The 72,089-nt window shown below is 41.2% G+C and overlaps 1 protein-coding gene and 1 pseudogene across 2 annotated transcripts; both read right to left on the reverse strand.

The window, feature by feature from the left end:
- Window positions 1–444, reverse strand: part of LOC100895161 (sal-like protein 1 pseudogene) — a 1,530-nt pseudogene extending 1,086 nt beyond the window's left edge.
- Window positions 445–22,494: 22,050 nt separating this feature from the next.
- PAGE1 (PAGE family member 1) lies at window positions 22,495–30,619 on the reverse strand. 2 transcript variants are annotated; one of them, XM_035289052.3, is made up of 7 exons: window positions 30,499–30,619; window positions 30,336–30,390; window positions 29,413–29,483; window positions 28,820–28,919; window positions 25,732–25,857; window positions 24,448–24,573; window positions 22,495–22,595 (listed from the first exon to the last, which is right to left on the reverse strand). In XM_035289052.3, exons 3-6 carry the CDS (start codon window positions 29,473–29,475, stop codon window positions 24,470–24,472), a joined length of 393 nt encoding a protein of 130 aa, XP_035144943.1. In that variant the 5' UTR covers window positions 29,476–29,483; window positions 30,336–30,390; window positions 30,499–30,619; the 3' UTR covers window positions 22,495–22,595; window positions 24,448–24,469. The 2 variants fall into 2 exon arrangements, with proteins under 2 accessions (XP_035144943.1, XP_035144944.1); XM_035289053.3 differs by lacking the exon at window positions 30,336–30,390.
- Window positions 30,620–72,089: the final 41,470 nt, after the last annotated feature.

The raw sequence follows: 72,089 nt of genomic DNA on the forward strand, positions 1-72,089 counted from the left end.
CCATTGGCAAACTCATTTGGGACCACTGCCTATGGTTTCTCCTCCTTGCTGGGTGACTTATGGAACCCCTGGGTGCTGTTGGATGGGGACAGAGCCTGCATGGAAGACAGAGTCTCTGAGATGGCTGGGCTGCCAGCACTTTGGCTCTCCATGTCACCACCCACTGAAGATGAATCATTGATCAGGACATCATCCTCAATAGACTCACTCTCCACTGACTTCAGGCTGGCCTGCAGCAGCTCTGCTAGGCTGATATTTATCATCTTCATCTGATGTTCCAAAGCAGTGATGCTTGACATCTCTAGGGGCAAAGTTTGGGAGTCATCCGCAAACTTGGGTATATTAGGAATGCTGCCCTCAGGATAAGCAATTTTTTAAAAATTGCTTTTAAAAAGTCTCAAAATTATGGAAATTGAGCAGCGGTGTGGTGGTGGCAGTTCCCATTGCCCTCCCACTCCTGGGCTCCCTGGCCCCACGCACAGCACGTGTGTGTCCATGTGTCCTACTATAATTATCTGCATAGAGTTGTTTCTTTTTTTGACAGAGTCTTGCTCTGTCACTTAGGCTACAGTGCAGAGGCACAATCTTGGCAGCTCACTGCAACCTCTGCCTTCTGGGTTCAATTGAATCTCATGCCTCGGCCTCCCCAGTAGTTGGGACTACAGGCGCCTGCCACTACACCCCGCTAATTTTTGTATTTTTTAGTAGAGAGGATGCTTCACCATGTTGGCTAAACTGGTCTTGAACTCCTCAAGTGATCCACCCTCCTTGGCCTCCCAAGGTGCTGGGATGATAGGCATGAACCACTGTGCCTAGCCGGCATAGTACTTTTGATTTAATCTTGTTGGCTTAATATTTTTTTTTTTAATTTTTTATTGGATTATAGGTTTTGGGGTACATGAGCAGAGCATGCAAGACAGTTGCGTAGGTACACACATGGCAGTGTGCTTTGCTTTTCTTCTCCCCTTCACCCACATTTGGCATTTCTCCCCAGGCTATCCCTCACCATCTCCCCCTCCCACTGGCCCTCCCCTTTTCCCCCCAATAGACCCCAGTGTTTAGTACTCCCCTTTCTGTGTCCATGTGTTCTCATTTTTCATCACCCACCTATGAGTGAGAATATGCGGTGTTTCATTTTCTGTTCTTGTGTCAGTTTGCTGAGGATGATGTTCTCCAGATTCATCCATGTTAGATTAATATTTTTTTTACCACTTTATTGAGTTATAATTGTTATTCAGTAGACTACACATATTTAAAGTGTAGATAATATGATCAGTTTTGGCATATGCATGAATCCATGAAACCGTCACAAGAATCAAGATAGTGAACATATGCATCACCTCCAAAAGTCTCCTCATGTCCCTTTGTCATCCCTCCATCCCACCCCTTCCTCCTACCTTCCCATCTCCATGCAACCATTGACTACTTTCTGTTTCTATGTCCTATAATTTCATAAAGATGGAACCACACAGTATATACTCTTTTTCATCTGGTTTCATTCATACAGGATAATTATTTTGAGATTCATTCATGGTGTTGTCAAACACCAGAGGTTCAGCCTAGGTCCAATTGCTCACCACATAGAAAGCCAATCACCGAGACAAGTGTTGCTCAGGAAAAAAGGCTTTATTGCAGGGGATGTCAACCGAGAGATGGGAGACAGGTCTCAAATCTGTCACTCCAACTGACTAAAGTTAGGGGTTTATAAAGCGGGAAAGGAAAACAGGAATTAGGATTAAAGAAGAGGAGTCGGTCAATAGGTAGAAGGTGTAGCACACTGTCTGGATGTGGTGATCTGGAAAGCCCCAGCCCCACTGACACTATCTAGGGGCCTATTGGTCAGTCTCCTGAGAAAGGAACTCAGACAAGACAAATGTAAGTTTCTAAAGCTTCAATTTTATGGGAAACTTGGGCTGATTTCAGTGTTTCTTTAATGTGCTAACTTTATAGCCCCATCTAACAAGTCTAAAACTTCCAATTTTATACTCATTTTTTTGGCTAAAGTCTCTGATAGCTTTTATAATATATGCCCTCTTGAGAAAGATAAAATGTAGACATGATCAGACATGTACACTTTCAGGTGAGGATTTTGTCAGAATTGTTTTTCTGAGAATAGGCTTTGTTAGAAGTCTGGTAGGGCTATGTTAGAAAGAATAACACTTCTAGCATCTGACAGGTGTCCTTGAGAAAAACCATAAAGTAGGCAAAGGAGGCTCTAACTCCTGAAAACAAATGTTTTAGAACTCCAAATGTAGAGAGCTGGCCTGCTACAGGGCTTTTCTCCATGAACTTCAACTTGCCTGTCACAAAATCTCTTCATAAACACTCATCCTCATTTGGATCTGGGCTGTAAATACTTGCCTGGACTCAAAGATCCCTTAACTTTATAATGTACCTTTTGTGTAAATATGTGTTGATAAATAACTTGCTGGTTTATGTGTGCATTTCATGTAAGATCTCTTGTTAAAGCATAGATTTAAATCTTATAGAATATAAAGTATGTTTTCCTATTTTCTAAAACAAGGTACTTTATTTAGAATGTTAAGATAGCCCCTGCCTGTTATGTAGAACCATAACTATCTTGAAAAATTAATTGTTTGTTGCGTATTTTTAAGAGCTCCGATTGTAATCCTGAAGTGATTTCTAATGACTGTGAGAGAGGAGGAGCTGAGTGCTGCTATAAACACACATGGACACCAGGATTCACACGTCCTAGTGGCCACTTTAGCCTTGAGAAGCAAATTATGAAAGATGTGAAACAACTCCAGATTTCTACAGGTGTATAGGGGATGAGAGTGGTAGCAAATGCCATACAACAGTAACAACAGTAACCCTTATGAAAATATTAGGAAGAGGCTGGATGCGGTGGCTCATGTCCGTAATCTCAGCACTTTAGGAGGCTGAGGCAGAAGGATCACTTGAGCTCAGGAGTTTGAGACCAGCCTGGGCAAAGCAAGATTCTTTCTTTACAAAAATAGAAAAAAATGTGTCAGGCATGGTGGTGTGTGCCTTGGGAGGTTGAGGTGGGAGGATTGATTGAACCTGGGAGGTTGAGTATGCAGCAAACTGTGATTGTGCCACTGAACTGCAGCCTGGATGACAGGAAGAGACCCTGTTCTGAAAATAAAAAAATAAATAAGTAAAATAAAAAGAAAAAATTGGGAACAATCATCTTTATTTTAAAGCAGTTATACCCTGGAACAGGGTTTCTCAACCTCAGATCTATTGACATTTGGGCCAGATGATCCTTTGTTGTGGGGGCTGCGTGTGTATTGTAGGATGTTTTAGCAACATCCCTGACCTCTACCTAGCATAGGCCAATAATCCTTTCCCCAGTTGTGACAATCAAAAAATGTCTTTAGGCTGGGCATGATGGCTCACATCTGCAACCCCAGCACTTTGGGAGGCTGTAGTGGGCGGATCACTTGAGGTCAGGAGTTCGAGACCAGCCTGATCAACATGGTGAAACCCCATCTTTACTAAAAATACAAATTAGCTGGGGGCATGGTGGCACACGCCTGTAGTCCCAGCTACTTGGGAGGCTGAGGCAGAAGAATTGCTTGAACCTGGGAGGTGGAGGTTGTAGTGAGCTGAGATTGCACCATTACATTCCAGCCTGGGCAACAAGAGCGAAACTCCATCTCCAAAAAAAAAAAAAAAAGTCTCCAGACAGCCAAGTGCAGTGGTTCACACCTGTAAACCTAGCACTTTGGATTGCTGGAGGCCAGGGATGATTGCTTGAGCCCAGGAGTTCGAGGCCAGCCTGAGCAACATAGTGAGACTCTGTCTCTATAAAAAAATGTCTCTAGATATTGCAAACTTCCCCTGGGGGACAAAATTTCTTCCCTGCTCCCCTTTGAGAACCATTGCCCTAGAGTAAAATATTCTAAAATTTAAAAAAAAAAATTTTTTTTTAAAAATAGCTTTCTTGAGATCTAATTCACATGCCATACAATTCACCCTTTTAAAATGTGCAATTCAGTGTTTCTAATGTATTTACAGGGTTGAACAACCACTGCCACAGCCTAATTTTAGAACATTTTTGCCCTCCCTAAAACAAACGCTGTGCCCATCAATAGTCCCTCCCCATCCCCACAACTCCTGCAACTACTAATTTATTTTCTATCTCTATGGATTTGTCTATTCTGGATATTTCATATAAATGAAATAATACAATATGTTGTCTTTTGTGACTGGCTTCTCTCACATAGCATACTGCTTTCAAGGTTCACCACTTTTAGCATGTATGGGTTATTTATTCCTTTTTATGGCTGGATAATATTCCATTGCATAGATAAACCACATTTTGTCTATCCATTCATCAGTTGGTGAACATGTGGTTTGCACCCACCTTTTGGCTATTACGAATAATGCTGCTATGAACATTCAAATACAAGTTTTTCTGCAGACATATTTTTGTTTTTCTTGAATGAAAGGAATGGCATTTCTGGGGCATATAAAACTTTTTTTTTTTTGAGATGGAGTCTCGCTCTGTCTCCCAGGCTGGAGTGCAGTGGTGCGATCTCGGCTCATTGCAACCTCCGCCTCCTGGCTTCAAGTGATTCTCCTGCCTCAGCCTCGCGAGTAGTTGGGATTACAGGCGTGTGCCACCATGCCGGCCTAATCTGTATTTTTAGTAGAGACAGGGTTTTACCATGTTGGTCAGGTTGGTCTCGAACTCCTGACCTCGTGATCTGCCCACCTCGGCCTCCCAAAGTGCGGGGATTACAGGCGTGAGCCACCGCACCGGCCTTGAAAACACTTTTTTAAACAGCAAGTTCTTTTCAAGATACATCTTATGGCAAACCTCCAAATAATACATCACAGTGGAATGTTTGAAGTAAGTTTGGCTGGAGTTCCAGAGCCCTGCCTGGGGTGCCATTTGACAGCCCTGGTGGCCTTGATATGTCTCCACAGAACATCTTCCAACAAAAAAATTTTTTGAGACAGGATCTGGTTCTGTTACCCAGGCTGGAGTGCAGAGGCACCATCTCAGATCACTGCAGCCTCCATCTCCCAGGTTCAAGCGATCCTCCCACATCAGCCTCCTGAGTAGCAGGGACTACAACTGCATGCCACCATTCTCGGCTGATTTTCGTTTTAATTTTTTTGTAGAGACGGTTTTGCCATGTTGCCCACACTGGTCTCAAACTCCTGGGCTCAAGTACTCAGTCTGCGTCAGACTCCCAAAGTGCTGGGATTACAGGCATGAGCCACCATGCTCAGCCCAAACAATATTTTTTTAAATGAACGATTGTCAACCAAGCTCAGAACTTTAATCAAAAAGGACAAAAACACAAAACAGTTTGGCAGTTGCTGTCTGCTTCTTTGAGTCTGTGACACCTCTGTGTTGTCTGCCAAATTGAAATCTTATTCTTCATTTCCTTCAGGTCTCACATCTTGGCTTGACACGCCTTTCCAGTTTTCTCTTTCCCTTCCAGGACCAGTTCTACCGTCTGGATCTTACTTTCATCTCCTTGCTCCATGATAACTGTACAGTTTATCATGGGTTCCCCTGCAGTCTCCTTCTTATGTCTTTTTCTCTGGCCTATGCAGCCTGCCCTAGCCATGCTAAACTTTAGAACTGCATTGCTTTGATTTTTTTCTCTTCCTTTCTGTCAACATGAATTCAGGTTCACTTAGTTTCTTCATTCATTCATCAGATATTTATGATAACCAGGATTTACTGTGCTGGAAGCTGCAGGAGTTCCAGATATACAGGGAGGAGTTCCTGCCTTTCATTCAGACAGATAAGACAGTTACAGAACGCCCATCTTAGAAGATGGCATATGCTAACAGCCATTTGAACAATACAAGCACAAAAATAGCTAGAGATGTTTTTAGGTGAGATTGGGGATGGCTTTGTAAATGAGACAGCACTGAAGAACTGGTAGGAATTCTTTACATAGAGGTGGTATTAGGGTATCTGGTGGAGAGGGTGGCATAAGCAAGGTCATGGAAATAGGAAAACACAGATGACATTCTGGCAATTATGAGTCAAATAATTAAAGCAGGTGAGTAATAAAAGACAAAGTAGTTTAGTTACATAGACCAATAAGAATGGAAGGCTTTGAAAGCCCGCCCAAGGGGTTGAAGTATATGTAGTGGACATTGGAAAACAAGTGTTTGAAAGAATGACTGATGAAATCCAACCTGGAGTTTCTCTGATATTGTAGCTCCACACCATGGCCCACTGTTAGGAAGTGCTGTGATTCAGTAAAAAGGTATTAACCAAAGGGAACTCCCTTCGTGATTTCTTCTGGTTACTTTGCCACTCTGGACCTGATTTTCCATGGCAATAAATCAAAGGAGACTGGACAAAATGATTTTTCCAGCATCTCTATTCCTGAATGAAGCATGGACCATGAAGCCCTGCTGCTTTTTGAAGACTTAGGGACCACTTGGGCTAAGGGCTGTGGGAAGATGGCGAGGATCATCTGTGAGATTTCCATGAAGAAATGAGTCATATTTGGAAACACTGGAAAATAAGAAAATCTTTGTCTATAATCTATCCAGCTTCTCTCTTCCATATCTTTTTCCTTTTAGTGGCTTCCTCTCCCCTTCAATCTAGAAGGTTGTAAAATTGTTTGGGGATGAAGTGCACATGCTTTGCCTTATTTTTCTATCCCTAGTACATAGCACAGTGCCTGATTCATAGCTTGTCAGTAAGACTCTGCTAAATAAATAATTTCTTCCAACTCCTGTCAAAACCTGCTCTCAGGCAGAAAATAGGTAAGGAAATTCATACTAAGGTATAAATGGCTGATAACTGTTCAAATTGTGATCCATATACTAAGAGAAATTTTTCTTATAAGAAGTGGAATAGCCCTTTGCTAAAAAAAAAAAAAAAAAAAAAAAAAAAACCGTTTCTAATAGTGGCATACATAGAACTAGGGGAGGCTTCAGGATGGCAGCAGTGATATTTCCAGCTGGGATCTTAGCCACTATTATTCCCTCTTATCCTAAAGGAGCTTCTCAATTCGCACTTAGAGACTAAGCCTTGCCTCATTCTCTACAGCAGATTCTGTCTCATCAGAAATTTCTGGAGCCTTGTTTTAACATTCTGGAGCTCAATGTTGGCTTCTGCTTGCTTCAAAACTGGTTCTGGGTATTTACAGTTCATTTCACAGAACTGGGATTCTGTTTCATTTCTCCAGCCGGGGTATCTGCCATGACAACATGTCCACTACCCTGGACACTCTCAGATGTCTCAGATGCAAGGTCTGTGCTTATCTCTTTCTAGTATATCCTAACACCTTTCTCCCATTTGACTATGCATGAAGTCAACTTTTAGCTTTGATATCTAGCCCAGTACCCATCATCTTTCTCCCTGTTGTAAGATGCCCCTGCTGCTGACTCCCAACCTACTTAGACTTCCAAGAATCAGCAGCCAATGTGTAGCTTGTTCCTGATACCATCTCCCTACCCTGAGAACCAGCCAGAATTCCTGGCACTTCAAATTAGAACTTCCCCTGCCTCCTCAGCCAAATCACCTAACTACTGACCTACACTGCCCTCTGCCATTTGTTCCCAGAGCTCCTGGACATTACATTTGTCCGCTTGAAAGAGAATGCCTCTGCATCTGAAGTTGAGTCAGCTCTCTTGTGATAAGGGCTTAGTGGGTCTACTTCTAAGTCCTGGCTTTATCTTAATTGAACTGACATTGCCATGGCCTGGAAGATGGCAAGCAAGCATTTATCTGGAGTACCTGATATCAGACCCTGGAGATAATTATCTATCCTGTTAAGTTATACAGAAAGCGCCATGGCTAACATCTTCTTGTGGGGGTAACCCAGACAACTGAGGCTGCCTTGTTGCCACAAGGTAACCTTTCATATAGATATTTTTCTCCAGTTAGACATCCTTTATTGAGCTTGGTGGTTGCATTTGTCTAAAATTTTCTTCCTTGGCACATAGGAAAGTTGACCTAACTACCTACTATGGTCTTCCACCTGCCTTCTTGTGTTAGATACCTATTGCGTTTCTCCTAGGCAGAACAGAATTTCATTGATAGAGGGACCACATGTCTGCACTGGGTGGGTAGATTCCTTTATGGTGTAATTCCAGGGATTCACAGAAAGTATCTATGCCCAAATATGTCTCCCCCATGATGATATGTGTCATTATTTCCATCCAATCTATCCAGTGGATGGGCCTCAATTGCTACTTGCTTTCAAAGACTCAGAGTGACTTGGAGAGAAGAACACAGCAATGAGGAAGAAAATATAGTTAGTAATTATGATGACCTTTTTTGGATCCTTCCTATTACGCACCAAGGTGTATAATATGGTGTATTATATGAATTTAAATGAATTTATTGGCTTGCACAAGTGGGAAGTGCAGGAATCTATGCTTTGGGGCACAGCTGGATCCAGGGGCTCAAATAGCTTCATCAGTGCTCCCCCATGGTGTCTTTCCTGGTATGCAAAAAAGGTCCCAGGGAGGACTCCAATTGGTTGATTTGTGTAATGTACCCTCCTTTCATCCAAACACTCTGTTTAAGAGGGTGTTTGATGCTGATTGGCCAGCCTAAATCACAGGAGGCCCAGCCCAGTGGTCAGGAGGGGCAAATAGTTTCACTCCAAACAAACTACAAGGATGTTAGGTTCTCTGCAGGGTAAAGGGGTTGTCTTACCAGAGAAGGGAAAATAGACGCTGAGATGGAAACAATCAGATGAATCTGTTGTCTATTTTAAGGGTAGGGGGGAAAAAGGGGCTGTACTCCATATTTGCCTAGACCTCACTTTGGATTATCCATTGCTGACTTTTTAAAATATAAAAGTGGGAGTGCGGTTAAGGAATCATGCCGAGTCTTAATGCAGTGTGAAAAGATTTGTTCAAAATGTTCTTCTATTCCCACTGACCCAGGCCATAAAACATTTAGGAGAACAAGTCTGGAAGCCTAAAATGTGAGGGTCCTAAAAAAAAAAGCACAAAGGAGGGCACAAAGAGGGTACCAAGAACCGAGGAGATACCTCTGGCCTGTACTTTAGCATGATCCTGGGCCAAGAGACACTCTGAGAATTCCCACATCCACAAATAAATGAACCCTAGGTTATGGCATTAATCTTGTGCAGCTTGGGTCTCCAGATGGGGCTCCCTCCCCTCCCCTCCACTCCCTCCCCATCCCTTTCTCTTCCTTTTTCCTGAGCACCTTTTCACCCCAGGAGCTGTTCACAGCTCCTTTTTCAGAAGTCTTCTCTCTCTTCAGGTAAGATGGCTTTGTCCCCTTCACTGCACAGACAGACTCCAAGGACAGTAACACGTACACATCCAGACAGAATTCATGATCACATGTTGATGAGAGATGACATTTTATCTAAAAACATAGTCTATATGCCAATGTAAGGGCAGAAATTAAACCCTAAACCAACACAAACACATTACAAGTCAATAGCATCGTTAGAAAGGACTATCATTAAAACATTTGGGTATTGCGGCTTAAATTCAATCATGGTAGGAAATTTGAGCTGTTTCTGGGAGATAAGTCTTGCATAACCAGAGACTGAATGCTTTCTTCTTTTCTCACCAGCAGCCTCATCCCCACTAGTCTCTAAGAGCCAAACTGTCCTTAGCTCCACTGAACTAATGACTGTCAGTGGCTATGGTTACTTCAGGGTTTCACACTGATAGTATCCTTTGTACTCCTTAAAAATTATGTTTGCCATAATTACCTCCCTTGTGTCCTTTTCTTAAGACCAATGACTTTGCTATTAGTGTCAAAGGAAGGGACCAGCCACTCCTAAGCATCTATCCACTTGTCAGCAAGTATGTCCCTCCAGGCTACCTTTAGTATCTTCTGTTTCAGAGCTTCTTGCTTTATTTCACAGGTGCTCTTGTCTCATTTCCTGCATAGAATCTCCTCCTGACCAGGTTCTATAAAACTCAAGAGCAACTCGAGTGTAAGAAACATTGCTCATCAGAATAAACATCCTTCCTACTCATGATGATGCTCCTGTTTCCCTTTCATCAGCCCCTCATCCTAGATCTTCATAAATGCTTGTCCTCTCCCCCAACTTCTGTGTGGCTTGGTTTTTGACCCCAGTAGATGAGGTGACTGTCTTAGCAATTAGACTGATGTCCCTGATCTCTGGCATTCAGTTGTAACAGTGGTATCTGTCTCCAAATGGCGTTTCTCCTGCCTTGATGCTGGGCATTTCAGATTTACCCCCCTCAAGAAAAATGGGGTGATATTTTCTGTGTGCTTCTGTGTGTTTGGCACAGGACCTGTTTCTCAGTGACTCCTAAAGCTTTGTGTCTTAGGATAAAAAGTTCAGACTGGCAGAAGGAGCCTGTTGAGTGCTGTAGAATTTAGAGACATCCATCTCCAGTTCAGTTGCTTTTCTGTCAAAAGCTCAGTCTCTAAATCTGTCAGAAATCCCAAACCACTCCAGTCATCCAAGCTTGCAATTTGGATACGTTTTAATGCTAGGCTTTTTAACTCTATGAAAACCAAGTGTGTCAGAATGTGTCATTTTTTGGGTTCACTGAGTGCCTGTGTACTATATCATTTATTGTCATGCATCTGTAGGGTTGTAGTCTACTTAAAAATTTTTATTTTACAATAATTTGTATTCATTTGCTTTCCAGCCCGCTTATTCCAGTTCAGGGTGGCAGGTGGCCAGAGCCTATCCTGGCAGCTCAAGGGGCAAGGTACGAACCCACCTTGGCCAAGATGCCATCCTATCTCAGGGGGCACTCGCACAGACACTCACACTCACTTAGATTGGGACCATGTGACATACCCATTCACCTAATGTGCACAGCTTTGGGATATGGGAGAAAATCCATACAGACATGGGGAGAACCTGCCAACGCCACGCAAACAGTAGCCCTGTTGGGAATTGACTTTTTCCCTGATCAAGGTAATAATGAAATAATGTCGAAACAAACAACATTTTTCGATGACCTCTGTAATGCTGATAAATAGTTGAACTCAGCTTTGTAAATATTGACTATAAGTTTGTTATTGTTGTTTTTAAAAGAAGCCCAAGCAACAGTAAAGCTAAGGAGAGATTATTCAGTTTTGTTACATGGGCAGGAGAGAAGTTAATTTGATTTTTCTGTTGCTTTGGTGTTTTGTATTTATTTCTCATTACAAAATTGGATAAAAACACAGTTTTAAAGGCTGCACTATATATTGTCATTTATCAAGGACAGGAAAAAGTTAAACCAATACATCTCCATTATGTGGTTTCTGAAAGCTGTGCAAATCTTGAACACAAGCTGGAACATCGTAGAAACCATATCTCAGAGCTGTACAAATTTCCTGCTGATTATACAGGAAAAGAACATGTGATTCCAAGAGCCTTGAGTAGATGTAGGAGAAAATAATATTGGGTTAGGTATCTGGTTGGTTTATCTGATGCCAGAGCTTTATCTATTTGGATCTGTTGCTTTGATTGTTTTGGTTTGGTTGTTTTTTTTTTCTCTTTGTTTGGAAGTGACAGAGGCCAGTATGGGATAGAGGAAGAAGGCAAAGTGTTGGTGGATTTCCCACATTAATTGAGCCAATGCCACATTTCAACATCGTAAGTTTCCTTTTTCTTATGGCATCCTCTAATGGTTATTTTTACTATGTTATCCGTCTCTAATAGCAAAAATAATCTAAATAAAATGTAGCCTCAAATGTGAGGCTATTTTACTCTAAGGAGCTAGATGCTCTTAAGGGTTATAGACGCAGACTTTATTTCATTTAATAGTGATGATTTTTCTTTTCATCTTTGTGCCTGTATTAATTGTTGCAGGACAGGGAAACCCCCTACCAGAATCACAAAATCAGGGCTTTACCCCTGAAGGCTCTTGGCTTTGCCCAGGAAAGAATTCAAGGGCCAAGTGGTGGTGTTAGATGACAATCTTCTATTGAGTGGTACTGCTTCTTGTCTAGCAGGGCTAACTCACAGGCAGTGTGGTTCAGATCCAGCAACTTAGGAGCTCATGGCAAGTGCATTAATACTCGTGTAAATCCACTTTCAATTACATGTGTCTTAAGGGGTCAGTCAGTGCAAATTGAGGGGCAGATTATTTAGAACTTTCTAAGAAAGTGGTGGTAACTTCCAAGCCATTGCTATGGAAAGAGGTGGTGACTTCTGGGTCACTGTCATAGCATTTGTAAACTGCCATGGTGCTGGTGGGAGTGTCTTATGCCAATGAACAATGAAAGCAGCTAAGGATCACTTTTGCCTTTTGCTGGTTCCTGCTTGTTTCTTCACTTTATCCTGTCTTGACAAGATCCTGTTTTGGTCAGCAGGGTTTGGACCAGAAAACAAGTCCTCCTGGTCTGCTACCTCATAAGGAGGGCACAAAATCTGGCGGATCTCACCCTGATTTGCCTCTTTGCAGCAGCCAAGATACTTGAGTCTCTGTACTTTGACATCAAATTCCACTTGCATAAGGCAGCTCTGAAAAGTCAGAGAGTGGTGGGCCTGGGTCAACATTATCTGCTTTCATCAATCATATACCTGAGACCCAGAGTGGAGAGATTCACATTGCCACCATTTAGGCATGTACAGAAGGCTTCATTAGCATGTGCTTCTTGAGCACAGGAAAGAATGGGACAGGGGCCCTCATGAGTCTTTAAAACATTATTTTTTCTAATTTTTATTAATATGCATACATAATAGGTGTATATACTTATAGGGTATATGTGATGTTTTGATAAAGGCATATAATGTATAATAATATCAAGGTAATTAGGTTATGCATCACTTCAAGTATTTATCATCTCTTTGTGTTAGGAACATTCTAATCCTACTCTTAGCTATTTCAAAAATAAAATAAGTTATTGTTGACTATAATCACTCTGTTGTGCTATTAAATACTATATCTTATTCATTCTAACTATATTCTTGTACCTTCATCCCCACATTAACCATCCCCACTTTCTCCCCTATCCCTGTTAACCCCTTTCAGCCTCTGGCAACAATCATTCTACTCTCTATCTCCATGAGTTCAATTGTTTTAACTTTTAGCTTCCACACATAAGTGAGAACATGTGACATTTGTTTTTCAGTGTCTGGCTTATGTAGCTTAACATAATGACCTCCAGTTCTATCCATGTTATTGCAAATGACAAGATTTCATTCTTTTTTATGGCTGAATAATATTCCATTATGTATATTTACCACATTTGCTTTATCCATTCATCTGTTAATGGACACTTAGGTTGATTTCAAATCCTGACTATTGTGAATAGTGCTGCAATAAACATGAGAATGCAGATATCTTTTTGACATACTGATTTCCTTTTTTGGGGGTATATATGTAGTAGTGGGATTGCTGGATCACATGGTAGCTCTATTTTTAATTTTTAAGGAACTTCCAAACTTTCCTCCATAGTGGCTGTACTAATTCACATTGCCACCAACAGTGTACAAGGGTTGCCTTTTCTGTACATCCCCGCCAGCATTCGTTATTGCGTGTCTTTTGGATAAAAGCCATTTTAACTGGGGAGAGATTGTATCTCATTTTAGTTTTGATTTGCATTTCTCTGATGACTGATGATGTTGAGAACCTTGTAATATACCAGTTTGTCATCTGTATGTCTTCTTTTCAGAAATGTCTATTCAGATCTTTTGCCCATTTTAAGATCAGATTATTAGATTTTTTCCTGTTGAGTTGTTTGAGCTACTTATATATCCTGGTTATTAACAACTTGTCAGATGGGTAGTTTGCAAATGTTTTCTCCAATTCCGTGGGTTGTCCCTTCCCTTTGTTGATTATTTCCTTTACTGTGCAGAACTTTTGAACTTAATGTGATTCCGTTTATCCATTTTTTATTTGGATGCTTGTGCATTTGAAATATTACTGAAGCAATCTTTGTCCACACCAATGCTCTGGAGAGTTTTCCTAATGTTTTCTAGCAGTAGTTTCACAGTTTGAGGTCTTAGAGTTAAGTCTTTAATCCATCTTCAGTTGATTTTTGTAATGGCAAGAGATAGGAGCCTCGTTTCATTCTTTGTATATGGATATTCAGTTTTCCCAGCACCATTTATTGAAGAGACTGTCTTTCCTCCAATGTATGTTCTTAGTACCTTTGCAAAAATGAATTCACTGAAGATGTGTGGATTTGCTTCTGAGTTCTCTAATCTGTTCTATTTCTAATATTTTAGTGTGAGATTCTGTCTCAAAAAAAAAAAAAAAAGGAATCAGTTGAAAAGCTAGATGTGGTGGTGCATGGCTGTGATCCTAGTTATGTGGAAGGATAAGATTGGAGGATCACTTGAGCCAAGGAGTTCAAGTCCAGTGTGGACAACATAGCAAGTGATTCTTTTTTCATCAAAAAAAAGAATCACTTGTGTGGGTCTATTTATGGGTTTTCAATTCTGTTCCATTGATGTAATCTACCTCTTGGACAATTTAACTTCTTTGGTAACTATAGCTAGATGGCAAGTCATCAAGTAGAGCAATTCCTCCCAATATATTCTTTTCAAAATTGTTTTAGCTATTCTATGGCTTGTGCCTTTCCATATGAATTTTAGAATAAGCTTGTCTATGTCTACAAACAACTTGATAGGAATTGCATTAAACTTAAATATCTATTTGGGGAGATTTGACATCTCCACTATTTTGAGTCTTCTGATCCACAGACACAGTATGTCTCTCCATTTACTTAGGTCTTTGATTTATTTTATCAATCTCTTGCAAATTTCATCATACAGATCTGGTACATGCTTTTAGATTTATACCTAAGTATTTCATTTTCTTTAAAGCAATTGTAATGCTATTATGTGTTTATTTCCAGTTTCCACTAGTTTGTTGTTAATATATAAAGTGCAACTGATTTTTGTGTATTGATCATCTTGTATCCTGCATCCTTGCTGAACTCACATGTTAGTTATAGGGGGGATTTTTTTGGTAGATTCCTTGAGATTTTCTACATAGCCATCTGCAAACAGGGATAGTTGAATTTCTGCCATTTTCATCTGTATCTCTTTTAGTTTTTTTTTTTTTTTTTTGTCTTGGTCCACTGCTAGAACTTCCAGTACTATGTTGAATACCAGTAGTGAGATACATATGTCCTTGCCTTTTTCCTGGCCTTGGGGGAAAACTTTCCCAATTAAGTAGGATTTTATCTAGTTGTTTGTAGATGAACTGTATCAAATTGAAGAAATTCAGCTCTATTCTGGTTTGCTGAGAGTTTTTTTCTTTTATTATTATGCTTTAAGTTCTGAGGTACATGTGCATACCATGCAGGATTGTTACACATACCATGGTGGTTTGCTGCATCCATCCTTCTGTCACCTACATCAGGTATTTTTCCTAATGTTATCCCTCCCCAATCTCCCCACCCACTGCTATCCCTCCCTAGCCCCCCCACCCCCCAATAGATCCCAGTGTGTGACGTTCCCCTCCCTGTGTTCATGTGTTCTCATTGTTCAACACCCATGTATAAGTGAGAACATGCGGTGTTTGATTTTCTGTTCTTGTGGTAGTTTGCTGAGAATGATGGTTTCCAGCTTCATCCATGTCCCTACAAAGGACATGAACTCATCACGTTTTATGGCTGCATAGTATTCCATGGTGTATATGTGCCACATTTTCTTTATCCAGTCTATCATTGATGGACATTTGGGTTGGTTCCAAGTCTTTGCTATTGTAAACAGTGCCACAATGAACATACGTGTTCATGTGACTTTGTAATAGAACGATTTATAATCTTTTGGGTATATACCCAGTAATGGGATTGCTGTGTCAAATGGTATTTCTATTTCTAGATCCTTGAGGAATTGCCACACTGCCTTCCATAATTGGTGAACTAATTTACACTCCCACCAACAGTGTAAAAGTGTTCCTATTTCTCCACATGCTCTCCAGCATCTGTTGTCTCCAGATTTTTTAATGATCGCCATTCTAACTGGCATGAGGTGGTATCTCAATGTGGTTTTGATTTGCATTTTTCTAATGACCAGTGATGATGAGCATTTTTTCATATGTTTGTTGGCCACATAAATGTCTTTTAAAAAGTGTCAGTTCATATCCTTTGCCCACTTTTTGATGGAGTTGTCCATTTTTTCCTGTAAATGAGTTTAAGTTCTTTGTAGATTCTGGATATTAGCCCTTTGTCAGATGGTTAGTTTACAAATTTTTTTTCCCATTCTGTTTGTTGCTGGTTCATTCCAATGATTGTTTCTTTTGCTGTGTAGAAGCTCTTAAGTTTAATTCGATCTCATTTATCCATTTTGGCTTTTGTTGCCACTGCTTTTGGTGTTTTAGCCATGAAGTCCTTGCCTATCTCCTGAATGGTATTGCCTAGGTTTTCTTCTAGGGTTTTTATGGTGTTAGGTCTTATGTTTAAATCTTTAATCCATCTGGAGTTAATTTTTGTATAAGGCATAAGGAAGGGTTCCAGTTTCAGCTTTCTGCACACGGCTAGCCAGTTTTCCCAATACCATTTATTAAATAGAGAATATCTTCCCTATTGCTTGTTTTTGTCAGGTTTGTCAAAGATCAGATGGTTGCAGATGTGCAGTATTCTTATGATTTGTCTCTCTGTCTGTTATTGGTGTATAGGAATGCTTGTAATTTTTGCACATTGATGTTGTATCCTGAGACTTTGCTGAAGTTGCTTATCATCTTAAGGAGATTTTGGGCTGAGACAATGGGGTCTTCTAAATATACAATCATGTCATCTGCAAATAGAGAGAATTTGACTTTCTCTTTTTCTAACTGAATACACTTTATTTCTTTTTCTTGCCTGATTGCTCTGGCTAGAACTTCCAATACTATGTCGAGTAGAAATGGTGAGAGAGGGCCCCCTTGTCTAGTGCCAGATTTCAAAGGGAATGCTTCCAGTTTTTGTCCATTCAGTATGATATTGGCTTTGGGTTTGCCATAAATAGCTTTTATTATTTTGAGATATGTTCCATCAATACCTAGCTTATTGAGACTTTTTAGCCTAAAGGGCTGTTGAATTTTGTCAAAGGCTTTCTCTGCATCTATTGAGATAATCATGTGGTTTTTGTCTTTGGTTCTGTTTATGTGATATATTACATTTATAGATTTGCGTATGTTGAACCAGCCTTGCATCCCTGGGATGAAGCTTACTTGATCATGATGGATAAGCTTTTTGAAGTGCTGTTGCATTCGGTTTGCCAGTATTTTATTGAGGTTTTTGCATTGATGTTCATCATGGATATTGACCTGAAATTTTCTTTTTCAATTGTGTCTCTGCCAGGTTTTGGTATCAGGATGATGTTGATCTCATAAAATGAATTAGGGAGGATTCCCTCTTTTTGTATTGTTTGGAGTAGTTTCAGAAGGAATGGTGCCAGCTCCTCATTGTACGTCTGGTAGAATTCAGCTGTGAATCCCTCTTCACCTGGACTTTTTTTGTTTGGTAGGCTAGAAATTGCTGCCTCAAGTTCAAACCTTGTTATTGGTCTATTCAGGGATTCAACTTCTTCCTGGTTTAGTCTTGGGAGGGTATAAGTGTCCAGTAATTTAACCCTTTCTTCTAGATTTACTGGATTATGTGCATACAATTGTTTGTAGTAATCTCTGATGGTAGTTTGTATTTCTGTGGAATCAGTGGTGATATCCCGTTTATCATTTTTTATTGCATCTATTCAATTCTCCTTTTTCTTTTTTATTAGTCTGGCTAGTAGTCTATTCATTTTGTTGATCTTTTAAAAAAAACAGCTCCTGTATTATTTTTTTGAAGGGTTTTTTATGTCTCCATCTCCTTCAGTTCTGCTCTGATCTTACGTATTTCTTGTCTTCTGCTAGCTTTTGCATTCGTTTGATCTTGCTCCTCTATTTCTTTTATTTGTGACATTAGGGTGTTGATTTTAGATCTTTTCTCTCTTCTCATGTGGGCATTTAGTGCTTTAAATTCTGCTCAGTCTATTTGGCTATTGAAACTTGTGTATGCTTCATGAAGTTCTCATGCTGTGTTTTTCAGTGCCATCAAGTTGTTTATGGTCTTCTCTAAGCTGGTTATTCTAGTTAGCATTTCATCTAAACTTTTTTCAAGGTTCTTAGTTTCTTTGCATTGGGTTAGAACATGTTCCTTTAGCTCAGAGAAGTTTTTTATTACCCACCTTCTGAAGCTTGCTTCTGTCAATTCATCAAACTAATTCTCCATCCGGTTTTGTTTCCTTGCTGGTGAGGAGTTGTGATTCCTTGGAGGAGGAGAGCCATTCTAGTTTTTGGTAATTTCAGCCTTTTTGTGCTGGTTTCTTTCCATCTTCATGGATTTATCTACCTTTGGTCTTTGAAGTTGGTGACTTTCGGATGGGGTCTCTGGGTGGACCTCCTTTCTGTTGATGCTGAAGCGATTTCTTTCCGTTTTTTCTTTTTTTTTTGGGTTTTCCTTTGAAGAGTCAGGCCCCTCTGCTGCAGGACTGCTGGAAGTCCACTTCAGACCCTTCTTGCCTGGGAATCACCCGTGGGGACTGCAGAACAGCAAGGATTGCTGCCTACTCCTTTCTCTAGTAGCTTTGTCCCAGAAGGGTACCCGCCAGATGTCAGCCAGAGCTCTCCTGTGTGAGGTGTCTCTTTGGATATACAGGGGTCAGAGAACCACTTGAGGAGGCGATTTGTCCCTTCTCAGAGCTCAAATGCTTTGTTGGGAGCTCCGCTGCTCCCTTCAGAGCTGCTGGGCAGGGATGTTTAAGTCTGCTGCAGCAGAACTCAAAACCGCCCCCTTTCCCAGGTGCACTGTCCTGGTAAGATGGGGCTTTATTTGTAAGTCCCTGATGGGCTGCTATCTTTTTTCAGAGATGCCCTACCCAGCTAGGAGGGAGTCTAGTCACAGTCTGCCTGCAGAGGCATTGCTGAGATGCCACAGACTCCACCCAGCTGCTGTGTAAACTTCCTTGAGATTTTGTTTACACAGGTAATGGCGGACTGCCTCGGTAATGGCAGATACCCCTCTCCCCACCAAGCTTGACTATCCCAAGTCGAGCTCAAACTACTGTGTTGGCTGTGAAAATCTCAAACCAGTAGCTGTCAGTTTGCTGGTCTTTGTGTGGGTGGGACCCACCGAGCCAGATCACTTGGTTCCCTGCCTTCAGCGGCCTATATTTCAGGGTAATGGATGGCTCTGTCTCACAGGTATTCTGGGCACTGGCTAAAATGGCAGCCCAGTTTTGTGCTGGAAACCCACAGCACTTGTTGGCCCTGGTGGGAATCTCCTGGTCTGTGGCCTGTAAAGACTATGCAAGAAGTGCAGTATCTGAGCCAGTGTGCCACAGCATCCAGGAAAGTCCCCAATGGCCTCCACTGGGTAGGAGAAAGGGTCCTCCGGCCCAGTGCACTTCCTGGGTGAGGCAGCACCCCACCCTGCCTCAGTTTGCTCTCCTTGGGCTACACCCACTGTCCAACCAGTCCCATTGAGATGAACCTGGTACCTTGGTTGCAAATATGGAGATCACTCGCCTTCTGCATTGCTCTCACTGGTAACTGTGCTCTGGAGCTGTTCCTATTCAGTCATCTTGGTGGAAGTCCAAGAGTGTTTAAAATCATGAATGGGTGTGGGATTTTGCAGATGCTTTTTCTGCCTCAATTGATATCATTATGTCTTGGTGGATTGATCTTTTTATTATATGATATCCCCCTTCATTTCCAGTAATTCACTTTGCTCTGAAGTCTATTTTACCTAATATTAATATAGTCACTCCCAGTTTTTAAAAAATTAATGTTTGCATTGCATATGTTTTTCCATCCTTTTAGTTTCTATCTACATACGTGGTCCTATGTGAAGTGAGTTTCTTGTATATGGCACATGGTTTGATTATTTTTTATCCACTCTGTTAATCTCTATCTTTTAATTGGCCCAGGAATGAGTATTTAAATTTTTTCACTACTTATTAATTTTTAAAAAAATTAACAGACTTTTTTTAAAGGGAAGTTTTAGGACCACATTGAAATTGAGAGGAAGGTATATATCGCATATACTCCTGGGCCCAACACATGCAAGATTCTTCTCCCCATTATCAACATTCCCCATAGGAGTGGTACATTTGTTACAATTGAACCTGCAATGACACATCATTATTTTCCACAGTCCATAGTTTCCATTAGGATTTGCTCTTGGTGTTGTACATTCAATAAGTTTGGACAAAGGTATAATGACATGTACCCACCATTACAGTATCATACAGAGTAGTTTCACTGCTCTAAAAATCCTCCATGCTCCACCTATTCATCCCTCTCTTCTCTATAACCTCTGGCAACCACTGATCTTTTTATTGTCTCCATAGTTTTGCCCTATTCATAATATCATATAGTGGGAATCAGACAGTGTATAGCCTTTATAGACTGGCTTCCTTCATTTAGTAATATGAATTAAAGTTTCCTCTATGTCTTTTCATGGCTTCATAGTCCATTTCACTTTACTGCTGAATAATATTCCACTGACTACCTGTACACAGTTTATTAATCCGTTTACTTAGTGAAGGACACTTTGCTTCCAAGTTTTAACAATTATAAATAAAGGTGCTTAACAAGCAATCATGCACACTTTTGCAACAAGAAAAAACAGAAAGTCCCAGTACACACACAAAAAGGATATTTAAAGAAGAAACAAATGGAAATCTTAGAAGTGGAAAATATGATAACCAAGGAAAAAATTCTCACTGAATGGGTTCAATAGCAGAATGGGGACAAACAATGAGTTAGTGAACTCAAAGGTAGATAAATAGAAATTGTTCTATCTGGCCAAGAGCAGTGACTTACACAGTAATCCTAGCACTTTTGTGGGCTGAAGTAAGATGATAGATGACTGCAGGTTAGCAGTTTGAGACCACCCTCAGCAACAGTGAGACCTCATCTCTAAAAAAAAAATTAAAAATAGCTGAGTGTGATGATATGTACCTGTAGTCAGCTACTGTGAAGGCTGAGGCAAGAAGACCCCTTAAGCCCAGGAGTTCAAGGCTGCAGTAAGCTATAATTGCACCACTGCAGTCCAGCCTGGGCAACAGAGTAAGATCATGTGTCTAAAACAAAACAAAAAGAAATTGTTCAATATGAACAAGTCCGAGAAAGAAACTGAAAGAAAGATGAATACAACCTCATGGACCTGTAAGAAAATACTAAGACATCTATCATTTGTACTATCAGAATCTCAGAAGGAGAAGTGAAAATGTTAGGGAAACAGGAGCCTAGGACAGCCAGAGTGACACCATTTGAAAATCAGCTCCATCATGAAACTAGCAAGGCACATTACTTGCCAGTCACAACCCATGGTCCTAAGATCTCTGCAGTTGAGAAAACAGACTAAAGGTACCTATAAGGACATGCTCCCACAGCAGCAGAAAGTACAGGGGCCCCAAAACCCATAACAATATATGCTTTCACAATACTTATAGTTATGCTTTGATGTACTTACACACTAGAAAGTCAAGGATAGTTTTCTTTTAATCAATAGAATGATAAATTTCATCATGCTGTTAGTCTACCTGCACAAACGTACACGTAAGTTGGGTCTTTACATAGGCAAGACCCCTATATAAGAAAAACGTGGCTAGGCCAAGGCTCATGCCTGTAATCCTAGCACTTTGGGAGGCTGAGGTGAGCAGATCGCCTGAGCTCAGAAGTTCAAGAGCAGCCTGCACAACATGACAAAATCTCATCTCTACAAAACAACAGAAAAACTGGCTGGACATGGTGGCATATGCCTATAGTTGTAGCTATTCAGGAAGCTGAGGTGGGAGGATTGCTTGTACCCAGGAGGCTGAGGCTGAAGTGAGCTATGATAACACTACGACACTAGCCTTGGTGACAGAGTGGCACCTTGTCTCAATTTTTAAAAATTTAAAACGAAAAAGTACAAATTTATCAGTCTAATTCACTACAGTAACAGATTAAAGGAAAAAATGTGATAATCCCATTAGATGCAGTGTTTGATGAAATTCCATATATATTCAAAATGAATACTCTGAGCAAATTAAAACAGAATAGAATGACTCTGTTGAAGTTAATTTACAAAAAAAATACAGTAAATACTATGGTGAAAGGTGGAAATTTTTCCATTTCTGATCAGGGATAAGACAAGGATGTCCACTATCACCACTGTACCAGGTGGGTCTGCCCAATGCCATAAAATCAGAAAAGGAAATAAAAGTGTTCAATATGGCAGCAACAGGCTGGGCATGGTGGCTCACACCTATAATCCCAGCACTTTGGGAGGCCGAGGTGAGCGGATCACTTGAGCTCAGGAGTTCAAGAACAAACTGGGCAAAATGGCAAAACCCCATGTCTACAAAAAACTACAAAAGAAAACAGAAAAAAAGTGACAGAAACAAAACTTCTTATTCAAAGATGATATGATTCTGTATGTTGAAAACTGAAAAGGATCTAGAAGTAAACTTAGAATTCATAAGCTTATTTAACAGGCTGCTGGATAGAAGCTCAATATGTAGGAATTATGCCTCTATATACCAGCTCAAAAAGCTAGCATATGAAATGTCAAAGAATGATACGTATTTCAGAGCATCAAATACCTGGAAATAAAATTAACAAAAGATGTGCAAGACTTCTTTGCAGAAGGCTGTAACGCTTTATTGGGAGAACTTCAATTAACAAATTTCCAACGTAGAAGCAGAATGCATCATTTCAGCATGTCTCCTTTTAATGCTGTGATTGCCCTTCACCTGTAACAGAAACATAACAGTTAGAAACATGACTTAGCAGCAGATTATTTAGATGACCCTAAATGCACACAAAGAACACTACAGTTTGGGTTTTATAAGATGGACTAAAAATAGAACCCTAAGGATGATCCTGTGTCTTACATCCAAGTAAACCTCTCTATAGACTTTGAGAGCAGACCTACAGAATTTAAAAGTAATTAATTCTGTAAACATCAAGTGCTTCCTTTAAATCCAGAAGCGCTTATAATTAACAGTCAGCAACCTGGAAAACAGTTGTGTTAAACATACTCCAGCGGATTACTCAGGAAGTACTGGGGTCATGGTCTTCGAACTTCAAAACTTACCAACTAATGCCTCAAAAGCTGAAATTTACATGAAACATTTGATATGCTTAGAGGTGACTGTATCATATATGTGATATAATCTTATTAGAAATAGTGGTTCATGAAGGCTCACAGTGCGGCAGGGAGCATGTTTTGCAAAAGCATCTTACTTACACCCATCCTGAGCATCAAAGACCTACACCCCACAGAAAACAGGAACTAAATGGTCTCTCACCATTTGATTATTCAGTCACTCAAGGTTTCCTTGGGGAAAGATTTAAAAAGCAAGTACTGATTAAGAGCGAGAGAATCCCAGCCTGGAAAACATAGTGAGACCTCATCTTTGCAATTTTTTTTTAAAACATCAATCAGGCATGGCGGCTTGTGCCTATAGTTCCTTAGGAGGCCGGGTGAGAGGATCGCTTGAGCCTGGGAGGCTGAAGTTGTGATGAGCTGAAATTGCACCACAGCACTCCAGTCTGGGTGACAGAGTGAGACTCATCTAAAGAAAAAAAAAAGCCAGAGAATTTAGAATTTGACAGAACCTAAGAATAGGCATTCAGGTCTCCACACAGAAAAACAAACACGAAGCAGAGTGTCCACTCATTTTCTTAGTAGCAATGAAATCTCAATTCAGAGGTTTTCAAATGACTCGGGTCTGGATTTGATGATTTATGTTAAACAAATCAAGCAAAACAGACAACCTCTGTATCCTATGCATTCTATCTAACAGGATCAGATTATGAAAGAACCAGAATGGAAAATGATTTAAAAATATCTGACTTAAACTCACTATTTTTATAAGACCAAAGATAGGTTTAGAAGGTAAGGGATTCTCTAAGAATCTCACAAATGCTTTAAGAGCTGGTAATAGAACCTGCATCCGTGCTTCAGCATGTTTCACACTAACTGATGGGTGTTACAAATGTGGTACGTATTTGTTAAAAGCAGACCTTTACAAAAGCATCTGAAAATCATGAACTATTATTGGTTTAAGGACTTACACTCAAAAGTTACAATTCAATATGCCTTTGACTCCGTTTGTTTCTGTATCTGAAAGTCTGTAAGTCAGATTCTGGGGTCTTGACTATGTTTCAAATAATATTTGTATAAGAACTCTATTATTAAAGAGGCAGTGTTGTTACCTCTGTGTTATTAAAAACATAATACTGGGCTGGGCGCACTGGCTCATGCCTGTAATCCCGGCACTTTGGGAGGCTGAAGCAGGTGGATCACCTAAGGTCAGGAGTACGAGACCAGGTTATGCAACATGGCGAAATCTCGTCTCTACTAAAAATACAAAAATTAACCGGGCATGGTTGCGAACATCTGTAATCTCAGCTACTCAGGAGGCTGAGGCAGGGGAATCACTTGAACCCAGGAAGCAGAAGTTCCAGTGAGCCAAGATTGCGCCACGTACACGTGCATGCCCTCACCCACAAGCACGCGCGCGCGCGCGCACACGCACACACACACACACACACGATACTGTGGAAACAGACATCCTGCATGCTTAATGGATTAACTACCTTCTTCTGGCAGTTTCACCTGCTATGGATTTTGCAGGCGGATCTTCTTAACAGCAGGACCATCTCCAGGCTCACACCCAGGCATCGGCTGAACCTGTTCCTGGCTATTGGCTTCAGGCTCCAGCCCTTAAAACAATGATCATTTTAAACAGTAAAACACGAAATATGAATAAGGAAATAATAGTCATGTTCTCCGTGTTATTAAATAAAAGCTTTCAGTAGTGTAGTAATAAATGTGTTGATAAGAATCTCAGGAACATTATTTCAGGAGTCTGTTAGCAGAAAACAGGAAAACAGGGTTTTCCAAATATTACCCTCTTCCTTTCCGAAGTCTGCCCTCACACAACTTTGTTGCCTCCTTTGCACTTCTCTGTTATTGCACTTCTGATTTTCCTTATCATATTAAATGACTCAAGGCTGAAATCCTGTCTCTCATAGCACTTTCACTCCTAGCACTTGACTGCTATGTGGCATGAGTAGCCACCAATAAATGCTGAGTGAAAAAAGTCTTTAAAAATACACAAAAAATCTCAAACTCCTGAACATTCTGCAAACCTACTTGTCTATCCTGTTAAAAAATGTCTGTAACCTGAATGACAAAGAAAAAAATTGAGGAACCATTCCAGATTAAAGGAAACTAAAACCACATGACAAGTACATGCAACACATGATCCTGAACTAGACTCTGGATTAGAAAAAGAAATTCTATAAAGGAAATTATCTGGGCTGGGTATGGTGGCTCACACCTTTAATCTGAGCATTTTGGGATGCCAAGGCAGGCAGATCACTTGAGGTCAGGAGTTCAAGACCAGTCTGGGCAATATGGTGAAACCCGAGCCCTACTACAAATAAAAAATAAAAGAGAGAGAGAGAGAGAGAGAGAGAGAGAGAGAGAGAGAGAGAGAGAGAGAGAGAGAGAGAGAGAAACATTTGCCAGGTGTGGTGGTGGGCATGTATAACCTCAGGACTTTAGGAGGCCGAGCTGGTTGCATCACCTGAGGTCAGGAGTTCAACACCAGCCTGTGCAACATGACAAAACCCTGTCTCTACTGAAATTACAAAAATTGGCTGGGCGCAGTAGCACATGCCCATAATCCCAGCTGCTCGAGAGACTAAGGCAGGAGAATCACTTGAAGCCTGGAGGCGTGTGTTGCAGTGAGCTGAGATTGAGCTACTGCACTCCAGCCTGCGTGACAGAGTGAGACTCTGTCTCAGAAAAAAAAGAAAAGTAAAATACTGTGGAAACAGACACCCTACAATTTGCATGCTTAATGGACTGCCTACCTTCTTGGGGCAGTTTCACCCACTCTGGATTTGGCAGGCACATCTCCTGGACATCAGGACCATCTCCATGCTCACACTCAGTCATTGGCTCAACCAGTTCCTGGCTATCAGTTTCAGGCTCCGGGCCTTAAAGACAAAACAAAATTATCATTTTTAGCAGGAAAACATGAAATACGAATAAAGAAATCATATTCATGCTCTTGGTGTTATTAAATAAAAGCTTTCACTAGTATAATAATAAATGTGTTGATAAGAATCTCAGGAATATTATTTCAGGAGTCTGTTAGCAGAAAACAGGAAAACAGAGTTTTTCAAATATTACCCTCTTCTTTCCTGAAGACTGCCCTCAGACAGCTTTGTTGCCTCCTTTGCACTTCTCTGTTATTGCATTTCTGATTGTCCTTACCATATTAAATGACTGAAGGCTGACATCCTGTCTCTCATTAGCATTTAGACTCCTAGCAGCTAGCAAGTTATATGGTGGGAGTAGGTGCCAATAAATGGTAAGTGAAAAAACAGTCTTTAGAAACTATACGAAAAAGCCCAAAGGGCTAAACATTCTGCAAACCAATGGGTCTATCCTCTTGAAAAATGTCAGTATTGGCCAGACACATTGGCTCACGCCTGTAATCCCAGCACTTTGGGAGATTAAGGCAGGAGAATCACTTGAGGTCAGGAGTTCGAGACCAGCCTGGCCAACCCGGTGAAACCCCATGTCTACTAAAAATACAAAGGAAAAAAAAAAAAACATTAGGTAGCCACGGTAGTGGGTGCCTGTAGTCCCAACTACTCAGGAGGCTGAGGCATCAGAATCCCTTGAGCCTGGGAGGCGGAGGTTGCAGTGAGCCGAGATCTTGCCACTGCACTCCAACCTGAGCAACAGAGTAAGACTCTGTCTCAAAAAAAAAAAAAAAAAAAAAAATCTGGATAACTGGCAAAATCTGAGTATACACTGTGTATTAAATCACTGCAGTTTCTCATTGTTAAATTTCCTGAGTTTGATCATTGTGCAGTGATTATCCAAGGAATGACTTTTGCTTTGTTCTGAGGATATACACACACTCAAGTACTTAGGGTAAAGGGCCATACCTGAAACTTTATCTGAACAATTCAGCGTTAATAACAGTAAACATAATATCCATAAGTGTGTGTGTGAGTGTGTGGGTAGCAGGGTAAGAGAGAGAGGGAACAGATATGAAACCAATACAGCAAAAACTGTACACAACTGGTGAATCTAGGTAAAAGGTATATGAGTTAATTATACCATTCTTGCAACTTTTCTATAAATTTTATGTCTTGAAAACATACAAAGTAAAAACTTGAAAGAATATATGACCACTACACTGAATTTAGGAAGACAGGAGTTTTTTTTTAATTGTGGTAAAAAAATACACATAACATAAAATTTCCCATCTTAAATATTAAGTGTTACAGTTCAGTAAGGAGCTATGTCTGCAACGTTACCAGTAACTAGAAACAAATTTTACATAGTTGTTTTCCTATAAAACAAAACATTTATTTATTTGCTTGTTTGTTTATTTATTTATTAGCAATGAGGTCTCACTATGTTTCCCAGGCTGGTCTTGAACCCTAGGCTCAAGCGATCCTCTCACATCTACCTCCTAAGTAGCTGGGACTATCATTGCACAGCACTGAGCCCGGTTTGAAACCTTCCTCTTAAATGACAATCTAAGGATAAACCACAGGACTTGTACAATGCCTATATTCAGCCATAGAGTACTAAAAGCGGTGGGCATCAGCTAAGAAATCTGAGGTCTACAACATGGATAGGAATTCAACTACGATTACAATGCAAATTTCTGAAGGACTGATTAGCTGAATGGATTTGAAGACTATGCGAAACGTTATAGTCGTGACACCCATTACCTACTGGGGTAAATAGAAGCTTAACTTCGTTAAAATAAAGTTATATTTGGGTCCAAAGGCCCGAAATGTAATATTCCATGAATGAACCCCATGTAGAACAAAGCACCAAAAATAACATTACTTGTGAATTACAGCAAATATACTGTCTCACACTGAGAAAAAAGAAGTGGGTAGACAGCAATTAATGGGCATTGCTGTCAGTCATATTCTATAAACCTTTAACAGTGAATCCTTAGAATAATCCATGACCTGAGTTACATAAATGTATTGCTTCAAAATCTTTTATTTAGAAGGAATTACTTCTATCTCATGTTAATCTCAGGGTAATTCCTTTTTTTGTTTGTTTTTTTTTCTAACCATAAAAGGATTTAATAACCTCTTAAAAGCCACTTAAAAAATCATGCTAGGCCAGGAGTGGTGGCTCATGCCTGTAATCCCAGAACTTTGGGAGGCCGAGGAGGGCACATCATGAGGTCAGGAGATCAAGACCATCCTGGCTGACACAGTGAACCCTGGTCGCTACTAAAAAACTAAAAAATTACCCAGGCATGGTAGCACATGCTTGTAATCCCAGCTACTCAGGAGTCTGAGGCAGGAGAATCACTTGAACCTGGGAGGCGGAGGTTACAGTGAGCCGAGATCACTCCACTGCACTCTAGCCTGGGCGACAAAGAGAAACTCCATCTCAAAAAAAAAAAAAAAAAAAAAAATACTAAACCAGCTACCTGTATGGCAGTATCCTGAATTATTCAGCTTTTATCAAACTTACTACATAAAAATATCAGTCAAGGGAAACACTGACCAATGTTCAGCAACCAGGTTTTTGGAGTTGCTCCTGCTCCTCTGAACTGGCTCTAGTCTTGGGCCAGTACTAAGCTACCTTACAGTAAAGCATTTGAGTTTTAAGAACTCTCAGCAAAATCATTTACTGTTTTCACAGCAACATACGTGGTAGGAAGACACAAACTTTGAAATAAAATACAAATTTTGTATTCACCAGTCAATGTTCTTGGATAAAACACAATCCTCGAGTCTCTATTCTGCCATTCATAAAGTAGAGACATTTTATCATAGTGCAGTATTTTGCTAAGCTAAGCTGCAAACAATATACCCTCCTCAGTTCCTGCTCTGTGACAATGTATGAGACACACACACACACACACACACACACCCCAACAGTCATTCTTCCCTTTCCCTTCACCTTGAGCTGCAGATGCTCCCTCATCCATTCTCTCTGGAGCAGGTGAAGAATCCAGGTTTTGAGTTGATGGTTCCATTTTTTCAGGTTCCTCATCACTGGACTGCTTGTGATAAGGGTATATGTGTGTGTGTGTATTAAAAAAGTTTTGCTATTAATACATGTCAAAAAAATTATATATATACATACACACACACGAAGTGCATAGATGTTTCTGATCATAACTGAGCTTAAAATCATTTCTCCCACTCCATTCTACATGGTTAATAACACTAACCACAGAAAGGTTACTGTGAGAAAAGTTACCCACAAGGATTTTGGAAGCTATTATACTCTATGTTGGAATAGATGTCTACAATCTGTCATTAAAAAGCAAAGCATAAGAAGGAAGTCATGGGCAAAAGCTGGAGAACACAAGAGAAAAAAGAAATCCTCCTGAGTCAATGTTGCCTTCATGAGATGCCAGAATAATTTTTCATCAGCACGAAAGACCTTTATTAGTGTATCTAGACTAATGCAACAAAACTATCACAAAAATTAATTTCTGTTAATAGAAAACATTGAATTAAAGCACTCAACAGCATAGGCCCAATTACCTCAGAAGATTCTATATTGCATATTGGTATAGGCGGATAGATTAATCTTCTTCGAAAACCCATATTTCACACTGAAAAGAGAAAACTGTGATTGGGAACATGCACTTGAGAGGACAGATATATTCGATTACTTCGATGGCCAAAAGTTGTCATTTTCATTTTGAAAGTATGCTCAAAACACGTTCCAGAGTTAAGTGTAAGTGTGTACGTTTTCTGAGTGCTTGCAAAGCCACTTATGCTGCCCGAGCTGGCGGAGCGGTCATCTTAAGGCATGTGGCAAAAGGCACAAGACATTATTTAAAAAATTTCATTTAGACATGGGGTCTCATTCTGTTGCTCACGCTGGAGTACAGTGGTGCAATCATAGCTCACTGCGGCCTCGACCTCCTACTCGAGGGATCCTCCCACCTCAGCATCCAGGGTAGCTGTGACTACGGGCATGTGCCACTATGCCCTGCTGATAGAGTACATTTTTGATGAGGTTTAGTTTCACAAGCGGACTCCACATGAAAACACTAGTGAATCACAATTCCTGTTACTACTGCTTTTGGCACACTCCCACTTACTAGAGCCATTCACCGCCCTCAAATCAGGTTTGCTTGGACCGCACAGCCTCGCCCAGTCCTCCCCATTGTTTCTGGACCATCCATGGTTGAGGTGAGATCTTGCAAAGCTTCTTACTGGTGCAATCCCCACTCCACACCATGAGGGGGGAGGGGAGCTCACCAGTCCCTTAGCCTTTCCAGGTGCCAGGCCCCTTCTTTACCACCCACCTTGCCCCCGCCTGGGGCCCCATTCAGGACTCAGGAATGTGCCCTGTATCATGGCTTCCTGGCACCTTGGGACTTCCACCCCTCCAACAGCACCCCAGGACTTGCCCCATTTTCACCTGAGCCCCTGACCGCCTCCCCTCCATGGCATACCTTCCTCCCTGTCCTGGCCCCTTGAAGACCAAAGAGCTGATGGTGTCGTCACAATCTGTGAGGAGAAGGGGGACGACCTTGACGCCCTTCTCCTTCAAAAGCCACGGACCACCACACCGAGGGACCCATGGGACCCGCCCAAAGCCCCCTGGCTCCTCCTCACCCTCACTCTTCAGTCCCCGGGGGGACTGGCCTGTGGATCTACAAGAAGAGTTTCAGTAGAGGAAAAGGTTTCCAAACAGCAAGAAAGCCACCGAACAGCTCCGGGGTGTTCTCCACGTGACAAGGGGGCTGACGGGAAGATGCCCAGTGAACATGCGCACTGAGGCTGGTGCCCAAGGAGCATGCGCAGCTACCAGGGTGGGGTGGGGAAGTTTGCAGTTCCCAGCCACATGTCCCACACCCCCAATTTTCATCCCCAGTGAAGACAATGGAATCCGACCTCCCTCTGCTCTTTCATATGCCTCGGGTATTCAAATACCTCAAACAGTGCTCCCCTCAAAACTCACTCCATCTTCAACTGCCCCTCCCACCGTCCCCGGGCCCTCTCTTGCCCTGGCCCCACCATAGAGACAAGGACTATGGTGGCTGCCTGTGAAGCCAGGTATATCATCTGCTAAAACAGAAATAGCAACATACCCATAGCATTTACACAAGACTAAGAGTCTCATAACCAGATATTCATAATGTCCAGCATATAATTCAAAATTACTTACAATGTGAAGAACCAGGAAAACAGGGCAACTGAAATGGGAAAAGACAATCAACCGACACCACTGCTAAGAGAGATGTTGGGATTATCTGGGAAAGCCTTTAAAGATGCGGTTTTATAAATGTGTAGGTTGGGCGCAATTGCTCATGCCTGTTAATCCCAGCACTTTGGGAGGCCGAGGCGGGTGGATCACTTGAGGTCAGGAGTTCAAAACCAGCCTGACCAACATGGTGAAACCCCATCTCTACTAAAAATGCAAAAAATTAGCTGGGAGTAGTGGTGTGCACCTGTAGTCCTAGCTACTTGGGAGAATTGCTTGAACCTGGGAGGCGAAGGTTGCAGTGAACCGAGATCACATGACTGTACTCCAGCCTGGGCGTCAGAGAGAGACTCTGTCTAAAAAAATGCTTAAACAAGCAATCATGAACACTTTTGAAACAAGTAAAAAGTCTTGGCACAAAAAAAGAATATTTAAAGAAGAAACAAATGGAAGTTTTATAAGTGGAAAACATAACAAAGGAAAAAAATTCTCAGTGAATGGATTCAATAGCAGAATGGAGACAAGAAAAGAATTCGTGAAAAAATAGAAATTGTTCTATCTGGCCAAGAGCAGTGACTTACAACAGTAATCCTAGCACTTTTGCGGGCTGAAGTAAGATAGATGACTTGAGGCTAGAAGTTTGAGATCAACCTGTGTAACATAGTGAGACCTTGTCTCTACAAAAAACAATGAAATATAGCTGAGTGTGATGACACATGCCTGCAGTGCTAGCTACTGTGAAGGCTGAGGCAGGAGGATCCCTTGAGCCCAGGAGTTGAAGGCTACAGTGGACTCTAATCACACCACTGCATTCCAGCCTGAGCAGCAGAGTGAGACTCCTTTATCTAAAACAAAACAAACAGAAATTGTTCAAGAGTTTCATAACCTAATATTCAAAATGTCCAGCATATAATTCAAAAGTACTCAGAATATGAAGAACCATGAAAGTTAGGCATCTCAAACGGGGAAAGACAGTCAACTGACACCAATGCAAAGACAGAGAGGTTGGGATTATCTGGGAAAGCCTTTAAAGATGCCATTTTAAAAAAGCTATAAGCATCCATGTCCAGACACAAGTTTTCAACTCCTTTGGGTAGATACCAAGAAGTGCAATTACTGGATTGCATAGTAAGAGTATGTATAGATTTGTAAGAAATACTGCCAAGCTGCCTTTTAAATTTGTTTTACCATTTTACATACCCACCAGCAATGAATGAGAGTTCCTGTTGCTCCACATCCTCCCCAGGATTTGTTGTTGTCAGTGATCTGGATTTTGAGTATTCTAATAACTGTTTTTTTTTTTAATTTTTTATTGGATTTTAGGTTTTGGGGTACATGAGCAGAGCATGCAAGACAGTTGCGTAGGTACACACATGGCAGTGTGCTTTGCTTTTCTTCTCCCCTTCACCCACATTTGGCATTTCTCCCCAGGCTATCCCTCCCCACCTCCCCATCCCACTGGCCCTCCCCTTTTCCCCCCAATAGACCCCAGTGTTTAGTACTCCCCTTTCTCTAATAACTGTTTTTGGCGCAGTTTTCATCAGCCCTGGCTTTCCATTGGAATTGCCTGGTAGAACTTTTTTAAAATATTGATTTTTGGCCAGGCACAGTGGCTCACACCTATTATCCCTGCACTTTGGGTGGCCAAGGCAGGCGGATCACCTGAGGTCAGGAGTTCAAGACCAGCCTGGCCAACATGGTGAAACCGCATCTCTACAAAGTTGCAAAAATTAGCCGGGCATGATGGAGGGTGCCTGGAGTCCCAGCAACTTGGGAGGCTGAGGCGAGAGAATTGCTTGAACCTGGGAGGTGGAGGTTGTAGTGAGCTGAGATTGTGCCATTGCACTCCAGCCTCAGTGACAGAGTGAGACTCCATCTCAAAAACAAAATAAAACAAAAATGATATTGATTATCAGACTCCACCCCAGGCCAATTAAGCTGGGTCTGGGGCTTAAGGCTTCTAAAAAGTATTCCTCAGGTTATATAAATGTTATATGGTGTTGAGGATGGCTGGTTTAGAACATATATTACCAATAGACCTTTGATAAAGTGTTCAGAGCAGAGAGAAAGGTAAAATATAAAGCTTTTACCATCTTAAAGTTGACTTTAAGCAAATATAAGCAAAATAGTTGTAGATGTTGAAGCAGAGACAGCTAAAGGAGCATTAGAGCTGCAATTTGTGGCCTTCTAGGGTTCCCCCAGATGATTCAAACTAACCAGAGGCCATGACAATCATCTTTTCTAAGACTATAGAGAGAATAAAAACAGAAGGAAAGGCAGAAAAAAGCCATAACTATTTTTTAACCTTTCCTAAACTCTTAGAATATTTTGTAGTCCTTACTATATCACCTGAAATAGTCTATTTTAAAAAGTGGCCTGGAAAACCTCTCAAGTCCTCTATGTGGGTCTCTATCAGCATTTGCCAGTCATAACTAATGGACTGAGATAGAAGACACTGAAGCTATGTCTGCAGAAAAACATAGAACAATGGCAAGAGACCAAAATCAGGTCCTTTCTGTACAGTTGTCCAGGTAGTGTACATTTAGGAGGGTTGCCAAAGTTAGAAGACATACCTTACTTACTACAAGTGGTGACTAGAAAATGTACCCTAAGAAAAATCAGTATTTTTAAAGTATTTTTTTAAGCTTCAGTAATTTTTCATATACTCACAAAATTGTGCAACCATTAGCACTAATTCCAGAACATTTTCATCACCCCAAAAAGAAACTCTGTAACCATTAGCAGTCAATCTCTACTCTCTCCTCCTCCTAGGCCCTGGCAACCACTAATCCATTTTCTGTCTTTATGGATTTTCCTATTCTGGATAATTCATATAAATAGAATTATACAATATGTGGCCTTTTTGTGACTTGCTTATTTCATTTTGTATAATGTTTTCAAGGTTCAACCACATTGTACCGTGTATTAGAATTTTATTATTTATTATTGATGAATAATATTCTATTATACGGATGTACCACATTTTGTTTATCAGTTCATCAGCTGATGGACATTTAGGGTCTTTCTACTTTTTTGGTCACTGTATATAATGTTGCTGTGAATATTTATGTGTGTTGACAGCAAATTCTGACATGTGTGCGAAATCATATTGTTTACTGAGAGCAGCGGCAAGGAAAACCTAGTCAGCCCCTCAAAGCAGAAAACTGCTCAAAGGGTTATAAAACAGTAACCGATATGAATATGTCTCACACCAGATGAATTAGTTCTTTGAACACAGAATATGTGACTCTTTCCTTTGTTCTCTCTAAAGAGTGCTTTCTAGTTTGTCTTTAACCTGTAGTAAACATACACTAGCTGCCTAGTTAGTTTACCTTTAACCAATGAAAGAACACAGAGCATGCACTTGTAAAACTTGTCACTGGAAAGAAAATAATAAATATGTAGGTCAGAGTCTGCTCTGGGCTCTCAGCTAGAAATGGTGGGAGACCCCTGATCCCCACTCTGAACCCACCTTTCACTTTCTATCTCTGTTTCTGTTTCTTAATTCCTTTAGCGCCGCCTGGGTTGGGGTCTCTATGGCCAAGCTGGCCTCAGCATATGTACAAGTTTTTCTATGGACATATGTTTCCATTTCTCTTGGGTATACAACTAGGAGTGGAATTGCTGGATCATACACTAATTCTATGTTTAACTTGAAGTGCCAAACTATTTTCCACAGTAGCTTCCCCATTTTACATTCCCACAAGCAATGTATGCAGGTTCTTCTTTCTCTACCTCCTCAGCAACACTTGTTACTTTCCAGCTTTTTGATTATAGCCATCCTAGTGGGTTTGAAGTAATATCTCATTGTGATTTTGATTTGCATTCACCCAATAACTGACAATGTCAAGCATCTTTTCCTGTGTTTGCTGACCATTTGTATATCTTCTTTGGAGAAATGTCTGTTCTGATCCTTTGCCAAACCATCACCTCTGCTGTCACCTTTCTAGCAGGTTAAACTACCAACAGCTGTCTTGGGAATTCAAACCACAATATCTGCAGCAGCTGGTCCAAGACAGTCAGGTCTTCATAAAAAACTGCCCTACTTTTTGCCGTAGCTTCCAACTTATGTCTGACTGGAGAAAGCCAAATTCACTCCCCAGACCAATCAATAACATGCCCAACTCCTAGTTAGCCCTCCAACCAGGGCATACCTGAAGCTCTTTCCCACTCCTCTGCCTGTTTTTGAATCTATGCTAACCACAAATTATGTTGGCTGATTTTCTTTCTGTAGCAAGTTCTGAGTAAATAGCCTATGTTTATTCTCATTTGGATGGTCTTCATTTATTTCCACAGTAAGCTTGCCAGATAAAGGATAGGAGATCCAGTAAAATTAGAATTTCAGATAAACAGCAAATAACTTTTAGTATAACTATAGTTGTGCATCACTTAACAACAGGAATATTGAAATAGTTTGGCTCTGTGCTCCTACCCAAATCTCATGTTGAATTGTAATCCTCATGTTGGAGGAGGGACCTGGTGGAAGGTGATTGAATCATGGGAGCAGATTTCTCCTTTCTGTTCTTGTAATAGTGAGTGGGTTCTCACACGATCTAACGGTTTAAAAGTGTGTTGCACTTCCTCCTTCACTGTCTCTCTTGCCACCACGTGAAGGAGGTGCTTGCTTCCCCTTCATGTTCTGCCATGATTGTAAGTTTCTGAGGCCTCCCAGTCATGCTTCCTGTATAGCCTGCAGAAGTGTGAGTCAATTAAACCTCTTTTCTTAATAAATTACCCAGTTTCAGGTAGATCTTTATAGCAGTGTGAGAATGGACTAATACAGATATGTTCTGAGAAATACATTCTTAGGTGACTTCGTCATTGTGTGAACATCATGGAGTGTACTTACACAAACCTAGATACTATAGCCTACTACACACCTATAGGCTATATGGTATAGCCTATTGCTCCTAGGCTGTAAACTTGTACGGTATGTTACTGTATTCAATCCTGTAGGCATTTGTCCCACAATACTAAGTATCTGTGTATCTAAACATATCTAAACATAGACAAGGTAATGAGTCATGCTATGATGTCATGATGGCTATGATATCACTGGGTGATAGGAATTTTCATAATGATGTCACTAGGTTATAAGAATTTTTAGTTCTACTATCATCTTATGAGACTGCTATCATATATGTGGTGCATCATTCACTGAAACATCCTCATATGATGCGTTACTGTATGTCTCAAGTATTGCATAATTGTGATTTGCTATATCTAGAACTCTATGCATATATAAAAATGCAATCTCACACAGAATTCTGAGAGGTATACTGCTTTCTTAACAAAAGGCAGATGGATAGTTATGATTAGTTGAGCTCTGTGGTTTAAGTGCCAATTAAATGACGTTTCTCTTTTCTGTTTTATTTTGTTGTGTTTCTGTACCAGGTCATAGCTTATCTGCCAATCAATGCATGTTGTGATTTACCTTTATCAAGCTGGGTTTTAGCCCCAGACAGTACAAGGCATTTCATTTTAAAAGCCCTTTGCTCCCTGTGCGTTAATTAAAGTCATTTCAATGATCTCTGCTGCCAGTTTCCTCTGCTCATCAATCTGAGTAATGTTAATTCAGTCCCAGAGTACCCAGAGATTCATTCAGGCTTCATTCAGGATTTATTTCTCTCCTGACCTGATGGCTCCATGTTCCTGCGACTGCATGGGCATTTTTTGGATTATTTTGTTTATCTTTCCCAGTGCCCGAGGTAAGGGTGGAGTCTAATGGAGTGCATTTGTCAGCAGGATAAGCCATTCACCACCACTGCTGCTTGGACACCATAACCAAAGTTATTTAATATATGCTTTTTTAAACTCCATAGCAAAAGCTGGTGGAAGGTTGTTGAATTGTTCTTTGACCTTTTAAAAGATGCAACCAATGGCAGGGCAGTAGCTGGCAGGACTGAGCAGAGAGGAAGGAGGACTCTATGGGGAGCTCTGAAGGCTCCCAACTGAGTCCTTCTTTGCCTTTAAGGATGTGGTAAAGATAGACACGTCATGAAAAAGATAGAATATCTTTAATGAAGCTAACAAACATGTAAAAGAAGATGTGATATTTAAAGAAACAATACACCAAAACTGACAAATGCAATCTTTCACTGTGAGATCGAGGAATTCAATTCACCCAAAGGGCACATTTGACTTTTGTTAAAAAATACTTGCCTTACTCTAAGGACCTTCAAAAACAAAAAACAAACAAACAAAAAAAACAACTTGCCTTAGATTTCAGCACAGTGAAAGCTCTCATATAAGCCAAGGCTAAAGCTAAATACACTCTGATTAGTGGGTTTTGCAACCTTGAAAAACATGCAAGAAGCCACGCAATACAGAGATTTGGCATTTGGACTTGCACACATGTGCGCATGCATGGACACACACCAGCACACATACAATCCAGTAATTATGAATTCTCATCATTAGGGGTTTCAGTCACCAAAAGTGTTTATTGTTCAAAATGCTGTAAGGATGCACAATTCACACATATTTTCAGATTGCTGGTTCTGATTCCTGGATCAGTTCCTTTTATGGCCTACCCATGCATGCAATGCAGAATCCTGGTGGGCTCTAGAAGCAGGGGTTGCTAATTGCCCTTCATCCTGGAGAACCCAAATGAAGAATTTCAAACTTTTGGTTCCAACTAACCTATTATGTACCGTGTTTAGGCTGGCCATAGGGAAAGCAAAGGTTAATAAAGCAGTATGCTTGCCTCAGAAGACAATTAGAGGCTTTTGCCTATGAAAGCAACTATAATGCAATGCTGTCTGTGAAGAATGCTATAAAAGGTAAAACCCTTGCAATTGAGTGGTGAGCAACTTGATCTGGGAAGTCTTTGCAGATTTAATCTAGACCTTGAAAATTGGAAATGGCAGTGTCAGGTTGATGTGTTCTGTGTGGGTTTGGAGGGTAAAGGTGGAGGGAACGAGCTGTAGTACATTCACCATAAACAGAGGTAGAGGCCAGAAAGAGCAAGGAATCTGTGAAACTGGGAGCAAAGTGGTGTTTTGCAATATGGTTGCAAGAGAGGATGTGAGATAACAGAGATAGAAAAACAATGCCAGTAACAAATAACTGAAGTAATAGTAACTATTATATATTGCCTGCTTTGTATTGGCACTGTGCTAAGTGCTTTTCACCCATTATTACATTTAAAGCACACAACTTTTGGAAGTAGGTATTGTTATTTCTATTTTATAGATGAGGAAACTGAGGCACAGAGAAAGTTTATCTAACTCAAGATTTCAATCTAGGGCAGTGGTGAGGGTGTCCAATCTTTTGGGTTCCCTGAGCCACATTGAAAGAAGAAGAATTGTCTTGGGCCACACATAAAATACACTTACACTAACTATAGCTGATGAACTAGAAAAAAATTGCAAAAACAAATCTCACATGTTTTAAGAAGGTTTATGAATTTGTGTTGGGCCAAATTCAAAGCTGTCCTGGGCCGCATGCGACATCCAGGCCACAGGTCAGACAAACTTGCTCTAGGGTATTGCCTATAACATGTGCTGAAGAGCTCTGTTGGGGCACCAGAAGGGAGCTGAGATGGAGGGTTCTGATTACCTAGTGGGACTGTCTCTGCTCCTCCTCACCTTCATGCGCTCTCATATTAGTGTCCTCACCCTCCTTTGTCCTTCTGCAGTTTATTCAAATTGTGAAGTCCCACCATAGCCACTTTCTTGAAGTATTGGGTCATGTGTGTATTTTATCTCTCTGACTTATCTTCTGTTTCCTTAAAGGAGGGGATCTTGTTTGTCCTTTCATATCTTTCCCAGGGCAAGGAACTGAACATACACATGTTGGTTAATTGATTGATTAGGATTTCACTAAGCATTCCACTTAGGCATTTACCTGTAATGCTTGTTGACTGCTTGATTGAACACCTTCCTCATTAACTCCATCTGGGCAGGCAACTTTTCTGTGTATGTGCCAGATCCAGTGCTAGGCACTGTCACTTTCACGATTTTACTGAATTCTCTCTAGATGTGTACCGTGCATTCCCATTTCACAAGATGAGTAAAGAGGCTCATTGAGGTTAGGTGGCATATATCAAAGAATAGCTCGAAGGCATATTGTTAATTATTATCATGCTAACTTACTTGGATACAAAATACTAATAACAGATTGATTTTATCTAACAAATAAGTTTTCTACAAGGAAGAAGAGAGGGGTAAGAAGGAAAACTACAGACATTTGGAGATGGTGAACCATGCTTTCCTCTTGCTGGGTGAACTGGTGACCAGCAAAGAGCCAAGTGGACTGTTCTGCCCTTGGACAGCAGACTGTGTCCTCAAAGAAAACAAGTTCGGTTGTTTGTGGATTCCCCAGAAGGCCTCGGAAGTTTGGCTTTGAGCAATGTGTGACAAGCTCTCTCTGTGTTTTGGTTGTTACTGTCTTCAGTTAACACCTCCATCTCAGCTATATCAGTTGGGCACCAGCTCCCTTTCAGAATTTCTCAACTATTGCCTCACTCACTCAGCAACCAAGCTGGGCTGACTATGAAGATTTCAGGTTCCGTCAGACTCTGATCATGGGTTAACTGTTGTTTTAAGATCCTAGCTGTGCAGCCACATTTAGGCAGTTGGAGTTAGACGGTGGAGGAGGGCAAAAAGCCAAAGGTCAATCATAATAATAAATATTGAAACTCATTTCATGTCCAATGTTAGTTTCCCAAAGCCCATCCAGGAGAGCAATTTGAGCTTTGTCAAATTTGCCAAAGAATTAGTTTGACCAATATTAGGTAAGCAAGTAGCTTTTTCATTAATTCATTGATTGATTGCCCCATTTCTCCTAAAGTATTTATCCAGATGTAATAAAATTTGTTACTCATTGCCCTGAGTTCACCTTGGCTTGTGAGCAAATAAAAACTCTAAGACTCCACCTTGGCTGATTAACAAATGAAAATTCTATCTGATAGATTTACACTCAAATGTTGTTGTGCTTCTAATGCTTGAACTATTTTCATTTGCTATTTGAGCCAAAATCTGATATAAATTATGGATAACATGATCTAGTTCAGGAACTCCTATTCAGAGTATAAATCCTTGCACAAATCAGTAAGATACAGTATCTTGCATACCTCCTGGTAAGGTAACATATCAAAATATTAATAAAATAAGAACACTGGGAGGTTCTGTTTTGAGTGCTTAGAAAGGCTGAATGAATATACCAAAAGTGTACAGCGTATTTTAATGAGCAAGCATAGAAAATCCATTTGATTACATCCAAAGAAAGTCCCAGAAGTGCACATTGAGATAGCATATATGTGTTGTTTATGGTAGGTGCCACTTATTGTCTGAATTTAATAGGTTTGATTGTTGATGAAAACACTAGATTTAAATAAATCATTTAATAGTTTTTGTGTAGATTTATGAGAAAATAATTGGACTATAGCTTGCATCAATCCCATGCCTGTCCTATTCTGATATTTCCCCAGTTTATTTGAAAGCTCTTAGAAATATCAGAAACAACAGTTAATTGTTAATGACCTAGTGCCAAGTTAAGGCATATAGATGTCTCAAGGTTAATATTTATGTATTGAAGATAGACTGGAGTGACATGATCAGTCCTGGGGTGAAATCTGGTACTCTTTAGTCCTATAGGTATGGGTATAAGAGTCTTACTAGAATATCTGGGGCTGGATGAGAAATCCAACAGCAGAAAAGATTGGCTGTTGTTGCAGTTGAGAAACGTGAATTCACAGAGTTTTTGGAAAAATAAAAGTGTTACAAAAAAATGGAAAAAAGAAAAGAGTAGGGTGATCATTTTAACAATCTAGTATCTACCACAAAATAAAAACAATAAAGGGGAAAAGAGGAGTCAAATAATAAAATGAGGGCCTGTTGCCCTGATTCTGGATCTTAACTAGAATCTTGGGAGAGGGCTGTCCGCTTCAGGAAGTCTTTGCTTATGTAGTCCTTTTTGGTGACTCTCAGAGTTAAGTCTCTAGTGGTAATGGAGAGATGTCTTAGTGGTAGGATCCTTAACACATTGACATTGGCTTGCATGTAACCATGGCTACACACCCTGGAGTTAAAATGCAGTATGTAGTTAAAAGGACCTGAAATGGTCTTTTCTAGTGTGTTTCTTCTTCTCCTTCTCCTTCTCCTTCTTCTTCCTTCTTCTTCTTCTTCTCCTCCTCCTCCTCCTCCTCCTCCTCCTCCTCCTCCTCCTCCTCCTCCTCCTCCTCTTCCTCGTTCTCCTTCTTCCTTTTTTGAGACAGGGTCTCACTCTGTTGCCTAGGCTGGAGTGCTATGGTGTGATCATAGCTCACTGTAGTCTTGAACTCCTGGTCTCTAGCAATCCTCTGCCTCAGCCTCCTGAGTAGCTGAGACTATGCCCATCATGCCCAGCTAATTTTTAATTTTTTTGTAGGGACAGGGTCTAGCTATGTTGTCCATGTTGGTCTCGAACTCTTGGCCTCAAGTGATCCTCCCACTTTGGCATGCCCATCTCGTACATTTCTAAGGCTGACTTTCCTTAGAAAGTTTCTCTTTCTGCATTGGTTTCTCTTCCAGCATCTCCAGTCTCCTCACCACAAATTGTGTAAGGGTATATCTGGTAATATACTCTTTGAAAATGCAGCTTGCACCTGTTGGGCATATGATGTTGTTTTTGACAATATTTGACAAGCCTGAAGTGTTTACATGGTGGGATCCGATAAAGGAGAAGTCATCACAGACCCATGAGTCTTCCCCGAAGTGTTTCAAGGGGAGAGCCCATGAAGATTTTGAGATGAGATGACAATTGCCTTATCATTACAGCTGATGGTTAGATTTTAGGTCCGGGGAGATTAAACTCTTCTGAGTATTATGAGAGATCATTGACCCATTCTATTTTGCCAAAACTTAGTGGATCAATGTGAACAAGGAAGTTTTTGTTTTAATGGTAGTTCTTTACACAGTTTCTTAAGTATTTCACCTGAAAAGCGAAATTTTCTATCACTGGAAAGTAATGCATGCACTCTATCACTAGAGTGTAATGCAAGTGGGAAAAACAGTATCTATCTATCTATTATCTATCTATCTATCTATCTATCTATCTATCTATCTATCTATCTATCTATCATCTATCTATCTATCTATCTATCTATCTATCTATCTATCTATCTATCTTTTCACCTTTTAGCAAAAGAAAACTTTAATCCAAGTATAAACCTAACACACCAGTACTAAAATCTTATTAAAAATTTGTGATTTGGATAACTGAATGAAATCCATTTGGAAATGTTCAAATGATGTATGAGGCAAAGGCTCTGAGCTTTGCCTTTTTCTGCAGCTTTTCCTGGGTCATGATAACAACAGAGAAGGCAAGATTTGGCCATCTGTTTTCAGGAAGATTTTTCTCAGCAAGATTTTTGAAAGTTTAAACAATTTATCATTGTGAATGCTTTCACAGACAAAGCATTAAAGGTCTAGAGATGGCCTCTGATGACATTAAGCTCTCATCCTGGCAATGCCAATGCCCATTATTGCACATATGACAGTTCTGAGAAGGCCAGTATTTCTTTTCTTCTGAGTGGGCAGATTATCATATTTGAATAAGCCTTTCAGGATTCATTAAGTCAGATTGAGTAAGTGTCTTTAGAATACCTACAGAAAGGATTGCTTGTTTTACATAATAGTCAGATAAGAAAATCCCTTTTGCTTTAAAAGTACTACCTTTAGAATGAGTTTCTCTGTTTCTAATTTATACTTCATTTGGATGTGATAGTGCCTCCAATAAATTACTATTTTTCCATTTTAGTTGGGGTGCCTGATGAGGCTAGAAAACCTCATTTTTCCATAATGTACTAAAAAATTATGAGCAACTCCAAAGATTCATCTATTTGTATAGATGTGCACTCATGTGTTTAGCAAGCTGACATGCTGGTGATGTAACTGTTATTCAGCTATTTGAGTAGAGTAAACTATTGATAAAGGAACAACTATAATAGCAGAATAGTCAGAACTTATGGCATAGCCAGCACAAAATATGCTTTGCTTATTCTCAAGATATGAGCCATCAACAAACATATCAGAGTTTTCTAGCCAATGGTTCTCAACCTTCAACATGTGTCAGAATCACCTGGGGGACTTGTTGAACTACACAATGCTGGTTTCCACTTCCAGAGTTTTGGATTCAGAAGATCTGGAGTGGGACCCAACAATGTGCACCCCAGAAAAAGTGCCAGATGATGCTGAGGCTGCTGGTCTGGGGACCATACTTTGAGAAGCACTACTGTAGAAGAGAATCAAGTCAGGTCAGTTTGAAGAATACTGAGAGTTTAAATAGCTGCTAGACAGTCATGAGATTCAGTCATTTGAAAGAGAAAGTAGGATATCAGCACTTAGAACAACATTTAACAGTTTTGTGTGAAGCAGATCATAAAAGAATTTCATAGGAGCCAAGGAGACTGGCTGACAACCATTGTGTATCATTCTGAAGTAATAAGACTTCCACCTCTCAGGAATCTATAGGGTGAAGGAGAGGAAAAGGAAATGTCTGCTGAAGCTTCCACCAGTCTAGCTTCTGCCCCACAGCATGTAAGCAGTGGGGACAAACCTTGGTCACACAGCCAGAGATTTAAGTGAGGATCTTACAATAAGCTCCTGATTTTTGAGTAAGCTCATCACAATGTAGTCTTGCATTTCGAAGGAAGAGCTTAGCACAGTTGGGAATGCTCAAAATTGGGTTTGTTAAAAGGCTTGCTTAAGGGAAGAAAAGCCCTGCTGTCATCTGAACCCCAAAGCAGGTTCTCTAGAATACTGGATTTGTAGGGGAGGAAAACGAATTTTCTCTCTCCCTTTCTTGACAAAAAGAGTCAAACTCTGTAAAATCTTTTCTTCCAGGAAGGCCTGGAAGAAAAAGATCTAGCTATGTTAATAGAGATTCTTTATGGATGCAAATTTTCTCCCACAAAGGACAGCTTTTGCAAGGCCATTTCAAGATATGGCAGAGAAACAGGTTTTGGGGTAAAATATTTTGATTTTCTTCCTTGTCTTATGTTATGCCAGAGTCAGATTGGAAAGTAAGCCATGATATATAGGGTTCAATAAAACCCATCTGATGAGAATTTGAGGGCATGAGTCATAGCTTGTAGGGCATGACTTCCCAGGCCCCTTAGATAGGAATTTGGGCAAGATTAAAAAAAAAAAAATCAGAGCCTTATTCCTCACCTTCATAGTTCTTAATTGGGATGGACCCCCTAACAAAAGACAGATTAACAAGAGAAAAACAGAGTTTATTCACATGTACACCTCATGTATACATGGGAGATACCCAGAGAAATGAATACTCTCTAAGAGGTGGCTTAGAGTTCAGTCTTAAGTGCCATCTTCAGTGAAAACAAAGAATGGTATTGTAGCAGGAGCGGCCACGGGAAAGGATCTCTCAGGCACTGAATACAGGAGGAAGGACTTCATTATAGCTGGGAGCAAAGTGGCATAGGTGCCTAACAGCCAAGCTCGTTTAACAAAGGGAGATTCAGCCTTTATATAGGCTTATACTTTAGATGTTACACATGGAAGAACCTTAGATTCATAGTTTTAGGACTCACATGTGAAAAGGTTTTAGTTTACAGTGTTAGGAATCACAAAGGAAAGGGTTCCGGTTTACAGTTTTAGGACTCACATGTGAAAAGGTTTTAGTTTACAGTTTTCAGGAATTACTTATGAAAGGGTTCTGGCTTACAATTTTAGAACTCACAGGTGAAAAGGTTTCTGTTTATAGTTTTAGGGCTCACATGTGAAAAGGTTTCTGGTTTGATCTTGTTTTAAGTAAAAATAGTGCCTTCTGGAGAGTTTCCCCAAGGCCTAGCCTGTTGTTTTCAGGAGGCTCCAGCTGGACTACTCTCCTATTGAGATGCACAGTGGAAGACAGAGGGAGAGGGAATCCCAAATGCCTGGGTCTCCCTCCTCATCCCCCCCTTTGAGACCCTCACCATTTTATAATATTAGTGAGAGGTCTCACTTTCTTGCTCACTTTCCAGATTTTCTGAAGAAACTGATAATGTTTCATATAATATACTTGTGATGTTATTCTCGGCTAACTCCAACAGTGATGAATCCCCTAATGATCTGAAGGAACAGGGGGAGTAGACAAGGGAGCAACAAACAAACACCTATTATTATTATAACACTGATGATGAGGGTTTTGAATCCTCCCAAGCATGAGAACCAACCTCCAAATTAGGACTCAGGGTTAAATCCGTGCCACACCTTTACAGGCACGTGTGCCAGTTTAGTCATGTCTCGCACAATATCCTCCACTGTTTGCCCCTGGTCATCTATGTGCAGACAGCAGTTGGTTAGATTGAATTTTCCATAGACGCCTCCTTCAGCTGCTAGCAAATAATCTAGGGCCAGCCAGTTCTGATAAATCACATTTCTCATTTGAGTTTTTTGTTGTTGTTATTGGGCTAAAAGGGACAGAGCTTTGCCCGTTTCCTTAGTGAGTATTTCCAAAACAGCCTGCAACTGGATGATCCGGTTGAGCATGTAAATAGGGGTCTGGTATCCCCATGAGCTATCCTCTGCCCATGTAGCTGGCGCATAATACTTAATAGTTTCCTCCAGTGGCTACTTATCTGTCCATTTTCCTATCTTTAGGTTTCTTTTGCTCTCTAGCGGAGTAGACTGAATACATTAACAGCCCACCTGTCTTAACAGATAACAGGAAGGAAGAGGGCTTAATGATGCCTATGACACAGCTACCTGTCCATCTCATGGATTACACACCTTATATTGAGTACCGTTATATAAACAGGATCCCTTCTGTGTCCCCGTACATTTATAAGAACTGCAGGACAAAAGAATGGCAGAGAGTTTTATGCTCTACCTGGTGTACATACTGAGGGCATTCTTTAAAAGTAGTTAATGCTCCTACTGTACAAGTCCAAATATTAAGAACAAGTCCCACAATGAATTTCCTCATGCTTCGGCCATGCGTGGACCAGCCAGCCTCTGGGATGTGGCTGGAGAAAGGCTTGTTGTCCTTTTTAAGGTGATTCTGCAGACCTTGCCTTGGTCCAAGTCTCAGGTGTTGCTGGTTTTTTTACACAGCTGTGGTGGATTCAGGCTGGGATTTCCTCTACTTTCACAGCTGTGGGATTGATCAGGATCAGGTCTGAAGTCCTTTCCATTGTGGCTTTAGAGGGACTGTACTCCTGTCCTTTATCCACACATGATTACCTAGTAAGAAAGGGTGAACTGGGGAGAAAAAGGCTTACAGAACATTTGTTATTTACTCAGGTTGAAGTATCCTAAGCGATTCTCCCTAGGGCTAGTAACTAGCATCCTAACTCAATCTCTCCCCACTCCCAAGGAGTTTCTAGGAGTGCCCAGAGTAGGGGAGGGGGCCTATGGTATAAGACTTCATAGGGGAATATCCTGTTTTTCCTAAAGGGGGTGCCTCTAATTTTGAATAACACCAAGGGAAGTGCCTGCACCCGCTTTAATCTTGTTTCCTGACACACTTTCCCTAAGCTGTTTTTGATGGTCTGATTCATTTTTCCACTTTTCCGGAACTCTGAGGTCGGTAGACAGCATGCAGTTTCGAGGTGATACCCAAGGCCGTTGCTGTTTTCTGGACTAAATCCTCCACAAATGCTGGTCCGTTGTCTGATCTGATGTGCAGTGGCAGTCCAAACCTAGGGATAAGGTCTCGAAGCAGCACTCAGATTACTTCATGGGCCTTTTCAATCCTACTCAGAGTATGTGGATAGCAGGACCAACAAATACGTATGCCCCCCACACTTGGACATTTCAGTAAAGTCTACCTGGAGATCTTTAAACAGAGCTGTTCCATAAGCTTGAATGCCGGGGAGAATAGTGGGGACCCTGCCTTACGTTGTGTTGCCAACATGTAATGAATGCATAGCTGTGCCAGTTTTAGTTAAGGCTGATAAGTGTAAGATGTTAAAGTACTGACTGAGCATCTTTTCAAGTGACTCTTGACCTAAACAAGTGGTCTTATGTATAGCTTATACAACCACTGCACATAGTGGGTCCTGGTATTTGGGGCTTACCAATGAGGTCTTTTGGTATTCATTAGAGTCACCACTGTGTGGGGTGCTTTGATATTTAAATTCTTCCCAGAGTTGAGGCTAGAATCTTTGATTGCCATTTTTCTTCTTCCTTTTTTTTTTTTTTCTTTTTGACAGCATGAAAAGGCTGTGTTAAAATCGGCTAACCCCAAAGCCAGGGCTGACAAAAGTTTCACTTTTAGCTTCTGCTCCATTCGAGGGGTGTCTTGTCTTCTCCCTTCCCTCCTTTGTCACTGTGTGTAAGGGTTTGGCCAGTACTACAAAGTTTGGAAATCCACAATTTACAAAACCCACCGCCCCCAGGAGCTCTCTCACCTGCTTTTCTGTCTCAGGTTCTGTTACTTTGCAAGCAGCTTGCTTCCTCTCTGCTTCTAGGCTGTGTTCCCCCTTCCAGATGGTGAGCCTCAGATACTGCACTTGCTTTTTGGCAATCAGGGCTTTCCTTTTAGACACTTTATACCCACAGTCCTCCAGGTGCTGAAGTAAGGCATTTGTTTGCACACCCGACTGCCGTGGGGTGTCCCAATAGAAGGTTATCAGCATACAGAGGCAGCATGCAAGCAAGAAGCTTCTGGGGGATGGTCACAGGCTGATGCCTCCCCAACGATGATGAGAGAGTTTCTGACCCCCTGGGAAGCTTTGTCCAGGTATATTGAGTGGTTACGCCTGCTTCTGGGTTTCTCCCATTGAAATGCAAATACTTTTGCCCCTTCAAGGCCAGTCCAATGCTAAGGAGGTATTCTTTAAGTCCAATTAAGTGAACCAACTCTCCGCTGCTGGCAATAATCCAAACTGCATGTATAAGTTGGGTGCAAAGCCATGCAAACCCTGCACTGGCCTGGGGGACAATATCAGTCCTCTGCTTATGGCTAGGAAGCCTCCACCCTGCTTCCCAAGGGACAGTGAGAGCCTGGATGACCCCCAACTGAGGCAGTTTTAGCTGCAGGTAGTCTCCTTTATTGAATGGGATAGTGGCCCTCGATTTGCACAACAGGTTTTGCTGGAGAAGTGGAGCAGGGGCAATTCATTAAGTACAAGAAAGTCTGTTCTCTTAATACCTTAATCGATTTAACAACACTGGCCTCGTTCCTTTCAATGGGGGGTTACAGGGCTATCGTCCGGACTATGGGCTCTTTGGGGGCATATAAGACCTGTCACCTTTCTTTTAGTTCAGTGGCCCTTCCATTAGATTGAACAGAGCCCCTTCATGCTCATTTGGATCCTCCTGCTTAGGATCGTCCTGTTCCTCAGATAACTGTGGACATTTTTTCTTCCAGTGTCCTATTTCTCAACACAATGCACACTGATCACATTGCAGGCCCGGGCGGGCAGACTGTGGGGGTTTCCGGGAACCCCCCTTTTTCCATACTCTTGGGGGTTCTGGTAATCTGCAGGAACATGCTCCTCCAGCCAATTAGAAGCGGCTTGGAGTATTCTCTGCCTTTCGTCTGTGTTAAAAAGATGCATAAGCAGCTGATGGCAATCAGCCCAAATGGGGTTATGAGTCTGAATAATAGTTTGCAGTAGGTCAATGAGAGCTTGGGGTTTCTCGGTATAAGATGGGTTATTTTTCCAATTGATAAGATCAGCTGAGGTGAACGGCAGGTATATGAAAACATGCCTTTCTACCATATGTCCATCCTTGTCCACTCCCGTGTACCTCTGCTCTCTCAAAGGCATCTGCACCCCGGCCTTGGGTTGCAGACAGGCTGCCAGAGGGGGAGTTCCCTCTGGGAAGCGGGCAGCAATGGGCTCGCCATATATCACCTCATGCCTTTCTTTCGAGACAAGGGACCTGTCTAGGGTCCTCTCTGAGGGCCAACCGACCCCAAATGCTGGCCAATCTTTCCTACATAAAGCCCTTAATTTCTCTGGTGTCATCGTTTATAATTTCCACTAAATCCCTTCTTGAAAATTTTCAGCATGGTTTCTAAAGGGGTGGGCTTGCTATGGGAGTGACCCATATTAACACTTCAAAGAAACAATTCCCATCATTAGGAGAGTGCTAGTTTACTCGCTGCAGTTCTGCCTAGCAAGACGCAGCCGGGAGCACTCTCCGATTTACATTCACTTCAATCCTTTTACAATCGCCCGGAGGCTTCTTCACTCAAGCCTTCTGTGGCTGTCTCTAATTCTTACATATTGCTTGACGCATGAGGCCCTTCCTAATGGGCCTGATACCTTTTATGACTGATGAGTCCGGTCGGACACATCTTCACACACAGACACACATTCAATTGCTCTCCTTCCAATTCAAAACCATAAGCAAAAGCTTCCAAGGTTACAGAGAGCTACCTTCCAACGTGTCGATCTGGGGCCCATGGGTGATCAGGCCACGCTTCCACCCAAAATGGGGTGGGCTACTTTCCCAGGTTCAATCTTACCAAATTCAGTGTCCAGACTTCCCCAAATATTCGTTCCTCCTTGGTGTTCAGACACTGGGTGGATCGACACTGCAGGGCCTCCTTGCTCTGCTCTGGCGAGGCTTTTCCACCGGGCAAATACCTGCCCGGGAGTGCTCTCAGGATGTGTCACCCCATCGAGCAGGAGTCCCCCGCAGGGATGCTCCACAGGGCTAGGCAAACCACCTAGGAGACTTTCCCGCCATCTGCTATCTGAGACTCGCTTTCCAGCCAATGCACCAAAATGTAGCAGGAGCTGCCGCGGGAAAGGATCTCTTGGACACCGAATACAGGAGGAAGGACTTCATTTTAGCTGGGAGCAAAGTGGCATAGGTGCCTAACAGCCAAGCTCGTTTAACAAAGGGAGATTCAGCCTTTATATAGGCTTATACTTTAGATGTTACACATGGAAGAACCTTAGATTCATAGTTTTAGGACTCACATGTGAAAAGGTTTTAGTTTACAGTGTTAGGAATCACAAAGGAAAGGGTTCCGGTTTACAGTTTTAGGACTCACATGTGAAAAGGTTTCTAGTTTGATCTTGTTTTAAGTAAAAATAGTGCCTTCTGGAGAGTTTCCCCAAGGCCTAACCTGTTGTTTTCAGGAAAGAGATTCAGGAGGTGCCAGCTGGCCTACTCTCTTCTATTGAGATGCACAGTGGAAGACAGAGGGGGAGGGAATCCCAAATGCCTGGGTCTCCCTCCTCAGTATTGGGGAGGCCATTTATGGGGAGATGACCAGGAAAAGCAAGGAAAACAAGGGCAAGTGTTGCTATACAGATTTAAGTTCATGCCTTCCCCATTGGTAAGAGTCTCTAGTGATTTACAGTCATCATTTTCTTCCTGGTACTGAGAGACACCCTTATAAATTGTGATTTCATTTATACATGTGAATTTCCCTTATAAAATAGTAACTTCTACTCAATTTTCAGAGCTTTTTATGTGTCTGCAGTTTCTCAAAATAATCAGCTCAAAACAAACAATCCTTATGCTAAAGTGGTATATCTTGTAGTAGCTGACTGTAAGATGTGTCTTCAGCAGCTGTTTTTTAAATGATGATCAGTGTTTTTTTTCCCAGTATTCTGATCATTAGAATCTAATGTAAGTGCCTTAGCTGGTACTGATATCATAATGCTAACCAAACAATAATCAGGATGTATTCTCTGTCTTTCAGTATACCAAATATAATACACTTATGAATAGAAGCATGTCATATATATGAATCCTTCACTTTTTTGTTTCACATCTGTATGACTCACTCATGTGAACGAAAATATCAACATTCATGTTGGGATGATACTTAGTCAGCTGAAACCATAGATTGGCTACGGGTACAGAGTTTGGCAAAAGGTAATAAAAGTATTCCAAGAGAACCAATTCCTTATCTGCAGAGTTGATACTAAGGACTACTGTAGGCTTCATTATTTGTAATTCGTGGACATTATGGGCTGAATTCTGTTTCCCTCAAATTCGTATGTTTAAGTCCCAGTATGTCAGGATGGTATTGTATTTGCAGACAGGGTCTTTAAAGAGGTAATTGGGCCAGAAGTGGTGATTCACTCCTGTAATTCCAGCTCTTTGGGAGGCCGAGGTGGGCAGATCACTTGAGCCCAGGAATTCAAGGCCAACCTGGGCAACAAGGTAAAACTCCATCTCTACAAAAAATATAAAAAGTTAGCTGGGCATGGTGGCACATTCCTGTAGTCTCAGCTACCCAGGAGGCTAAGGGGGAGGATCACCTGAGCCTGGGAGTTTGAGGCTACAGTGAGCTGTGATCATGCCACTGTACTCCAGCCTGGGTGACAGAGAAAGATCGTATCTTAACAACAACAACAACAACAACAACAAAAAGGTAATTAGGCCCAAATGAAGTAAGTTGGGTGGGGGTTGTGATGAGTTGGGTGGGGGTTGTCTTAACCAATAACGGTGCCCTTATAAGAAAAGGGGCTTGCAACATAGACATGCATGGAGGGAAGACCACGTGGGGACACAACAAGGAGGTCCCCTAGGGGACCAAGAGAGAGGCCGCAGAAGAAGCCAACCCTGCCAGTGCCTTAATCTCAGGCAAACAGCCTCCAGAACTGGGAGAAAATGAATTCCTGTTGTTTAAGCCATCCAGTCTGTGATACTTCATATGGCAGCCCTAGCAAGCGAGTCCAGTGTCCCACGCCGTTTGTATATCAGTGTCATCGATACTAATCTCCACCTGGTGAGTGTTATAGGTTAAATGCATCTCCCCGAAAGATATGTTGAGCTGAGCGTGATGGCTCAAGCCCATAATCCCAGCACTTTGGGAGGCTGAGGCGGGTGGATCACAAGGCCAGAAGCTCAAGACCAGTCTGGTCAATATGGTGAAACACCATCTCTACTAAAAATATAAAAATTAACTGGGCATGGTGGTGCATGCCTGCAGTCCCTGCTGCTGGGGAGGCTGAGTCAGGAGAATCTCTTGAACCCGGGAAGGGGTGGTTGCGGTGAGCCGAGATCATGCCACTACACTCCAGCCTGGGAAGCAGAGTGAGACTCTGTCTCAAGACGATTCCTCAAGGACCTGTTAGTGCGATATGTAAGCCAGCATCTGGGATGCTTCTTAGAGAAGAACATCTTTCGGCCTAGACTTAAAGGATGACTCAACATTTGCCGGGCAGTTGGCAAGGAGGGACATTCCAACCTTAGAGACAGCGTTGCCTGGTGTATTCTGTATCTCGGAGCAGAGCGTGGGTTGGGAGGATGAGACCAGGAATATCCAGTCCCTTATATGCATATTTATGTCCCATAAAGGAATGTGCCTCCCCCACCCTGCAAGACCTCAACGCCCCTGACCTCTATATCCCCACGATGGCCTTCATCACCTACGCGCTTCTGGCTGGGATGGCACTGGGCATTCAGAAAAGAATGATCCTCAGTGTGCTCACAGGGCTGCTGTTCGGCAGCGATGGCTACTATGTGGCACTGGCCTGGACCTCGTCGGCGCTCATGTACTTCACTGTGTGCTCTTTGTGGACAGCAGCCCTGGGCCCCGACAGTGTGGGGGGCTCTGTCCCCCAGCAGCATCTCCAGCTTTACCTGACTCTGGGAGCTGCAGCCTTCCAGCCCCTCATCATATACTGGCTGACCTTCCACCTGCTCCGGTGACCCCAGGCTCCAGATGGCACTGAGTTTTTCATTCATTGACGATTTGATTTCCTTGAAAAAAGAAAAAAAACCTCGAAGAGCAAGGTTCCTTATATATAATGTTTGACAGTTCAATCTCTGGGTGGGATAAAGAACACTTAAGTATCAGTAATGGGAATTTTAAAAGATTTAAAACAAATATGCAAAAATTTGCTATGCCAAGATGGTGGAGCATAATAGAAGACTGTAATTGGTGTGCTTGTTTTATTTCTTTGGTAGACTTTATTGGGTGAATCTTCTAAAACTTTCCTTCTGCTGGATCCCAGTGACGTGGAAGTCATCAGAACCCCACGGTACTTGGAGTACCTCTCTGCACCAAGATAACTGGCTGATTTTCTGCTCAGTCACAATTTTACTTGAAAGCAAGAATTGTCCTAGCTCCTTTTCCATTATTCCAGAAAGTCTAACGTTCAAAGCAGGGTCTAATTAAAAAAGAAACTACTGGTTAGTTAATATAATTGAGATACCACAATTTCAGAATAAACGTTTGATTAAAAGTAAGGAACTCCTCAGTTAATACTGTATTTGAAAGAATTGGTAACTTGAATGTGTGTAATTTTTTGGAACCTGTCTAAAAACCAAATACCCCTGCAAACAGATACAGCCCACCGTATTCTATTTAAATATTTTGCTATTTTAATTTATAGAAATCATTTTGCTGAATTCACAAATAGAATTTGATTTAAGAAGAACTTTTTGTCCTGTAGTGTGTTTTTGGGTTTTTTTTGGTTACTTTTTTGTCCTTTTCTTAAAGAGGACTGGATATTAAAATTCATTCTGTGCATAGCCTGCCTAGGCATGACACCGATTCAGGATTTCAGTCACATTCAGATTTTGTGCACAGAAAGATTTGACCTTTGGCCCTTTACTGAAGATTTTGAGAAATCAGGATGTTGACACTGTAAACATTTCCTAACACAATCTTACACTTTTTGTATGTTTTTTATATACATGTATATTTAATGAGCACAAGCTTGGTTGTATTTTTTACAATTCAGTTAATAGGGACATGTTTTGTCAAGGCTACAGTTGGAACTGAAGAAAGCAGAATCAATAGAGCGTTGCATTATTTTGTGATTAAAAGGGGCAGGTATTAAAAAAAAGTACATCTTCCAACAATCCATTATATTTTGTGCTACATTAGTAGAAGATATTACTCACAGTTCCAAGCCCTTTTCTATAGACATCCATTGCTGTTAAAGTAACCAGCAATATAATCATTAACTTTATTTGGTTTACTTAAAAAAATCCTTTCCCTCAGTTACTCAACAGCTATTCCTTACTCTTCTGTCAACATGCCTATTTCTAAGAGCCTACTTAAGGTCATCACTTCTAATTTGCTATAGGAGGAAACTAGACAAACAAGCTTGTTAGTGAGTGTTGTATAAGGGGAAGAATTCCAAAGTCTGAATGAGGGCTCAGGGCAATGAAATAGGTCAGTTTTAGAGCATGGGCTCTGTTAATGGCTGTTTTCTGAGCTCCACTGCCTTTTTTGCATTATTCCTGCCTTCTGCCTCTGCCTTTGCGGAGGTGGCTGTCAGGCTGACACCCTAGAAGTATGTTACTGCAAACGTAAATTCCACAGAGTCTTATGCATGATCCTTGCTTGGGTATATCAAAGAAACACATGACTTCAGTCTTGGGCACTTGATCCAATTTTAGATAGTAAATCCTCATAAGAACAAAGCAACAACATCACAGATTTATCACACATCAAGTGGTTAAACACTAAAGGAACACATCATAAAGATTGGAAGAGATATGTATTAAATCAATTTTTCTTTGAAAAAGTGAGAGATATGCTTCGGTGAGAGACAGAGAAGGCTGTTAAAAGGCAATTTTCAGAAAAAGGTAAAATCACGACTCTCATAAGGATAGAAAAATGAACTCATGTTAAATAATTTATTTTACTCCTGTCAAAGAGAACCAGAGCCTTACAGACTGGCACTTTGACATGCTAAGAGGCCTTAGGGGCTGTCTCGGAATCAAGGTTCCTCTAACCTTGTCCTGTCTCCCTGTTACCAGAAAGGGGTCCAGATTAAGACCCCAATAGAGGGTTCTCGGATCTTGCACATAAAATAATTTGAAGCGAATTCATAAAGTAAAAGCAAGTTTATTTAAAAAGTAGAGGAATAAAGAATGGCTACTCCACAGACAGAGCAGCCCTGAGGGCTGCAGATTGCCCATTTTTATGGTTATTTCTTTATGATATGCTAAACAAGGGGTGTATTATTCAGGCCTCCCCTTTTAAAATCATTTAGGGTAACTTCCTGACATTTCCATAGCATTTGTAAACTGTCATGGTGCTGGTGGGATTGTAGCAGTGAGGACTACCAGAGGTCCCTCTCATCGCCATCTTGGTTTTGGTGGGTTTTGGCTAGCTTCTTTATTGCAACCTGTTTTATCAATAAGATCTTTATGACATGTATCTTGTGCCTACCTCCTATCTCATCCTGTGACTAAGAATGCCTTAACATACTGGGAATGAAGCCCAGCAGGTCTTAGCCTTATTTTACCCAGGTCCTATTGAAGATGGAGTTGTTCTGGTTTAAATACCTCTGACACCTCCACACCCCCAACCATATGCCTGCCTTTCCTGCCTCTGCATTCACCTCCTTCACTTCTGCTTCTGCCACCCTTTAGATAGCAAGACAAATCCCTCCTCTTCTTCCTCCTCAGCCTACTCAACATGAAGATGACAAGAATGAAGGCCTTTATAATGATCCACTTCCACTTAATAAGGAATAAATATATTTTCTTTTCCTTGTGTTTCTTTTCTCTAGCTTACTTTATTGTAAGAATACAGTATACATCACATATACAAAATATGTGTTTATTTAGTATTTATGTTATTGGTAAGGGTTCCAGCCAAAAGTGGACTATTAGTCAAGTTTTGGGGGAGTCAAAAGTTATACACAGATTTTTGACTGTAAGGAGGATCAGTGCCCTTAGTCCCTGCATTGTTCAAGTTGAACCATAATTAAAACTACTAGATATAAGAGGAACAATTCTGTATGCAGAGTGGATGAAGAAGGTATGACGTATTTTGGTAAGGAAGGTTATAAAGAAGACAAAAAGACGTTTTTGTTAAATGTAATTTTGTCTAGTTTAAAAGCTATTTAACGGTTGTTTCGAGATGAAAGGAAAAATGATAAAACTAAAAGGATATAGAAAGTTGGGGGAATAAGAATTCAAAATCTTGTGTGGTTAGACTGACTAAAATTAGATGAATTTATCATGAGTTTTAAACTTGAGCCTTAATATCAAAATATACTAATGTCAAACTAAAATTTGTTTTTTTCTTTTGAACAAGATTTTTGTGCAGTATTAAGATAAAAAATTGTTTACCTTATGCATAAACTGCATTTTAAAAAAAAGAAGGAGAACCGGACTCAAGATGGCGCTGTGAGAACAACCCAGGATTGGAGCCCGCGTTGAATTCGCAAACGGTGAGTCAGTGCTGCATTTCCAGACTGATCTTTGTTGCCCACAGAACGGGGAAACTCCCAAGTATAAAAAGACACGGGACGCCAGGCAGTAGGTCTGCCTGGCGAAGCCGGCAGCCGGGGCGGCGGCAGCCGGCCCTACCCAGCAATCCCCACAGGGCGCGCTTGTCCGGGTGCCTTGTTGAACTGGCAGCCTGAGACTTGAGAGGGCTGGACTTGAGACTGAACGAGACTTGCACAGTAGCCCAGCCCAGGGGATTGCAGGGACAGATCGTTTGGGATACCCAGTGGGACGAACAAAACCGCGATTTCAAACTATCCCGGGCAGACGGTCCGAGACGCTCTGTGGGGGAGGGGCGTCCACCACTACGGAGGCAACCTGCCCCAACTGAGATACACGCCCACTGCTGACACAGCCAGCCGTTGCCGAGGCAACCCGTCCCTACTGAGATACACGCCCACTGCTGACGCAGCCTGCCGTTGCTGAGGCAACACGCTACAACGAAGAGACTCCGCCGCAGGGCGTGGCGGAGACCACAGCAGAGCCGGCAGGAACAGCGCGAATCACACAACAGCAGGGCGGAGCCTCGGCAGCCAAACAGTGGCTAGTCTGCCTTCGAGCTGGGCAGGACACCTGATCGGACATCCAAAAATAAAGCCCAAACCCCTCAACACAGAGCATTTGAGAAAAAAAAAGGGTTGTTTAATGAGCTGTGTTGCAGCAGAATCAAACATAGCAGCCTAACAGCCCTGAATGAACAACAGAGTGCACAGCTCAGCAATTAAACCCCTATAAAGTACAAACTGTCTCCTCAAGCAGCTCCCTGACCCCTCTATATCCAAAAGACTGTCATTAGGCAGGCATCATCCTGGGACAAAGAGAGCAGAAAAAGAAACTGGTAGCATCCCTCGCTGTGCCACGGCTACTAGAGGTGCACCCCAGACAAGCAGGGTCTGGAGCGGACCTCAACAGTCGTACAGCGAAGGGGCTAGACTGGTAGAAGGAAAACCAAGCAACAGAAATACTTCATCATCAACATTCTGGGTGTCCACTCAGAGACCCAAACGAAAAGTCAGCAACTACGCAGACGACCAGCGGACAAATCCACAAAGATGGGAAGAAACCAGTGCAAAAAGGAGGAAAACACCCGAAACCAGAACACATCGCCTCCTAGAAAGGACCAAAACTCCTCACCAGCAAGGGAACAAAGCTGGACGGAGAATGACTGTGACGAAATGACGGAATTAGACTTCAGAAGATGGATAATGAGAAACTTTTGTGAGCTAAAAGATCATGTATTAAATCAATGCAAAGAAACTAAGAACCTTGAAAAAAGATTTGAAAAAAGATTCGAGGAAATGATAACAAGAATAGATACCTTAGAGAGGAATATGAATGAATTAAAGGAGCTGAAAAACACAATACGAGAACTTCGCGAAGCAAACGCAAGTTTCAATAGCCGAATTGACCAAGCAGAAGAAAGAATATCTGAAGTCAAAGACCAACTCAATGAAATAAAACGAGAAACCAAGATCAGAGAAAAAAGCGCAAAAAGGAATGAACAAAGTCTCCAAGAAATGTGGGACTATGTGAAAAGACCTAACCTACGTTTGATAGGTGTACCAGAAGGGGACGAAGAGAATGAATCCCAGCTGGAAAATACTCTTCAGGACATCATCCAGGAAAATATCCCCCACCTAGCAAGACAAGCCAACACTCAATTGCAGGAAATACAGAGAACACCACAAAGATATTCCACAAGAAGAGCAACCCCAAGGCACATAATCGTCAGATTCAACAGGGTTGAAATAAAGGAGAGAATACTAAGGGCAGCCAGAGAGAAAGGTCGGGTCACCCACAAAGGGAAGCCCATCAGACTCACAGCAGATCTCTCGGCAGAAACACTACAAGCCAGAAGAGAGTGGGGGCCAATATTCAACATTCTTAAAGAAAAGAACTTTCAACCCAGAATTTCATATCCAGCCAAACTGAGCTTCAGAAGTGAAGGAAGAATAAAATCCTTTGCGAACAAGCAAGTACTCAGAGATTTTGTCACCACCAGGCCTGCTTTACAAGAGCTCCTAAAAGAGGCACTACACATAGAAAGGATCAATCAGTACCAGCCATTCCAAAATCACACCGAATGCTAAAGAGCTTCAACATAATGAAGAATCTACAACAACTAACAGGCAAAACAGCCACTTAGCATCAAAATGGCAGTATCAAATTCACACATAACAATATTAACCCTAAATGTAAATGGACTAAATGCACCAATCAAAAGACACAGACTGGCAAATTGGATAAAAATCCAAAACCCATCAGTGTGCTGTATCCAGGAAACCCATCTCACATGCAAGGACACACAAAGGCTCAAAATAAAGGGATGGAGGAAGATTTACCAAGCTAATGGAAAGCAAAAAAAAGCAGGAGTTGCAATTCTCATCTCTGATAAAATAGACTTTAAAATAAAGGGTATTCAAATAGGAAAGGTGGAAGCCAAATTGTCTCTATTTGCAGACGACATGATAGTATACCTAGAAGACCCCATCGCCTCAGCCCAAAAACTCCTGAAACTGATAAACAACTTCAGCAAAGTCTCAGGATATAAAATCAATGTGCAAAAATCACAAGCATTCGTCTACACCAATAACAGACTTAAAGAAAGCCAAATCAAGAGCGAACTGCCATTCGCAATTGCTACAAAAAGAATAAAATACCTTGGAATACAACTCACAAGGAACGTAAGGGACCTCTTCAAGGAGAACTACAAACCACTGCTCAACGAAATCAGAGAGGACACAAACAGATGGAGAAACATTCCATGTTCATGGTTAGGAAGAATTAATATCGTGAAAATGGCTATACTGCCCAAAGTAATTTACAGAATCAACGCTATCCCCATCAAGCTACCATTGACTTTCTTCACAGAACTGGAAAAAACCACCATGAACTTCATATGGAACCAAAATAGAGCCCGCATAGCCAAGTCAATTCTAAGCAAAAAGAACACAGCGGGGGGCATCACACTACCGGATTTCAAACTATACTACAAGGCTACAGTAATCAAAACAGCATGGTACTGGTACCAAAACAGAGATATAGACCAATGGAACAAAACAGAGGCACCGGAGGCAACACAACATACATACAACTATACAATCTTTGATAAACCTGACAAAAATAAGCAATGGGGCAAGGATTCCATGTTTAACAAATGGTGTTGGGAAAACTGGCTAGCCATGTGCAGAAAGCAGAAACTGGACCCCTTCCTGACACCTTACACTAAAATTAACTCCAGATGGATTAAAGACTTAAACATAAGACCTGGTACCATAAAAACCCTAGAAGGAAATCTAGGCAAAACTATCCAGGACATAGGAGTAGGCAAGGACTTCATGAACAAAACACCAAGAGCATTGGCAACAAAAGCCAAAATAGACAAATGGGACCTAATGAAACTCCACAGCTTCTGCACGGCAAAAGAAACAGTCACTAGAGTGGATCGGCAACCAACAGAATGGGAAAAAATTTTCGCAGTCTACCCATCTGACAAAGGGCTGATATCCAGAATTTACAAACAACTCAAGCAGATTTACAGGAAAAAAACAAACAAGCCCATTCAAAAGTGGGCAAAGGATATGAACAGATACTTTACGAGAGAAGACATATATGAGGCCAACAATCATATGAAAAAATGCTCATCGTCACTGGTCATCAGAGAGATGCAAATCAAAACCACATTGAGATACCATCTCATGCCAGTTAGAATGGCGATCATTAAAAAATCTGGAGACAACAGATGCTGGAAAGGATGTGGAGAAAGAGGAACACTTTTACACTGTTGGTGGGAGTGTAAATTGGTTCAACCATTGTGGAAGACAGTGTGGCGATTCCTCAAGGCCTTAGAAATAGAAATTCCATTTGACCCAGCAATCCCATTACTGGGTATATATCCAAAAGACTATAAATCGTTCTACTATAAGGACACATGTACACGAATGTTCATTGCAGCACTGTTTACAATAGCAAAGGCCTGGAATCAACCCAAATGCCCATTGATAATAGACTGGATTGGAAAAATGTGGCACATATACACCATGGAATATTATGCAGCAATCAGAAATGATGAGTTCGTGTCGTTTGTAGGGACATGGATGAATCTGGAGAACATCATCCTCAGCAAACTGACACAAGAACAGAAAATGAAACACCGCATATTCTCACTCATAGACGGGTGATGAAAAATGAGAACATATGGACACAGAAAGGGGAGTACTAAACACTGGGGTCTATTGGGGGGAAAAGGGGAGGGCCAGTGGGAGGGGGAGGTGGGGAGGGATAGCCTGGGGAGAAATGCCAAATGTGGGTGAAGGGGAGAAGAAAAGCAAAGCACACTGCCATGTGTGTACCTACGCAACTGTTTTGCATGCTCTGCTCATGTACCCCAAAACCTATAATCCAATAAAAAATAAAAAATAAAAAAAAAAAATAAAAAAAAGAAGGAAAGGAGGGAAGGAGAGGCACAAATGAGGTACTGGTTTAATAGGATCCTTTACGCACTCAGCTATTAACTCAATTTTCCTCTCCACAGTCACCAACTCAGCTTTTAATGTATGAAACTTCTAGGGTAGTTTAAGACAGGGGAATGTTAAGGCTCAGAAGGAAATACTCCAAAGACTGGGGCTTTGACATGTTGAGAGGCCTTAGAAACTGCCTCAGAATCAAGGTCCCTCCAAACTTGTCTTGTTCCCTCATCCTCAAGCACAGGAAGTAACTCTCTAGAATTTTTTTTTAACTTAACCAAAAAAGGTTTCTTTGCAAAAGAAACACAATTGCCTTCTTCCCTCCCTGAATCTCATTATCTATCATGCAACCACATCTGGATGGACTTTTCCAAAAAATAATGCCTGCCTCTTGGGCTTATTTAAATTTCAAAGAGAATCATTTATTTATTCTCCCTAATATTCATATGCTGCCCCTTAAAAGAATTGTCTATATTCCTTATCTGCCTTCTCCTTCTATAAAAAAGGGTATATAAGCTTCTGTACTCCGTTGGGGTATTGGGAAATTTTCTCCTGCATTTCCGCTGTGCTAGGCTTGTTAAAATAAAATTTTGTATGTTTTTTGGCTTATTGATCTGCTTTTGTCAGTGTATTTTCAGCAAACCTTCAGAGGGCAAAGGGGAAGTTTTTCCTTGGCCCCTACAGAACTATTACAACTGGAGAAAAGAGATCTTGGTATAGAAGTGTGCTCAATTCCAAATACTGTACAGCAAAGATAGCTGGGGATTTACAGTCAGAGGAAGAATGAGAGGGGTCAGTGGATGAACAATTACTAAGAGGAGACACAGAGGGTAGAGGATTCTTGCTAAACTAACTGAGCAGAATTCTGACTACAGCCAGGCTATGAGGGCTCAGGAATAAGGGGTTGAAGGTGGGAGATAGGGGGTGGCAAGATTGGGAAGAGGGCTCAGAGGAGCCTGAGGGTAGAGTGTTTGTCAGTCCCATGATATGAGAAAACCATATAATTGGTTCAAAGGAAAAGTGAGAACAGCACTGATTTACATTAAATGAAGGAATGTTGAAATGAATTGCAAATGTCCACAAAACTGGTTTCTCCACAAGAGGGAGGAAGTTAATAAAAACCACCTCTAGACAGAACAAAATTTACATATCTATCAGCTACCTACAGCACACAAAGAGTTGCAAAATAGCTCAAAGAGAATGAATAGGCCAAGACTCTGATAACCCTGAAAGGCAGAGTTTTCCATTGAAAAACAAATATTTCTCTTTAAGGAACCTCAGGCAAGGTGAACGAAGAGGTTAAAGACTGGGAAGTTAGAGTAGAAATCTAGGAAGAGTAAGGAAGTCAGGAAGGATAAACCCGTGGGATTGGACTTGCAATTAGATGAACATGAGACAGTGATTTTTTTTTCAGGTTGAAAGAAAAGGTTTGATTTCAGAGTCTCTAAATGTTTAATGCATAGAGTTCCAGGGTGTGCATTGACAGGATTCAGTACGCACTGCTCCAAAATATGTCACTTTGGCATACTGAATATTTTAAGCTGAAGGACTTTGAGAAATGGCAGGTGCAGGAAGGACTCTCTGAACCCTCCATGAAGCAGATTATAAGGCCTTTATGTGAGAAGTGTCCTCCCTATACCTGGAAGATAGGAGCATTTTTAACAAGGGATCCAGAGAACAATTTTAATGAACCGAGCTTTCTAAGTTTCCCCAATACTTCTTATTGTCCTATCAACATTTTCCCACAACTCTCTATACTTCATCAAATGTGGCATAAAAACATTCAGGTTTAACTATTTCTTCCAGTCTTTATTTTCTTATGAAGTCTCCAGTGTCACACAAAACTTACATCAAATAAATTTGTATGGTTTTCTCTTGCCAATCTGTCTTTTGTTAGAGAGACCCAGTCGAGAATCTGGAAGCATATTTGATATTGATGGCTTTGGGATTTGTAAGCAAAATTATAGAAAGCCATTGTTTCAGATTGATCTCCTGCTCTAGGTCCCAACAGATCAGATCAAACCAAAATGGAGCCACTAATGCTAAATGACACATTATAAAGCTGAAACTTTAAGGAAGCAGATAGATCCTAAAACAGACCAGTTTTTTTTTAAACAAAACAAAACAGGAGATTCCAGTCTACCTGAGTCAGCATAAGGAAGTCCCTTCTGTTTTAACTCTAAAAACCAAAATAACCTGAAGTAACCTAATGTTAATCAATTAGGTTTTTTTCTATTGTTCTGTTTCCTTGTTCCTGCTTTACGCTACTCTACCTTTGCCCAGTGGGAGCTCTCATTCTATTTGTAGAATAGAGACTTTCCATAGTCATGAATTGTGAATAAAAGCCAATAACTAAATCTGTTGCAATTTTGTCTTTTAACAAAGTTCTTGGCACCTAATTCTAGCTCCTTCTAGTTCCTTTGGCTATATACCTTTTCACTGAGCCAGGTGCTCTCTGAAGTTGTTCCTTAAGAGGCTTTTTGAAAATATTGGACAGCTTAGAACTGTAGGCAGAGATAGAGAGAGAAAGAAGGAGACAAGAGAAATTAGGTACATTTTGTCTTTCTGTAGTTGGCTTTTATTTTTAAAATGACCCTGTGCCCCTTTTCAGTTTTCCCTCAGAACAGGTTTTCGTCCACGCATTCTCCTTTCCTTCATCATTTGAATGGCTACATTCTTGCTCTGGTGAGTCAAAGGGAATGGCCAAAGTTTCACAAACTGCCTGCTGGAGCAGAAGGACTAAGTTACATAGGAGTGGCCCCAAGGGGAGATAAGAAGGTGAGAGGAGGAATGGGGATACAGATAAGCATGGTAAGGGGCAGGGTGTGTGTGTATGCGTGTGTGTGTGTGTGTGTGTGTGTGTGTAGGGGGATAGATATAAAAGACAAGAACTAGAATGACTCATCACAACAAATGGTTTAATCAGAAAATGGCACCAAAATTACACTACCGTTAGAATGTGCTCATATTAATTTTGCTTAAAAGCTTCCTGAATGCAGCCAAAAATCTTTGCTACCCTTTTTATTAAAAATTAACCTTGTAATTAAAAAATAATGTAAATATTTTCTTCTACTGTAGAATTCCCAGGAGAACCTGCAGTTTTATAGGATTTGGGGGGAGATTTACGAAAAATCATTGGGTCATTTTTGGTAGTTGACATTTGTTCTTTCATTTTTTTGTGAGGAGTGCAGTAAAAGCAACATGGAACTAAGATACAAAGCCAGAAGGCTCAAATGCCACATTTGTGTCTTTGGCTCCATTTAGACTATAGAGTGCTTTTGGAGTTTAGATGATGCCCTATGAATACTGTGGTCAGACAGTTTGAGCTCAGACGTGACAAAGACTCATTCTTTGGCCAAACTTTAGACAGGCTCCTTTGAGTCCTTTTTGCCTACTAGGCCCTGGGTCCTGTCTATAGCCTGCGTAGGCTATGTAGGGGAGGAAAACTAAACTTTTTTCTCTACCCACCTTAGATTCATTGTTTGGGGCCTCATAACTTTGACCATCGAAAGACAGATTAATAAGAGAAAAACAAGTAGAAATTTGTTAACATGTACATCTTATATACACAGGGGAGCACTCAGTGATGAGTAACTCAAAGGGGTGGCTAGAATTTAGGGACCATATACCCAACTTAGTAGGAGAAAAGGAGGAGGGAGAAAAGGTGCTTATAGAAAAGCAAATAACTTTTTGGAAATATAAATAGGCCCTTAGGAGAATAGATGAGAGATATGATAGTCTTGTACTGTTGTGTGTTTGAGTGTGGTGCTGACTTCTTCTGAGAACATTGAAGTTGCTCTTCGAGGGGGGATTAATGACAGTTGAATTTTGTTGAGTTTTTCTTTTTTGAGACTCTGCTTTTAGGCATACAAGGGATTTGAGAAACTCAAATGCCTTCAGCTCAAAATAATTTGTGTGCCAATGTGGCATATTTTGAGGTGGAATATACTGATCCCCTTCATCCAGTTGTAGCAAGAATCCTAAATCAGTTTAGTGAGCCCCCACGCTTGATATCTGATCAACCTGGGCTGCCTTTAGCAAGATTCCTGTTCAATTGGTTTATCAAGAATTCTTCCTACATTTGAGATCTCCTCTTAGTAATTTTCTACCCACTGACCTTCTCACTCTGCTCATTGGCTATAACTCCCCAGCTATCTTTGCAGTATTTATAGTTCAGCCCAATCTCTCTCCCCTATTAAGATAGTGTTGACTCTATCACAACAGTCCTGAATTTTACTATTTAGAAAAATTTCAGAATTTTTTTTCTTTAACAGAAAGGATGTTAACAGTCTGTAAGTTACCTATTGCTTCAGCATCTCCCTTTTCCTTTAAAAGAATCCTTTTATTTAAGAAGCTTATTTTCATAAGATGTGGTTCAGGACATGCTACCCCAAAATATGGCACACTAGCATATTAAATATTTTAAGCTGGAGAAATTTCAGAAATCAGCAGAAGCAGGAAGGTCACTCTGACCTCCCCCACACTCCTGCTCTTCTCTCCTAAAGCAAGACATAAATCCTAGCAAGGTCAAGACTCTCTGACCTTCTTCTGAAGCAGGTAATAAGATCATAATATGAGAGGTGACCCTTATATTTGGAGGGAAGGAGCATCCTTATCTCCAAAGACACAGGACAAAGAAAGAAATCTGAATGAACAGGCTTTGCAAGTTTTCCACAGTTTACTACACTTAGTTTATAACCTGTTTGTCCTATCATATTTCTCCATGACTTTTCGCTTTTTATCTAATCTAGCATAAAAGCACTCAGGCTGGGGGATTCAAGATGGTGTGGTAAGAACAACTTAGGATTGCAGCTCTCAGTGAACACGCAGAGTACTTGCTTGTTCCAGATGGATCTTTGTTGCCCACAGAATGGGGAAATTCCCAGGTGTAGGAGAGACACGGGACGCCAGCGCAGCTGTTTTGGCTGGTGTGGCCGCTTTGGCTGTCGCTGCAGTGCAGTGGCACTCCGCAACACTCTGCACAAAATACACTGGTCCGGGTGCCCTGTTAAACCGTCAATCTGAGATTTGGGAGGGCAGATTAGCATATCCATCTGATTAAACAGGACTTGGACAGTGAGCCAGACCAGGAGATTCCTCGGAAGCAGCGTTTGAGCCAGCGCAGTGGGTCGCTGCACGGGAAATCACACAGATACTGATGCCCTAATAGCAGGTGACTGAAACACCTGGGAGAGAGCCAACCGTTCAACTTAAAAAAAAAAAAAGGACGCCCTGAGGCAGGGAGCCAGGTGAGCAGGCTCGGTGGGTTTCACCCCCACAGGGACAAACAAAACGGCAATTTAAAATGCTCCAGGTGGAGAGTTTCACTGTGGGCACAGCTGAACCCAGGATGGTGCAGCTCGGTGGGGGAGGGGCATCCACCATTACCGAGGCAATCCGCCCCTACTGAGGTACATTCCCATTGCTGACGCAGCCTGCCATTGCCATGGCAACCCGCCATAACAGAGAGACTCTGCCACAGGGCGGAGCCTGTGTCAGCAGGGCAGAGACCGCAGCTGCAGGGCAGAGCCCGCAGCAACAGGGCAGACCCCACACCAGGAGGGCGGAGCCTCGGCAGGCAAATAGTGACTAGACTGCCTCCTAGCTGCGCAGGATAGTGCAACGGACACTCATAAAGAAAACCCCAACTCCCCAAGACAGAGAATCTGAGGAAAAAAAGGGGTTTTATGAGTTCTGCTGCAGCAGACTTAAATGCAGTAGCCTAACAGCCCTGAATGAACAATGGAACTCACAGCTCAGCATTTGAGCTACTATAAAGTACAGACCATCTCCTCAAGCAGCTCCCTGACCTCTGTATATCCAAAGAGTCACCTCAAAAAGGACTGATCAGACTGACATTTGGCAGGCATCATTCTGGGACAAACATAGCAGAAGAAGAAACTGGTAGCATCCCTCACTGTTCTGCAGCTGCTACAGGTGTGCCCCAGACAAGCAGGGCCTGGAGTGGACCTCAGCAGTCATACAGAGGAGGGGCTAGACTGGTAGAAGGAAAACCAAGTAACAGAAATACTTCATCATCAACAATCTGGGCATCCACTGAGAGACCCAATCGAAGAGTCAGCAACTACTCAGATGACAGGTGGATAAATCCACAAAGATGGGAAGAAACCAGCGCAAAAAGGAGGAAAACACCTGAAACCAGAACACCTCGCCTCCTACAAAGGACCAAAACTCCTCATGAGCAAGGGAACAAAGCTGGACAGAGAATGACTGTGACGAAATGATGGAATTAGACTTCAGAAGGTGGATAATGAGAAACTTTTGTGAGCTAAAAGAACACGTTTTAAATCAATGCAAAGAAACTAAGAACCTTGAAAAAAGATTTGAAAAAAGATTCGAGGAAATGATAAAAAGAATGGATAACTTAGAGAGGAACATGAATGAACTGAAGGAGCTGAAAAAAATACGAGAACTTTGCGAAGTATGCACAAGTTTCAACAGCTGAATTGACCAAGCAGAAGAAGGAATATAAGAAGTCGAAGATGAACTCAATGAAATAAAACGAGAAACCAAGATCAGAGAAAAAAACACAAAAAGGAATGAACATAGTCTCCAAGAAATGTGAAACTATGTGAAGAGACCTAACCTACGTTTGATAGGTGTACCAGAAGGTGATGAAGAGAATGAATTCAAGCTGGAAAATACTCTTCAGGATATTATCCAGGAAAATTTCCCCAACCTAGCAAGGCAGGCCAACACTCAAATCCAGGAAATACAGAGAACACCACAAAGATACTCCACAAGAAGAGCAACCCCAAGGCACATAATCATCAGATTCACCAGGGTTGAAATGAAGGAGAAAATGCTAAGGGCAGCCAGAGAGAAAGGTCGGGTCACCCACAAAGGGAAGCCCATCAGACTCACAGCAGATCTCTCGGCAGAAACACTACAAGCCAGAAGAGAGTGGGGGCCAATATTCAACATCCTTAAAGAAAAGAACTTTCAAACCAGAATTTCATATCCAGCCAAACTGAGCTTCATAAGTGAAGGAAAAATAAAATCCTTTGTGAACAAGCAAGTACTCGGAGATTTTGTCACCACCAGGCCTGCTCTACAAGAGCTCCTAAAAGAGGCACTACACATAGAAAGGAACAACCAGTACCAGCCATTCCAAAATCACACTGAATGCTAAAGAGCATCAACAAAATGAAGAATCTACATCAACTAACGGGTAAATCAGCCAGCTAGCATCAAAATGGCAGTATCAAATTCACACATAACAATATTAACCCTAAGTGTAAATGAGCTAAATGCATCAATCAAAAGACACAGACTGGCAAATTGGATATAAAACCAAAACCCATCAGTGTGCTGTATCCAGGAAACCCATCTCACATGCAAGGATACACAAAGGCTCAAAATAAAGGGATGGAGGAAGATTCACCAAGCTAATGGAGGGCAAATAAAAGCAGGAGTTGCAATTCTCATCTCTGATAAAAGAGACTTTAGAGCAACAAAGATCAAAAGAGACAAAGAAGGCCATTACATAATGGTAAAAGGATCGATACAACAAGAAGAGCTAACGATCCTAAATATATATGGACCCTATACAAGAACACCCAGATATATAAGGCAAGTTCTTAATGACTTACAAAGAGACTTAGACTCCCACACAATAATAGTGGGAGACTTTAACACTCCACTGTCAATATTAGACAGATCAACCAGACAGAAAATTAACATGGATATCCAGGACTTGAACTCAGACCTGGAACAAGCAAACCTGATAGACATTTACAGAACTCTCCACCCCAAATCCACAGAATATACATTCTTCTCAGCACCACATCACACCTACTCTAAAATTGACCACATAATTGGAAGTAAAGCACTCCTCAGCAAATGCAAAACAACTGAAATCATAACAAACAGCCTCTCAGACCATAGTGCAATCAAGTTAGAACTCAGAATTCAGAAACTAACTCAGAACCGCACAGCGTCATGGAAACTGAACAACTGGCTCTTGAATGTTGATTGGATAAACAATGAAATGAAGGCAGAAATGAAAAAGTTCTTCGAAACCAACGAGAACAAAGACACAACAAACCAGAATCTCTGGGACACATTTAAAGCAGTCTCCAGAGGAAAATATATAGCAGTAAGTGCCCACAATGAGAAGAGTGGAGAGATCCCAAATTGACACCCTATTGTCAAAATTGAAAGAGCTAGAGGAGCAAGATCAAAAAAACTCAAAACCTAGGAGAAGACAAGAAATAACTAAGATCAGAGCTGAACTGAAGGAGACAGAGACATGAAAAACCCTTCAAAAAATCAATAAATCCAAGAGCTGGTTTTTTGAAAAGATCAACAAAATAGACAGACCACTAGCCAGACTGATAAAAAACAAAAGAGAGAACAATCAAATAAACACAATAAAAAATGATAAAGGGGAAATCACAGATTCCACAGAAATTCAAACCATCATCAGAGAATATTACAAAAAACTCTATGCACATAAACTAGTAAACCTGGAAGAAATGGATAAATTCCTGGACACCTGTGTCCTCCCAAGTCTAAACCAGGAGGAAGCCGAAACTATGAATAAACCAATAACAAGGTCTGAAGTCGAGGCAGAAATTAAGAGCCTACCACACAAAAAAAGCCCAGGTCCAGATGGGTTCACAGCCGAATTCTACCAGACACACAAAGAGGAGCTGGTACCATCCCTTCTGAAACTATTCCAAAGAATCCAAAAAGAGGGAAGCCTTCCCAAATCATTTTATGAGACCAACATCATCCTGTTACCAAAACCCAGCAGAGACTCAACAAGAAAAGAAAACTTCAGGCCAACATCCATGATGAACAGAGATGCAAAAATCTTCAATAAATACTGGCAAGCCGATTGCAACAGCACATCAAAAAATTTATCCATATGATCAAGTAGGATTTATCCCGGGTATGCAGGCCTGGTTCAACATACACAAGTCTATCAACGTAATTCACCACATAAACAGAACCAAAAACAAAAACCACATGATTATCTCAATTGATGCAGAGAAGGCATTTGACAAAATTCAACAGCCCTTTATGCTAAAAACCCTCAATAAACTTGGTATCAATGGAACGTATCTCAAAATAATAAAAGCTATTTATGACAAACCAACAGCCAATATCATACTAAATGGGCAAAAACTGGAAGCATTCCCTTTGAAATCCGGCACTAGACAAGGATGCCCTCTTTCACCACTCCTATTCAATATAGTACTGGAAGTTCTAGCCAGAGCAATCAGGCAAGAAAAAGAAATAACGGGTATTCAAATAGGAAAGGAGGAAGCCAAATTGTCTCTATTGGCAGATGACATGATAGTATACCTAGAAGACCCCATCGCCTCAGCCCAAAAACTCCTGAAACTGATAAGCAACTTCAGCAAAGTCTCAGGATACACAATCAATGTGCAAAAATCACAAGCATTCCTCTACACCAATAACAGACTTAAAGAGAACCAAATCAAGAAGGAACTGCCATTCGCAATCGCTACAAAAAGAAGAAAATACCTAGGAATACAACTCACAAGGAACGTAAGGGACCTCTTCAAGGAAAACTACAAGCCACTGCTCAACGAAATAAGAGAGGACACAAAGGAGAAACATTCCATGTTCATGGTTAGGAAGAATTAATATTGTGAAAATGGCTATACTGCCCAAAGTAATTTACAGAATCAACGCTATCCCCATCAAGCTACCATTGACTTTCTTCACAGAACTGGAAGAAACCACCATGAACTTCATATGGAACCAGAAGAGAGCCCGCATAGCCAAGTCAATTCTAAGGAAAAAGAACACAGCGGGGGGCATCACACTACCAGACTTCAAACTATACTACAAGGCTATAGTAATCAAAACAGCATGGTACTGGTACCAAAACAGAGATATAGACCAATGGAACAGAACAGAAGCATCAGAGGCAACACAACATATCTACAACCATACAATCTTTGATAAACCTGACAAAAACAAGCAATGGGGAAAGGATTCCATGTTTAATAAATGGTGTTGGGAAAACTGGCTAGCCATGTGCAGAAAGCAGAAACTGGACCCCTTCCTGACACCTTACACTAAAATTAACTCCAGATGGATTAAAGACTTAAACATAAGACCTGGCACCATGAAAACCCTAGAAGAAAATCTAGGCAAAACCATTCAGGACATCGGAGTAGGGAAGGACTTCATGACCAAAACACCAAAAGCTTTGGTGATAAAAGCCAAAATAGACAAATGGGACCTAATGAAACTCCACAGCTTCTGCACAGCAGAAGAAACAGTCACTAGAGTGAATCAGCAACCAACAGAATGGGAAAAAATTTTTGCAGTTTACCCATCTGACAAAGGGCTGATATCCAGAATTTACAAAGAACTCAAACAGATTTACAGGAAAAAAACAAGCCCATTCAAAAATGGGCAAAGGATATGAATAGACACTTTACAAAAGAAGACATACATGAGGCCAACAAACACATGAAAAAATGCTCATCATCACTGGTCATCAGAGAGATGCAAAATCAAAACCACATTGAGATACCATCTCACGCCAGTTAGAATGGCGATCATTAAAAAATCTGGAGACAACAGATGCTGGAGAGGATGTGGAGAAACAGGAACACTTTTACACTGTTGGTGGGAGTGTAAATTAGTTCAACCATTGTGGAAGACAGTGTGGCGATTCCTCAAGGCCTTAGAAATAGAAATTCCATTTGACCCAGCAATCCCATTACTGGGTATATATCCAAAGGACTATAAATTGTTCTACTATAAGGACACATGCACAAGAATGTTCATTGCAGCACTGTTTACAATAGCAAAGACCTAGAACCAATCCAAATGCCCATCAGTAATAGACTGGAATGGGAAAATGTGACACATATACACCATGGAATATTATGCAGCAATCAGAAATGATGAGTTTGTGTTGTTTGTAGGGACATGGATGAATCTGGAGAACATCATTCTCAGCAAACTGACACAAGAACAGAAAATGAAATACCGCATATTCTCACTCATAGGCGGGTGATGAAACATGAGAACACATGGACACAGGGAGGGGAGTACTATACACTGGGGTCTATTGGGGGGAATAGGGGAGGGCTAGCGGGAGGGGGAGGTGGGGAGGGATAGCCTGGGGAGAAATGCCAAATATGGGTGAAGGGGAGGAAGGCAGCAAAACACACTGCCATGTGTGTACCTATGCAACTGTCTTGCATGTTCTGCACATGTACCCCGAATCCTAAAATGCAATAAACAAAAAACAAAAAAACAAAAAAAAACCACTTAGGCTGAATGGCTTCTTCAAGTCCTCATTCCCTTATGAAGAAGGCACCCAAGTCACATAAAACTTATATTAAATATATTCATATGCTTTTCTCTTGTTAATTTGTCTCTTGTTACAGGGCCTCTAGCCAATGAAATCAAGGATAG

Source organism: Callithrix jacchus, chromosome X, assembly GCF_049354715.1.
Source record: "Callithrix jacchus isolate 240 chromosome X, calJac240_pri, whole genome shotgun sequence".
In the NCBI taxonomy this organism is placed as follows: Eukaryota; Metazoa; Chordata; class Mammalia; order Primates; family Cebidae; genus Callithrix; species Callithrix jacchus.

What these genes read in the sequence shown, in the direction of transcription:
- PAGE1 (XM_035289053.3), bottom strand. Translation starts at nt 29,475, where the DNA reads ATGGGTTTTCGAAGAAGATTAATCTATCCGCCTATACCAATATGCAAT. An exon ending in GGGAGCATCTGCAGCTCAAG is followed by an intron (nt 25,858 to 28,819) that starts GTGAAGGGAAAG and finishes TTTGTCTTTAAG; the next exon opens with GCCCGGAGCCTGAAACTGAT. An exon ending in GGTGAAACTGCCCCAAGAAG is followed by an intron (nt 24,574 to 25,731) that starts GTAGGCAGTCCA and finishes CATTGTTTTAAG; the next exon opens with GGCTGGAGCCTGAAGCCAAT.